General features: G+C 51.2%; 4 protein-coding genes across 5 annotated transcripts; all 4 read left to right on the top strand.

Annotated features, from left to right (window-relative positions):
* Positions 1–11,895: 11,895 nt before the first annotated feature.
* Positions 11,896–15,202, top strand: GJB5 (gap junction protein beta 5). 2 transcript variants are annotated; one of them, XM_045859301.1, is made up of 2 exons: positions 11,896–12,030; positions 14,101–15,202. In XM_045859301.1, exon 2 carries the CDS (start codon positions 14,131–14,133, stop codon positions 14,926–14,928), a length of 798 nt encoding a protein of 265 aa, XP_045715257.1. In that variant the 5' UTR covers positions 11,896–12,030; positions 14,101–14,130; the 3' UTR covers positions 14,929–15,202. The 2 variants fall into 2 exon arrangements, with proteins under 2 accessions (XP_045715257.1, XP_045715258.1); XM_045859302.1 differs by having other exon boundaries at positions 14,104–15,202.
* A 1,745-nt stretch (positions 15,203–16,947) lies between these two features.
* Positions 16,948–36,521, top strand: GJB4 (gap junction protein beta 4). The gene is made up of 3 exons (XM_045860041.1): positions 16,948–16,996; positions 18,379–19,245; positions 36,210–36,521. Exons 2-3 carry the CDS (start codon positions 18,456–18,458, stop codon positions 36,443–36,445), a joined length of 1,026 nt encoding a protein of 341 aa, XP_045715997.1. The 5' UTR covers positions 16,948–16,996; positions 18,379–18,455; the 3' UTR covers positions 36,446–36,521.
* A 132-nt stretch (positions 36,522–36,653) lies between these two features.
* GJB3 (gap junction protein beta 3) lies at positions 36,654–41,887 on the top strand. The gene is made up of 2 exons (XM_045860042.1): positions 36,654–36,795; positions 40,223–41,887. The coding sequence occupies exon 2, from the start codon at positions 40,284–40,286 to the stop codon at positions 41,091–41,093; it is 810 nt and encodes a 269-aa protein (XP_045715998.1). The 5' UTR covers positions 36,654–36,795; positions 40,223–40,283; the 3' UTR covers positions 41,094–41,887.
* An 8,023-nt stretch (positions 41,888–49,910) lies between these two features.
* On the top strand, positions 49,911–52,594 carry GJA4 (gap junction protein alpha 4). Its single transcript, XM_045859175.1, has 2 exons — positions 49,911–49,971; positions 51,060–52,594. Exon 2 carries the CDS (start codon positions 51,077–51,079, stop codon positions 52,070–52,072), a length of 996 nt encoding a protein of 331 aa, XP_045715131.1. The 5' UTR covers positions 49,911–49,971; positions 51,060–51,076; the 3' UTR covers positions 52,073–52,594.
* The last annotated feature ends 17,506 nt before the right edge of the window (positions 52,595–70,100 follow it).

A 70,100-nucleotide genomic window follows, 5' to 3' on the forward strand; every position in this document is an offset into this window, starting at 1 on the left:
ACAGATTTCTGTCTGAACTTTCGGCTCCCATCATCCTCCCTCCTGTAGCCAGAGTGACCTTTTAAAACCACAAACCTGATGGTGTTGCTTCCCTGCTTCCAACACCTCAGTAAACTCCTTTGCTCTTAGGGTAAAATCCAAGTTCCCTTATAAAAGTCAGACAAGTTCTGCATCTGCCCAAGCCCTCCCCCTACTCTCATCTTCCAGAAGGAAGACTTGTAGACACCCCAAACCTTTAGGCAGAGCACCCCTCCAACCCAGCTGAGCTGGAGCTAGCAGCAGAGAATGCTTCTTCACACTGATGGTGGAGGCTGTGGGAGCCTGGGGTCTACAGCCAAACCTGGGCCTCTGCTGCCTCCCAGAGGCTGAATGAAACAGCACAGGCCGGTGAGATAGTTTTGCAGCAACCTAGGAGCAGAGCCCATCTCCCCAGGACTCATGCGTGGTGAGCAAAGTCCAGTCAAAGGTGAGGCCAAAAGCAAGGGCCTCAGGCTGTGGTGACAGTGTCAGGGTCCAGCCTACTGAGTCCTAAACACCCTTCTATTATGCATCTGTCAATACTTTGTAATTTACCTGTTCCTGTGTCTGACCCCCCCACCATACCCTACAATCTGAGGCTCCTGTCCACAGAGTAACCACATGCCCTCTGGTCAGACAGGCTCTGCAGCCTCATCCCCCTACCACTCCCCTCTCCTCTTCCCAAACCCTTGGGTTTGGGGGACGCATCCCAAGACACTCACCTCCAGGACAGCTTCAGCCTCTCCACATACACCTGCTCTAGCCCCTGCTTGAAGTGGTTCCTGTTTCTCCCACCATCACCACCACAATTGTTCATTCACTCCTTCATTCATTCATTCATCAAATACTTACAGGGAGACTCATAGGTGCCTGGCTCTATGTGGAGCCTGGGGTAATAGCAGTGAACAGACAGACAAGATCCCCATCTCAGGGAGCACACCTTCTAGTTGGGCAGACAAACATCAGATAAATGAATGAACGAGTAATGTCAGATGGTGATACACTAAGTGATGTGTTAGAGAGCCCTGGGAAGATGGCAGTGGGGAGAGAAACTGATGGTCAGAGACAGCCTCTCTGAAGCCAGGTGTCATAGTTTTTAAATATATCCACAACTCCTTTTAAAATATGTCCTGTGCCTTCTAAAAGTAGAATTTAATCCCTCTCCCCATAAGCCCCTTAGTGCAGGCTGTACTTGGTGGCTCACGTCTAACAAAAACAATATGGCAGAAGTTGTGGTGTGCTGACCATGTGTGACTTCCAAGATGGGGCAGAGATGGCATCGTGAGTCCCTCCTGATTCGCCATCTCTCTATGGATCACTCTCTCTGCGACACGCCAGCTGCCAGGTCCCGAGGACACTCAAGCAGCCCCGCCACATAGACACACTATAATGAAATGACAATAATACCACTGGTCAGAAGGGGGAGGGTGCCTCCCCTATGCCAGGCACTATCCTAAGACCGATCCTCACAGCAACCCCACAGGGCGTGTACCATCTTTACCTCCAAGGATGAATTGAAAGCACAGGGTGGTGAAGTGACTTGCCCAAGGTCACACGGGAGGAAGTAGAATTCGGTCCTTCAGCAGAGTGCAGACTGAGCCACACACACCAGCCAGTGTGCCCTGCCCATCCAGACTGCAGCCATCTGGGCCCAAGGGTGGGCAGTCCACAGGAGGAGGAGCTGGGTCAGGCATTTGTTCCTTCGGCTAGATGGAGAACAATGGACTCAGAGGCCAAAAGAAGCTGAGTGTCACCATGAAGACCCAGGGAAAGAACAGCCTTCAGGGCCAGGTGTCAGAGAGGACGGAGCAGCAATGCAGACAAGAACTAAGATAAGATGACCAAGGAGCTACCAGGAGAGGGCCTGGAGACAGCCTCAATCCTGCTGTCTCTCCAGTTCCAAGCTGCTGGAGGCCTGGCGGCCCAGCCACTCCTGCCCTCGGAGACCTGGACCCTGTGGTATCTATGATAAGTCCCCTGTGGGAGGTCAGCTTGAAAAAATGTCTCCCTATCAGAATAGCTTTGGCTAGAACATACTGCGTGACCTTGGACAAGTTACCTAACCTCTCTGAGCCTCAGACTACTACTCCAGGTAATGGACTTTTGTGAGAATTCAAATAAAAGCTGTATGTGGAGCAGCTTAGGTGTGAGGTCAGTGGTAGATTTTATCAGAATATTCCCAGTGCTTTCCTCCCATCCCCACGCTCCTGCTGAACTGAGTCTGGGTAGCACAGTTTAGACTCAGGCTGGGGCCCTGCAGATGCTAGAGCAGAGAGGCCCTAGGTGAGTGGTGCTGCCCTCGTGCCACAAGCCCTTGTGTGCCCCCGTGTCCATGAAAACATTGCTGGCGGGCCCCTGAGTCAACTTTCTGCACCCCAGTTTCCCTCTGGGGACCTGACCTCTGCCCAGTCCTTGCCAATCCCCTTCCCTGCCCCAACAACAGCTGAAATCTGCTCTGGTGTTTTCCTTTAATAAGCTTATTTTGGGATCATGTAAAACTAAAAATACAGTTCAGAGGGCTTCCATATGCCCTTCGCCCAGCTTCCCCTATGGTTACCACCATGGTACGTTTACCAAAACCAAGGAATTAACATCAGCACAGTGCTTTAAACCGAACTCCAGAAGCATGCCGACTCCAACTCCACTCATGTCCCTTTTCCACTCCAGTTTTAAATTTGCACAGCATTTATGCCAGAATAGAGATGTTGCAGGCCCAGCCCTGCCCTCAAGGGCTCATGGTCTAGGGGAGAACAGATATGAGAGTAAAATAATTACCATTCCACAAGGTCTGCATAGAGGAAGGAAGGCCTGCTGGTGGAGCAGAGGTGAAGCCCTCGGTTCCAGTAGGGGAGGGGTCCCGGTTGGGGCTGAGCCTTGGAGGATAAGTAGTGCTTGGTCCCTGTTCCTCCTGCACATTCTCCAGAAGTCAATGCTCTTCGCCAGGGCAGCAGCCCAGGGTTTTCAGGGGGCCCACCTCCCACTGACAGTGAGGACAAAGGCCGAACCAGTGATTGAGTCAACCCCACGTGCTCTGGAGGTAGGCGGGGCCAAACACCAGCTTCACCGCTGTGTGTCTCAGAGCAGGTAGCTTAACCTCTCTGGGCTTCCATTTCCTTGCTCTTTCCTTCCAACTCTCCATCTGTTTCAGACCCTGCATCTCAGACTCTTTCCGTCAGACACAGTGTCTTCCTGTCTCTAGTTCATCTCGCCTCAGCCTCCCTCAGTCATGGCTCTCCCCCATCCCACACCCCTTGGAGTCCCATTAATTTTGAGAGCCTGTCTTTATGGATTGCTGCCTGGCCCAGTCCTGGGACTGAGGGAGCTTTGTAATTATCCACTTGGAGCCATAGGGAAGCGATAATCAGTTCTCCCACCCTCCTTCTCGGCCTGCCTCACGCTCATCCATTTCACTCAGACATCCCCAGCGCAGCCGATTATGGAGGGCCGCCGGGTGAGGAGGGGTGGGCATCCTCATTACTTTGTAGAAGGTCAGAGCAAGTGAGTAGGAGGCCTCTCCCCAGCCTCCACTCAGTACTAGGGCCCTGAGCCCCCCGGGCTGTGTCCTCTTGTCTGTCTTAGACATCACAGCTGCATCTCTACACCACTGTCTCCAGCCAAGCACTCTCACTCATGCTCCAGCTTTGTTCAGCCAGCTGTCCCAGGGACCTGAACCTCCCACAGCACCCAGCACCTCCAAACGTGGACATGCCATCTCCGCCACCAAACCTGCCTCCCCCGCCCCTGCCCTCCTTCTTCTCCCCACACCCCACCCCCAGTCTCCTGAAGCACCTACCACCAGGCTCTCAGTAAGACACAGACATCACTCTTGCCTCTCTCCCTTGGCTAAGCAGCCACAACCATTCATTTCTCTGTTTACCTCGGTCCACTAGGCCCAGCTTCCATGTACTAAAAGTTACCCAAGAGCAGACCCCTTCACTTGGACAGCCCGTGGTCCCTTCAAACTGGCAACATCCCAGTCTGACTATATCAACTTCCTCTCACATCTCCCTGCCTCTATCTGTGGCACGCCCACCCTTCACTTCCCATCGCTGATAAAACCTCTCCACCTCTTCTTACTCCACCCACGTGCAGCCACACGGTCCACACGCAGTGACGAGACACTGGACTTTGAGGTCAGGAAGAACTGGGCTACTGCTCCATTATTCCCTAACTCTGTGACCTGACCCCTGACCCTCGGTTTTACCATCTATACAATGGGGCTAAGGGTACCCACCTTGCAAGGCCGTTGGGAAGGTTGGTTGAGAATGTCTGGGATTATAATCCCAAATAACTAAGGGCCAGGCTAGTAACATACATGCGTGAGGGGCCTGGTGGGGTCTGTAGCAAACTGGAGAGCGGATGCCCCCTCAAAAGGGGACAGCCATTCGTCACTCCACCTATCAATGTCATGGGGAATATGGGTCCTGTGTTTCCAGAACCTTCCATTTTTTCAAGCACGGCCCCCTTCCATATTTTTCAAGTGGAATCTCCACATTTGTATGTGCTGGCCATTAATTGAAATGTTTCTTTAGCATCGTGAAGGCTGAACAAAATGTTTGCCTCCAGGTGCCCAGTTTGTACTCTGACATATGTGAGGAGCTGGGCTAGTTCATGCACATAACAGTCAATAAACTTTAATTCCTTTCTCTGCCCTTCATATCGATTCCTTCAAAGGGAAAAAAAGAAAAGAGTCTCTCCAAGCCATCCCTCCCATTCCACTCCCATCATTGTCACCTTCATGCAGTCCTCCCTGGACACCAGCCATCAGGACCCGGCCACCCACAATCTCGGGCAGAGCTCTGAGCCCCTCAGCCAAAGCGCCTGGCCCTCCTGCCCGGCTGACTAGGCAGGATAGAGCTCTTGGCTTGGGCCTAATGCTTCATCCTTGACAAAGCCTTCTCTCTTTCATCTTCATGTTTATCTTTTTAAATACCTGTTAGGTAGTTATTATTGAGGGAAGTAGGATCCAGAGGGCAGAGGGCAGTCAACAAATACTTACTAAACACCTACTGTGCACCAGGCTCTGTTAACTGATAAACCCAAGGTGGCACAGGACATCCTTGGTTGCAAGTGACAAACACCTAGATTCAACAAGCTCAGTTAAAGGGACAATGCAGAGGTTTAGCTGCATGTGGGAAGGAAAACAATGTTGCTGGTCTCCAAAGCTAGAAAGAGCTGGGGACACACGTCTTCTGAGCATTCATGTGCTCCTCTCTCGTTTCTGCTCCCCCTTCCGTCCCAGGAGGGCTTGTCTCATGCAACAGAGCAGCGTGTCCGACAGCAGGCCACCAGCAGGCCCAGAGCCTCCCTTCTCACTGTGTTTGTCATGAGATGGACATTCTCTTTCCATGTGCAAAGGTCCCAGGGAAGCACCCTCAGTAGATCAGCATGGGTTGCGTTGTCACACGGGGCCAATCAACTGAGCGAGGGAAGTGTAACTGATTAGCTCAATCTGGGGCCATTCCCACTCTGGGCCAATCCACAGTCAACAGGAGAGCAGGCTCTGTGAGATGCAGCTGGCTGAAGGATGAGAGAATTCTGCAGGAAATGGGATGGCTCTCTGTTCCGACAAAAGATGTCTCAGTTTGGGCTCCTCCAAAAGCCAAGTGTGAAGAGGAGTGGGGGGAGGTAGAAGAAGAGTGGATAAACAGTTATAGAAGGAGACTTGACTTGGAGTGGTGAAAATATAGTACATATGCAGATGATATGTTATAGAATGGTACGCCTGAAACCTATATAATTTTATTAACTAATGTCACCTCAATAAAATCAATCAATTGATCGATGGATCAGCCTGAAAAAGCTAAGTGTGAGACACGGATTTGCATGCCGGTTGTTTACTTGGGAGGCGGTCCCAGGAAAGAGCGGCATGGGGACGGGGAATGGGGCAGGGAAGGGAAGGAAGTTGACAAAGGCTGTGTAATGGAGCGAGCTGCCTCTGTGGGCCACTGAGCTGCATCCTGCTGGGGACCTCTGGAAAAGAGTAGGGCGTGGGCCTCCCAGTTATCTCAGCTGAAGGGTGAGGAGACCAGAGGATTTATGCCCTAACTTCAGTCCATCATGGGTTGAGGGCTGTTCCCTTGGGGCATAGATTCACTCTTCTACCCCTCCTGAGTGGCGTGAATGGAAACCACTGTGGCCCCACAGGCCAACTTATCTTCTTCCCCAGGACCAAAAGTTGTCCCTCCTTTGGGGACAGTAGTTTTGATGGTTAGCTGGTGGGGTACCGAGCCACAGTGCCTACACTGCCCTTGGCCTGCTGCAACATTCAGAAGGGAGCCCCGGGGGAGGCCTGGTGTCCCGAGAGAGTCCAACCCCCAGCCCCACCCCCACCCTCTAACAGGGGTAACAAGCAGGAGGTGGGGAGGCCAGGACCTTCTTCTGAAGGTAGGGTTGAGGGAAGAGTCCGTCTGAGCTAGAACATGTTGAGATGATGGTAAGAGTCAGAAATGCCTGGGCTGAAGGCGGTAAACGACAAATGACGTCACCTACAAGTGGAACCTAATCCATAAAACAAACAAGCAAAACAGAACCAGAGACATGGAAAGAAAGAACAAACTCACAGTCACCAGAGAGAGAGGGGAGGGGAACGGGGCGGGGGGGAGGAGAAGGGGAAGGGTGAAGTCAAGGAACATGTATAAAGGACCCATGGACAAAGACAACAGTGGGGGGAGGGGTTTGAATGTGGAAGATGGGGATGGATAGGGCAGGGGAGAGTAATGGGGTGGACAGGCAGACAACTGTGATTGAATAACAATTAAAAAATTAAAATGTATACACACACTATGCACACACAAGAAGAGATGCCTGGGCTGGGAAGTGGGGGACATACAGAGCACAAATGGCTCTCCAGCGGCTCCTCCCCTTCCATCTGAGCACGCTGAGATGACTGGAAGAGGTAAAGTCTTCTTTGGCCCTTGAGGCAGGATAGTAAGAAGCTAGGAAAATTCCTGGGCCAGGGGAATGGGGAAACAGAGACAAGAAAATAAAACAAGGCCATATATTTTGAGCAACTTACAGCCGACTGGTGAATTGCAAGAACTTACCTCCCCTAACCAAGGACACTTGAGAGCGAAAGGTTTAAGCCTCTCCTCCCTCACCAAAGAATACCTAGCTTAAATCTCCCTCATCTGGGACGTAGAGAACAGAGGCCCAATTAATGTCATTTGTGCCAGCTAAACCCAAGGACAGATGGAGTCAGGAGAACAAATAACAAAAACCCCATTAAAAGCCAGACAGTCTCAAGATAAAAGTAAAATAGTGTAGAAGACCAAAGAATATTCCCAACCACCCCACCCCCACCCCAGTGCCCTCATTTTGACACATCAGCATGTTAAAGTTGTACCTGGAAAGCTGATGGAAATACAAAAAGCCCTCAGGGCAAAGACACACCACAGGCTCCCTCTGGAGCACGCCCCTGCCCCTTCTCAGGCATGAACTTTTTGTCTCCTCCTAAACCCCAAGGGTCCCAAGGAGACTTGCAGCCAGGGCAGCCGTGGGCAGTGGCAGCTCGACCCGGGCTTACCCCCGACCCTGTCTCCAGGGCCCCCTTTTCTCTGACTTCCAGGTGGCCTGTCCCTTCCCTATAACCTTTCTAGGGAGCCTCCGCAGCCCCGCCCAGGCTCTCTCCGACTACTGCTTCCACCCTACGTCCTCCATCCCTGTGACCTTCACTTCCCAGTGAGCCGACAGCAGCCCCGCCTAGACTCACTTCTTTCCCATAACTTTTCTAGGGAGCCGCCGCAGCCCTGCCCAGGCTCTCTCCCATTACTCCTTCCACCCTACGCCTTTCCCTTGTTTCACCGTCCCCAGCCTTAATAAACACACTCTCAAAATCACCTGGACTCGTGTTGTGAAATCTTTCCCACACACAGTCAGGAACCCACACCCGACAGGCCGGCCTGAGGCTGCCCCGCTCCGGGCTGGTGCCTGTCTGGAAACACCCTGGTCCTTCTGCCCACTGCCCTGACTTTCTCCTTCCCTGGCAAGGTGCAGCTGCACCTCCTCTGCCCACTGTCCTCTAGCTTCTGTCCCCACCACTCTGCTGAATCATGCTGGCAGAAGTCACCAAGGACCTCAGCGGGCCTCTCTGTAGGTGGGTTGCCCACCGGGTTTCCAGTGTTCTCCTCCACAAGCAACTCTTTCTTGCCGGCTTCCTAAAATCTCAGCGCCCGCCAGACCTCTGCCTGGACCCTCTTCTCTTCTCACTCAGCACAGTCTCCCAAGGCCGCCTCATCCACTCTAGTGGCTCCCACCAACCCCTCGGGGCTGAGCAGTCCAGCCATTGCTGCCATCTACTGGCTGTGGACAGTCCATGTGGCCATCCACCACACCCTCCCATGCAGCACATGAGACACTGAACTCACTAACTCCCAAACATCTGGGAGGAACCTATGCATCACCTCCCCCCTCCCTCAGAAACCTACTTCTTCTCTGTAGTCCTTACTACACCCACCACCTACCAGTTCACCCATAGAGCAACCTGGGAACCATCCTGGGTGTCCTCCTACCACCCCCCACACCCCTGCATCCAGTCAGGCCCCAAACACCACCAGTTGTAGTTAGCAACTGTTCCAAAACCATCCCTCTGGCTCGCTTTCTGCCTAAATCATGGCAGTAAGCTCCCCTCTCAAACAGAGGGAGCTTTCTAAATATACAGTGATCCTCATTCATGGCTTCCATATCAGTGTGTTTACACACTCACCGAAACGTATTTGCCTAGCCCCTAAACCCATCGCCACGGTGCTCTCCCAGCCATTCATGGACATGCACAGCACAGCGAGAAACTCGAGTCACCTGACCTGCAAGTTCCCAGCTAAGGATGAACAAGATGACACTGCACCTTCTTGTCTCAGCTCTTCTACTGTAAACAAACGTTCTATTCCAGGTCGACTTTTTGGCTACTTTTTCACCTTTTTGCGCCTTTGGAATGTGGCATTGCAGTTTAACCCGGCCCCCGAGCACAGTGCGGCAGTCCTGTCTGGCGGGTCTCCGTGCAGGAAGGCTGTGATGCGCCTCAGGGAGAAGATGCGCACGCATGGGATGAGCTTGGTTCAGGTGTGAGTCACAGTGCTGTCGGCCGTGAGTTCGGGGTTAATGACCCAACAGGACACTGTATATTACAGAAGGTGTCGTGACATAGAAACACACATAAAACAAGGTTGTGTCATGTTCCTTTGATGAAAGTGTTCCAACCAGAGGCTCGTAAGAACCTAACCCTGTATTTCTCCCACGGGCAAAGCTTCAGGATTTCCTAATTCAGTGCTTGTCATGACTTTACACAAGCTAACTACCATGAATAATGGAATCGACTGCACCAGTCTGACTGTTCCCCCAGGCCTCTCTCTGCACACGAGATAAATCCAAACTCCTTAGCATAGATTTCCAGGTCTTCATGGTTGAGAAGGTCCTTGCTCACCTCCCAGGTGCCTTGCCTTTTGGTGCCCCCACTACTCCCCAGCCAGCCCCACTCGAAAGCTCTTTGACTGGCTTTCACAGAGGCCCTCTGCACACCTGTGCCCTCTGCCGCAAAGGCCTCTCCTCCTCTCCTCCTCTTGGTGATCGCCTACATAGCCTTCAAGACACAGCTTCAATGTCACCTTGTCTGGGCCTCCCTCCCGCAGACCTTGACAATCCCTTCTGTGCTATAGGTCCCTTATAGCACTCCTCACAATGCTGTGCCTGACCCATTCCTGTGCCTCCTCTCTCCTGTACTTGGCAACAGTTTTTTGGGAAGAATGTGGAAGGGGGATAGATGTGTGTGACTCTCCTTGTAGGGTGTATGCATTTCATACATATTTCATTCAGTAAACACAGATGGAGACCTAGCTTGCTACCAGGCACTCTTTGAGGTACCAGGGGCACAGCAGTGAACAGAACAAAGCACTGTCCCCCATGCATGCAACACCGTGCCCATAGCATGGCCTGTGTCTAGGAGGAGTGTGCACATGTGGGACTATTGCACTTGTTGTGGACCTGCAGTGTTTGTGGCTCTTAGATGCACTGTGCATTGAATTCTGGCCCCATGCAACCTGCAGATAAAGGGCATCTGAGAGTTCATTAGGCCAACAGGCTGTGTCTGTGCATTAACCCTCCCCAGGCACCCCCTGCCTGCCCTCCCCAGCTCTCCAACAGTCAACGTCTGGCCTGGGTTTTGCCTTTTTAACCCAAAGCAGCACCCATCCACATGAGATTTTCTCTGGTGAATACATCTGTCTCCCTCTCCTTTCTCTGCCACCCTACATCTCAGTGAGAAGAGGCATAGGACTAGGGAAATGGGGAGAAAGTCGGGTTTCGTGGGTACCCACTGTGTATCAGGTGTGTGTGGACAGTGTACATGCATCAGAGGCAGTGGTAGGAAGGCCTTCCTCTGTGCCAGGCACTGCCTTCACACGGTTCCTCTGCTGGCTGAGGCAATAAGGGTGCCAACCCCATGAGGTTGCACCACATCATACTCTGTGTCTTCTCAGGACACCCCTCACAGCACAACAGGTCTCATCCACAGCAGAGAAATGGAGACTGCCCAGATCTAAAAGGAACAGAGGCAAGATTCAAATCCAGCAGAATGAGACTCTAGATGCAGGGGTGTGGAGCCCAAATGCAGAAGTCCCTTGCCTTAAGGAAGTCCCCTAAAATGCCATCTGCGTCAAACAGGAGGCCCCTTCTCTGGGCAAGACGTGTGGTCCAGCCTCTTCCCTCTGGAGCTCACCTTCAAGGCCTTTCTTGCTTTATCAGTGTGTCTTCACACCTCTCATCTGTGTACCTGGGGGACCCTGCCCAGCCTCTTCTGTTCCTCTCTTTATCTGTGTAGCCCGGAACCAAACACAGCACCTGGCACACAGCAGCATCCCAGCAATGATTCTTGAATGTAAAATAAGGGTTAGTGGAAAGACCGATGTATGTGCTGTGGGAAATAAGGAGCAGCCCTGTAGGGGGGAAGGGTGCTCATACATGCAGGGTTTGGAGAGGAGCTTGGTGTGTGTATTTTGGGGAGAGGTGGGGCCGTGTATGCAGGGGAGAGGGTAGCTCTCTCTGCCACTCACCACACATTTGGTTTTGGGATGCAAAGTCTGAACCAGATCCCAGTGGCAATAGGATGGTGGCGAATGGGGAGGCTGCTCCATGACCTCTTTGCCATCATGAGAGGCTGTGCAACTGGTACTAGACTTATTAGCTGGTAATCAAGACTATGTTGGTGAGTGCCTGGGGGCCAGGGTCTGATCCACTTTGTGCTCATAGCAATCCCCTAAAAGGTCTATTGGTGTGGATTGACATGTTCATTCAACAGAAGGGTCCTACCTGGAGCAAGCTCAGTTCAGATCAGCTATTCCAATACAATCTGACAATGATGTGGAAGCCCAGAGATGGGGCCCCAAGCCATCTGGAGTGGCACAGTCAGGGACGGCTTCTTGGAGGAGTAGACTAAGTGAGGAGAAAGGTAAGAGAAAGCCATTCAAGTGGGGGCAATTGATGGAGCAAAGGCATTTAGGCTGGAGATAGAGTTTGGGAGTCTCAGCATTTCCAAAGGTAACAGAAGCCATGGGAATGAAAGGCCACTGAGAAGGGACCAGAGAGAGAGGAGAGCCTAGAGAACAGAGTCCCCAGAGGTAGCAGTGGGGAGTTTCTGGAATTTCAGGAATTGGGGTTCCTCCCACACAAGGCCAGGGATGAGAGGACAAGCAGGGGGCCAGGGTGGACCTGTGGTTCCTCCCTGAGAGGATGTCAGGATTCTGGGCTCAGCACCCCTGCAAGGAGGGAACTCCTAAGCTTCCTGGGCCACATCAGAGGCAGTCTGGGAAGGCTGGGGCCCAGCCAATGGCCGTACTGGGTGCAGCTCCTCCTCTTCCTAGGCCAGCGACACACCCAGGCTGAGACTCGCTCACAGGCTCTGTCCCAGGAACAGGCTTCTCCAAACACCCTCTCTGGTTCTGACATGAGTTCCAGGTGCCTGCTGAGACCACTGCCGGCTGTTGGGAGCCAGTACCCGGAGAGCCCTGAGGAGTAGCCACTCAGGTAAGGTCATCTATATCCAAATGTACTCTATCCCTAGGTACACCTGAGAGAGGGAAACTTCTCTGGTGGGAAGTGGAAGGAGGAGGCTTGGACGCATCCACCACCTGATGGTGGAAGAGTAAAGGGCTCTTCCTGCCTCTGCTCTGAGTTTTTCCCACTCTCCCCAACTGAGCAGAGGTGGAAGCCAGGGGCTGAGGACAGGCATTCACAGGGGAACGCAGAGCTGGGCAGGCAAGCGAGCGGGCAGGTGAGCGGGGCAGGCGGAGCTGCTCTGCCTGGGCCTGTTCAGCCCTACCCTGCCCCACCCCAGGTGGGCTGGGCCTAGACTCCTGGGAGCTTAGGGCTGGAGCCTCCCTGATTGTTCCCTGAGAAGCTGCCAGGAATCCACCCACTTTAGGCAGGACTGAGCAAAGACAAGCTGATGATTCAGAGCTGGGCTCCCACATCCAAGTGAAGGGTATTGTAGACAGAACCATGAGGAGATAGGGTAGGGAGAAGAGACAACCTAGCCTCCCTCAGCCAGGACCCACCTGGTATAAGAGGGAGTGGGCACAGAACAGGCACCCAGGAAGCTTTCCAGGAAAGGGGCCCAGGCCCAGCATGTGGGTTCTGGAGCCAGCCTGCCTGAGTTCAAATCCCACCTCTGCTACTTACCAGTTGTATAACAGTGAGCAAATTAATTAACCCCTTTGCGTTCCACTTTTCTCACCTGTAAATTAGGAATAAAAAATATCACACACTTTCCTATAGTTGTTGCTGTATTGATTCATGCAAAGTGCTCAGAACAGTGCCTGGCGCTGCATAGACATCCAACAAATATTGGCTCTTTCCTCTGCCCTGCTCAGCTGCTACAGGGAGTCAGGACAGCATGTTACCTTCAGTCTGGACCAAAGTCGGAAGGGCATCAGGAACACCTTAAAGCAAAATGTGCAGAGAGACTCCCTGAGATCCTGGGGGCCCCGTAAGGTGGGACTGGTGAATGGGTTCCCCCAAGAACCAGCCAGAGGAATTCCGAGAGAGGAAGTGGGCACCCCTCACTCTGAACAGCAGTCACGTTTCTTAAATGGAGGTAAATCTGATCCCTGTGTATCTAGCACACCAAACTCACTCAGCAGCAGAAGAAACGAAAGCAGCGTTTCCCATCTTAGTGTCTTGACAAGGCCGTTCCACACGATGATGACGATGGGTTCTGTGGCCAAAGGAGTTTGGACAATGCTACATATTCTGTCCCCCTTTCAGAGATTCACAAGGAAAAGTCGTCAGCATGGTCAAGTAAAGGGACCTATTTACCTTTGCAAACGCAATGTTTGCCTACCTTTTTCAAACACAGATTCCTTTTCTCTCACTACGGTAGCCAGCCTATGGAACAGGATTCCATAGAACACCAATTTGGGAAACACTGTATTACCAGATTATGCTAGGAAGTTCATTGTAGAAAAAGAACCATTGGCCACTATATTATCTTTCAGCTGGATTGCCATTGGCCTTGCTTCAAGTGAGTTGCACACGAGCAGAACACTGCCTGGATAATTTAACTGAGTGTTAGACCAGGTGGGAGGTTGGGGATAAGTTTCCAACCTCTCCAACCTCATCCTCCAAGTCAAGAAAAAGGAAAAGAGCAGGTTCTTCTTGGGAGAAGCTGTCTAGAGGGAAAGAGCAGTGCGCAGAAAGGAGAGAAGTCTTCCCAGGGCTCAGCCCCCTGAAGAGGAGGGCCAGGGTTGAAACAGAGGCAGAAGGCAGGATGTTCAACCTCCTTATGGCTTCGTTCTGCAGGACTGCAACCCCAGGGCCCTGGGAGGAATGAGTTGTCCCTGGCCCCACCTTCACCCACTTTATGGGTAAGAGTTGGGTTCCAGACTTAACTACTTAGGCTCAAATTCCAGCTCTGCACATAATAGTTGTGTAAACTTGTAAAACCCCTGTACACCTCAGTTTCCTCCATCTGTAAAATGGGTCAACAACAGAACCAAGCTCCTCTGTAGCTGTGAGGATCAGATATGATGACATGTTTCTGTAAAATGTTGAGTGAGTACTCTATAAATGTAGGACATTATTATCATTCCCCTGCAGCAGCAGCAGCAGCCAACGCCTGGGTCCACCATGAACTGGGGGATCTTCGAGGGGCTCCTAAGCGGGGTCAACAAGTACTCCACAGCCTTCGGGCGCATCTGGCTATCTCTGGTCTTTATCTTCCGAGTGCTGGTGTACCTGGTGACAGCTGAGCGTGTGTGGAGTGACGATCACAAGGATTTTGACTGTAACACCCGCCAGCCAGGCTGCTCCAACGTCTGCTTCGATGAGTTCTTCCCCGTGTCCCATGTGCGCCTCTGGGCCCTGCAGCTCATCCTGGTCACGTGCCCCTCGCTGCTGGTGGTCATGCACGTGGCTTACCGGGAGGCACGGGAGAAGAAGCACCAAGAGGCAGAGGGGGAGGGTTGTGGGCGCCTCTACCTGAACCCCGGCAAGAAGCGGGGTGGGCTCTGGTGGACGTACGTCTGCAGCCTGGTGTTCAAGGCCGGCGTAGACGTCATCTTCCTGTATGTGTTCCACTTGTTCTACCCCAAATACACCCTCCCCCCCGTGGTCAAGTGCCACGCGGCTCCGTGTCCCAACACGGTGGACTGCTTCATCTCCAAGCCCTCAGAGAAGAACATCTTCACTCTCTTTATGGTCATCACGGCTGCCATTTGCATCCTGCTCAACCTCGTGGAGCTGGCTTACCTGGTGAGCAAGAGGTGCCGTGAGTGCCTGGCAGCGAGGAAAGCCAGGGCCACCAGCTCCAATTCCTGCAAACAAAACGACCTCCTCTCAGGCGACCTCATTTTCCTGGGCTCAGACACTCACCCTCCTCTCTTACCAGGCTGCCCTCAAAACTACGTGAAGAAAACCATCCTGTGAGGGGCTGCCTGCACTGGGCAGACGGGGCAGGCCTGGGTTGGGAGGGCCCGGCGTCCCTCGTGGTTACAGCCTTAGGGGTAGGAGGCTCCTGCCACCTGCCCCAGCTGTGTGGCCTTGGGCACCTCAGTGTGCTTTTGTATAAAATGTAAATGGTGAGGCCTACCTCATAGGTTTGTTGCTATGAGAAGGAGTTTAATTAGAGAACAGACGTGCAAGCAAGCAACTTCAATGTGTGGGACCCACAGTCAGAGCTTAATAAAAACCAACTCCTCCAGCCCTGGCTGGTGTGGCTCAGTTTGTTGGAGTGTTGTCCCACATCTGAAGGGTTTGATTCCCAGTCAGGGCACATACCTAGGTTGTGGGTTTGATCCCCAGTCCCAGTGCATATGATCCCTGGTCCAGACGAACATGGGAGAAAACCAATCAATGCTTATCTCTTGCACTGATGTTTCTCTCTCTCCCTCCCTTCTGCCCTCTCTCTCTAAGAGCAATGAAAAAATATTCTCAGACTCTGGCTTGTGTGGCTTAGTGGATTGAGTGCCAACCTGAAAACCAAAATATTGCCAGTTCAATTCCCAGGTAGGGCACATGCCTGGATGGGAGGGGCACATGGCTGGGCCCCCAGTTGGAGGGGTGCAAGAGGCAACCAATCAATGTATCTGTAGCACATTGGTGTTTCTCTCCCTCTTTCTCCCTGCCATCCCCTCTCTCTAAATAAATAAGCCCATTTTTAAAAAATGTTCTCAGGTGAGGATTAAAAAAAAAAGTTGACTCCTCCACTGATTCATGGCGTCCTTTGGTCCTTTGGCTTTTGAGACCCTTATCAGGTCATTGGGTCACTCTCTCTGCCCCTGCAGAGAATTGTACTTGGTCCAGCCAGGTAAGGGGCCTTCCTCTCCTCCAGAAAGGGTCCCCAGCACTCCTGGAGTCATGCTGCTTTTTCATGCCTTTATCACCAGTTGTAATTTTAGGCCTATGGGTTGTCTGCAAAAAGAATGGATCTTAGTAATGGGAAGTGGCATTCAGCAATAGAAAGTCCATGAACTTTGAGTCAGAACCCTTGCATTCAAGCCCAAGTTTCTCTGGGTCTCTGGGAAAGTGACGTCAGCCCCTCTCTAAAATGGGTTAATACTACTGAGTCTGTGGGGTTGTAGCAAGGACCCAGTGAGTTCATGAGGTTGTGGATGGGGTTAGCCGTCTGTGAAAGGCCACATAAATGTTAATCACTGGTATTAGGAAGTGCTAGAGAAATGCTTGTGGGAAATGAGGAAGAGGAGCCCCTCCCTGGCTACACATTAACCTTCACTGCCCCAAGGCCCCTTGGCAGCACCCCCTGCTTCACACTCCGACTTCCCTGGAGGCCTGCCCCGGAGCACCAGGCCCATGGGGATGAACATGAGGCTGTGCCTGGTCCCCTGACACCTGGGGCATTTCATGCTGCCAACCTTGTCTCCACCAGGGCAGTGGGGTTCCTTTGTCCAGAAGAACCAAGTCTTCTTGGTCCCATCCCCTCCCATCCCCTATACAGCTCACCAGCAGCCCAAGCTTGAGTCCCTGGAGATGTCCCCACAAGGTGGGTGTGACCCTGGGCTGAATCAAGATTGCACCTTTCCATAAATGTCAGCCGCTGAGGGCTTCAGAACCAGGCTTTCAGAGAAATGGGCAGGAGAGAGGCCTGGACAGTGGGACAGAGGGCAAAGGTGACGGGAAGGGGACAGGGTCAATGCCATTGTTGTTGACCTGGGCCTGGGGAATGAGGATTCCAGGCTTTTGCCCCCCTCACTGCAGTTTCACCCACATACCTGCCAGACCAGGGGGCCAGACCTGGCCATGCCCAGCCAGCCTGAAGAGAAGGCGTAGGCCAGGAGAGAAGAGCCTCGGGTGTTTGCTCTGAATATGTGCCCGGGGAAGTCCGCCCGCCAGCCTGCCCAACTGCTCACTCTCCCTGGCTCATTGGCTCATAAAGCCCCACCCAGCAGGGAAGTAAAGAACAAAAGCTGCCTTTGGGAGGCCCTCAAACAGACGGACCAGACCAGGGACCAGAGAGGGGCTGCTGGACCGAAGACAGGTAAGGATCAAATTGGGCACGAGGCTGGGCTGGGAAGCAGGTACCAGGGAGGCTGAGAATCCCCACTGCGGATCACTGGGAAAAACCCGGGGAAGTCCTGAAGAGGGAAAGGAAAGTCCTTCCAGACTGAAGGGAGGACGGAGGACCAGAGGACAGACAGAAAGAGGGAGAGTCAGGAGATGTGAGGTTTCGACTTGGTCTAGCAAACGTCTACGGCGTGTTCTCTGGGCCACGCCCAGGGCTGAGTGCCGGAGAAATAGAGGTGATGAGAGAAGAGGGCTGCCCTCCAGAAGCCAGCAGTCTGGCACAGAAGCCAGGTAAACAGACAACTGGAATATCAATGATGCATGAAAGATGGAAGAAGTTGCTCAGAAAACTGTCCCAAGGGCATGAGGTCTGAAGATGCTGGGATCTGAGTCAGGGACAGAGGAGGGGCCAGGGTCAGCGATGGCACAGGAAGGCTCTCCAGGCAGGGGGTGTGGTGGGTAGAGCACACAGCCCAGGGGCCTGAATGGAAATGATAGACCTGGCCCTTCCTCTGTCGGAGGAGAAGGGGATGCCCCTGAGAGAAAAGGTAAATGGGTGGAGGACCCTGCCAGAGCCGGAATTCTGCCTCTGTCACTGCGCCAGTCCCTCCCTAAAGGCAGAATGTTTGGAATTCCAGAGGAACCCACTGTGGTCAGGACAGTAAGTGACCGTAACCAGCACCCATGGCAGGGGGGTGTCGCTGGGGTGGGTGGAGGGGCACAGGCAGGAAGATACCAGCCACCGTGGTACCAAAGAGAGAGCCTGTCTGGTTTGGGACGGAAAGTCAAGAAGGGCATGTCCTGGGGCCAGAGAGGAGGGACAACAATGGATGTCACTCAGACATCTGCCTCAGAGCTGAAACAAACGCGCCCGGTTCAGGTCATGGCTCACGTGGGTGCTCAGTAAAAGTTGGGGGAAACTGGAGGATAAAGACAGACGCCCCTGCTCTCCTACCCTGGCCCAGCCCTGGCAGCCAGTGGGAGAGTGGCTCAGCCAATCCACACCTTCTTCCTACTTCTTTACAAGTCAGTGACCCACAGCGCTAAAACTTGGAGTCAAAGAGGTTGGCAGTCACATCCATGCAGGAGAATTATTCTTCATGTGTGTCTATAACTTTATAGAATAAACTATCCCCTGATTTTGGAACTGGAAGGTGGAAGTTCAAGACCAGCTCTGCCACTTGCAGCTGCGGGGCCTTGGGCGGGTGCCTCTAGGGGCCTTAGCTCACTGCCCCGTGAACTGGGGATAATGGCAACCTCTGCCCCACCGAGTCATTGGGGGTAAAGGCATGAGGACACAGTGGTTGTAAAACTGTTTTGCCAATCACACCTTTAATAAAGGACACCCATTTCCAGGTTCTTCCAGGCCTCGTGGCCCCCAGGCCTGAGCGGGCGCACACAGGTGTACACTGTCCACGTGAGGAGCCGTCACCATGAATTGGGCCTCCCTGCAGGGCCTCCTGAGTGGGGTGAACAAGTACTCCACAGCGCTGGGCCGCATCTGGCTGTCCGTGGTGTTCATCTTCCGGGTGCTGGTGTTCGTGGTGGCGGCTGAGGACGTGTGGGACGACGAGCAGAAGGACTTCGTCTGCAACACCAAGCAGCCTGGCTGCCCCAACGTCTGCTATGATGAGTTCTTCCCCGTGTCCCATGTGCGCCTCTGGGCCCTGCAGCTCATCCTGGTCACGTGCCCTTCGCTGCTGGTGGTCATGCATGTGGCCTACCGTGAAGAGCGAGAGCGGAGGCACCGCAAGAAACATGGACCCAACGCCCAGGCCCTGTATGACAACCCAAACAAGAAGCGGGGCGGGCTCTGGTGGACATACCTCCTGACCCTCATCTTTAAGGCCGCTGTGGACTCTGGCTTTCTCTACGCCTTTCACGTCCTCTACCAGGGGCATTACGACATGCCCCGCGTGGTGGCCTGCTCCCAGGCACCCTGTCCCCACACGGTGGACTGCTTCATCTCCCGACCCACCGAGAAGAAGATCTTCACCTACTTTATGGTGGCCACCGCTGTGGTCTGCATCCTGCTCAACCTCAGTGAGGTCATCTACCTGGTGAGCAAGAGGTGCCTGGAGATTTTTAGCTCCAAGCGCCAGTGGTCTCGGCACCAGAGTCGCCTGCATGATTCGTGCCCACCGTATGCCCTCTCCCAGGCAGAGCACCCCCAGGATGGGAACTCTGTCCTAATGAAGGCCAGGTCGGCCTCGGTGGATACAGGTGGGTATCCATAACCTGTGAAGCTGGCAACTGGACCACCATGTCCCCCACCTGCTCCCCAAGGCCACGGCAGGGCAGTGGCACTTTCTGCAGCAGGGCATGTAAGGAAAGTGGTTCTGGGGCTCAGGAAGCCTATTTCGGGGCCAGTACTGGGGAACAGTTGTGTCTCAGGGTTCTGAGCCCCAGGGGAAGGTGGTTGAATGGCAAGGATTTTATACGTGGTAATAGGGTATGTCGAAAAACCTTAATAAATATGATTTTCTCAGTATTTTGCAGTCAAGGTGGCAAATGATGGGTAGGAAAGCAGGGGGTGTATGATGGACTGCTCTGGGCACCTGAGTCCTAGAACGTCAGATCTTGTTACACCCATTACACACCACACACACACACTCTCATACTCACATACACAGCGTGCCCCCAGGACGTGGTGGGGAATACCAAAAGGCAGAGGCCGTTCTAGGGGGTTTCTAGACTCTCTAACCAGCTGGCCAGGGCAGGAGAGGGACTCCGGGAGACTCGGTGCTCAGCATGTCTGTTCTCAGAGAATGCTGCTTAGGAAGCAACATGCTTAGGAGACCCCTGCCTCCCCTACCCAGGCCCTGGCCCTCTCTGACCCTGCCCAACAGAGTCAAAGGTGGGTGAATGCCCTCTGAGAGTGGGAGGCAAGGGCCCAGCGAAGGTGGGATGGTGCTGAGCACAAGTCCAAAGTGGCAAGGAGGCATGTCCCCACGGGCCAGGGACCTATGGAGAGTGCCCAGGGACTTGATGGGTCTTCAAGTTTCAGGAATTTTCCTTCTCTTTCCTAGATACACATCCCCTCATTCTCCCCCACCCCCACCCCACCACTCAGACCTTGGCAAGTCCCAAAATCGCACCTCCAGCCTGGACCTGCCTACGTCCCAGAGCCCCCACCAGCTGTCCATGGGACAACCCTCCAGGAGGCCCCCAGGCACCTCCCACTCAGCAGCCCCAAACCTGCCCTCCTCACAGATCACCCGCCACCCCATGAGTGGCACCGCCATCCACCCAGTTACCCACGCTGGGAGCTGGCCTGACATCCTCTTCTCCCAGCCCCTCACACCCCTCATCCCAGGGCAGCAGCAAATCCCACTGACCCCAGCCCCTCACATGCCTCCTAAGCCTGCCCCCCATTTCCACCCCACAGTCTTAACATCTCCTGGGCCCTCCCCTCTGCCCTCTACTATAAGCACAGGATGGTTTTTCTATATATGAATCTTACCACGTTGTTCCTTCTTTGTTAAAAATTCTTCTACCAGCACCACCCTCCATTGCCCAAACCTGGACCCCTATGACCTCCCTCCCCAATTTGACCTTCTGCTTCCTCCCTCCTTGTACCTACCAGAAATACTGAAGGGCTCGTGGTTCCCCAACCAGACACATCATGCTATGTTATGCCTTGTGCCTATAGACATGCTGTTCCCTCTGCCTGAAACACCCTTCCTCCCTCCTCCAGGGCCCTCCCTAGAACCCCAGGGACAACCTTAACCACCTTCTCCATGAGCCAGCCTTGCTCGTGCCTCTGTTATTCCCCCCAAACTGGAGTGGCTGTTTCTCCCCATCAGTCTGTGAGCACTTCAAGGTCAGGGCAGGACAGGGCAGGACAGGATAGGACACTGAGTCATCTGGGCCGGCTGCCTTTAATAAATGTTTGTTGACTGAGTAAATGGGCTGTGAATTGCTTGGCAGAGGGACTGGGTCATTGATCTGAACTGTCCAACACACCTAGCCCAAGAAGTTCAGCAAAGTAGGGTTTTTGTTTATTTGTTTGTTTGTTTGTCTGTTTTTAATTTTTTAAAAGATTTTATTTATTTATTTTTAGAGAGAGAGAAAGAGAGGGAGAGAAACATCAATGTGCGGACACCTCCCACAAACCTCCCACTGGGGCCCTGGCCCAAAACCCAGGCATGCTCCCCAACTGGGAATCGAACCAGCAACCCCTTGGTTTGCAGGCCAGCATTCAATTCATTGGGCCACACCAGCCAGGGCACAAAGTGTTTTCTCTTTGTTTGTAGGTATGTTTTGTTGCATTATTAACAAAATTCAGCCTAAAGGTCTTATTTATAGATGAGGAAACTTTGGCCTAAGAAGGGGAAGGGACCTTTTGAATCCACACAGATGGGCTGAGCCTGTGGGGGCTGTGTCCCCTGTGGTCTGTGGAGAGCCTCCATGTTCACCTCTGAGTATGGGACAAGATCAGAGAGTCACCCTGTCCATAGGGCCGCGTCCCTGGAAGCAGAGCCAGCAGCAGGAATGTGTGTGCATGTGAAGGAAGGAGCAAGGGAAGCAGGATAGGGGAGAGGCACAGCTGAACAGGGTGTAGGCTAAGAAAACTTGTCCTTGGCCTGAGCCCACAGGATGAGGGGCCTTTGGATCATAGACCCCCACCACAGAGTTGTCCCTCTGGACACAAGGGCATCAGGCTTTGAAATCCCACATCAGTCAATCACTGGTTTCAGGCCACCTGAAGAACAGGGCAGGCAGAAAGGAGTCGGTGGTTCCCACCCACTCAAGATCAATTCTCCAGGGGCAGCTGTAAGCTGTGAGTGAGTAACATTCACAGCAGCTGAGGAACGGGTGTCCCCCAGAAAAGGGGATGTGGGCCCAGCACCAATGCCATCTACTGAACTCCAGGAATCAAGGGCAACTCTGCCTCCAATCCTGGGGAACAACCAGTGGGGAACCAGATGACTCCACACTGTTCAGACCAAGGCAGCTCCCACGTGCGGGCCCGTGGACCAGCCAGAGTCAGCTCCCTCTGAGATCCTAGATTCCCCACTCCAGGGCAAGGGCATCTGGGGACCCAGCTACTCTCACGGCAGTCCTCTTCACGTGTACTGTCCCCAGAGGTCTTGAGCCTGAGCCACTGAGCACTGAGCACAGACGAAGACTGCGCACTGTGGCCAGCCTGAGGGCCCTGCAGGGAGCTGAATAACCCTCTAGGAAACATTTCCATTATCCCACTCTTATCTTCGGTCCTGCCCACACTCTCAAGACCCCCACCCTGCCCTCAGTACCACTCTCAGACCTTTGTACCTCCACCTTCTTGGAAACTCTTTGCTTAGCTTAGGCCTCTGCCATCTTCTGCCAGCCCACATTGCTGCCACCTACTTCTCATTCCTTAGAGACTTGAGCACGTGACTCAGAGTCTCCTGGTATTCTCAGGGCCACGGAGACCACCTGTGTGTCACTCTGTCCTTTTCATTCCATGCACTCCTATTCCTTCATGACCTCCTCCTCCACTCCATTTATCTTCCCACTCACAGGGCCACACCCTGGATTTCATCTTCACCCAGAACTGCTCCACTTCTAGAACCTTCCGATCGATGACTTCAAATTCACAAATATTTATTGTTCACTTTCATGTGATAAGCCCCCTACTAGATGCTGAGAGGATTCATCTGAGAAGAATCAGACACAGTCCCTGACTTCATGGAGCTTCCATTCCATGAAGAGAAAAGCTGCTAAACTCATGGTGTGCTGGGAAGCACAGGGGTGCTGGGAGAGGGGGAAGGTGGATCCAACACCAGGCATCCAGGAAAAGGTTCCCTGAGACTTCTTAAGCTGACACCTAGAAAAAAGAGGAGGATTTTGCCAAACAAAGTAGAGAGGGGACTCCGGGCAGAAGGGATAGCCCATGAAAGGCCTAGAAAGTGAGAGTAAACCAGGTGAGGGGTCAGGCTGAAGTAGACAGAGGCTAGGTCACACAGTGCTTTCTTTGTAAAGCCCTGTTAATGTTTTTGGACTTGATCCTAAGGACAATGCAAAGTCACTGGAGAGATTCAGCACAGAAGTGACGCAATGTAATTTGCAGTATCTGTGGTTAGCAGGGTTGTCTATTTGGAATCTGACACTAATAATCCAAGTGAGAAGCCATAGTAGCCTAAACTAGGGTGTGCACAGTGGGGATGGAAAGACATAGTTGGATTTAAGAAATGTTTGCAAGATATAATCAAAAAGACTGGTGAGTTGATTGGGTGTGGGGATCAGTTAGAGACAGGAAACAAAGACACCCAAGTTTCTGGCTCTGGGTGGTGGAGCATTTACCCAGGGGAGGAGCAGGTTTCAGACAGGGTTGAGTCTGAGACACAAATAAGCTATCCTCTCTATCTCCTCTCATTCATGGACCATCTCAGCACTCAGCTCCTTGTGTCTCTTTACTATTATGCTTATTATCATTCGTGATGCCTTCACATCCAACACCCTGACCTCTCAGGTCCTTGATTTCCTTGCTTCTAACAATCTTTTTCTCCACCCATTGAACTGACCCACATGAGTGCTCACACCCTACACCTTTTCTGCACCAAGAGCTGCATCATCTCCTATGTACCCAGCTCACTCACTCTGGTTCCCACTCTAGCAATCCTTCTGCCCTGTCTGCTGACCACCACTATTTCACCATCCATCACCACTTCACACTCTCCTTTCCATTCCCATCTTGGATTCCAGGGGCCCCCAGGTAAGTGCTGACTTGTAGATATCCTCCACTCCTTCACCTTGTGGTGCTTCTGTAATTACTCACCAGGCAGGACCCTAACTCTAAGTAAGCCCAAGCACCTGTTCCAGAGCACCTGGAGAATAATACAACAGGACAGAAAGATTTCAATGGAAACTTCTGACTACAAAGCTCAAGTGGGCACTCAGCACCTCTAAGAAGTTCTTAACTTTCCTAACACTTTAACACTATTCTCAAAGATGACTAGGTCATGCCTTTTCCTCTTTCCCTAGACCTCTGACATCTATTCTCCAAATCTTCCATTTTGGCTGACAGCCAGGCATTGTATGCTCCTGGGAAATAGAGGCAATAGGCAAGCACTAATTTATCCACCCCCACCAAGTCTGCCATCCTCCTGGCATGAGTGCCCGTTCACTCTGCCTTCCCCCCCGGTAACACGGATGAGGTGTCCCTCTCTGGGTGCATCCCCTCTGCTTGGATGCTGGGCCCCCCCACCTCTTGCTTGCTCTGGCCTGGGTTCCACAGTTGTTGCCTCACAATCCCCGTTCTGTAAATGCACTTTAATGTTTTCCTCTCTCCCTTTACTTAGTCCCGTCTTAACACAACATCCTTCTCCAGCTACTGGCCCTTTTACAGAAAACAAAATCCTCCAAAAGCTGCTTGTATTTACTGTCTCCACTTTCTCATCACAGTTCCCTCTTCTAGTCAGGACCACTCTTGTCAAGGTCACCAGTGGCCAACAAGCTGCCAAATCAAAATGGTCAGTTCTTCACCCTCAGCTTGCTCCCTCAGCAACATTTGGACATTGAGAGTTCCCTCCTGGACAGCAACTTCCCTTGGCTCCCAGGCAGCACCCTCTCCTGGCCTTTCCCCCACCTCACCGATGGGTCTTTCTCGATCCCCATCGAATGCCTCTCCTTTCCCTTGCTGATCTCTAAATGCAGAATGCCCCAGGACCCAGTTCTCTACCCTCTTTTCTCCTCTGTATATTTACCCATCTGTGATCTCATCTGGTACCATCTATAAAACCACATGTAAACTGATGACACCCACATGTACATGTTGAGACCCAGCCACTCCCATGAGTTTTAGACTCGTGTATCCAAATTCCTACTGGTCATCCAGAATTGAACTCCTAATCCTCCCCACAGATTTATGATGCCTCTCTGCCCTCCCCACCTTGGAAGATGATATCCCCCCTCCACTCAGCTACTCAATTAAAAAACCTGTGTGTCTCTTTCCTCCTAATTATATCCACCATTAATTAGCAAGTCACACTAGATATAATTCAAAAATATGTTCAAAGTCCACTCCCTTCCTACCATCTGTGAGTGCTTCTATCCCAGCCCAAGCCACCTCATTGAACACCTGGACACCAGCCCCAGCTGGCTCCCTACCTCCACTCTTGCTCCTCTGAAATTCTTGCTCCGTGTGGCAGCCTGAGAAATCTTTCTATCATGTAAATCAGATCAGTCAATTCACTCCTTGCATAAACCTTCCAAGTGTCTTCTCATCATGGCCATAAGAATGAAAAAAAACCCCAAACTCCTTTCCAAAGCCTGCAAGTCCCTACATGGTTAGGCCTTGGCTACCTCTCCAAACTCATCTCCCTGGGCTCTCCCCTTCCCACAGGCCCTGCCCACACTGGCCTTCTCCTGTCTCAGGGTCTTTGCACTGGCTTCTGCTGGCAACGCTCTCGCCCTAGACCTTCACACAACTGTCTCCTCTGCATTCATGTCTCAACTCAGACACCCTCTCCTCCAGGAGGCCATTACTGACCCACCCTCCCCAGACGAAGCACACACCACACACCATCACTGTCTACCACATAGCCCCATTTTATCTTCTTCGTAGCATTTACTAGTATATACAAAAGTTCTTATTTGTTTACATGTTTATTCTCTGTGTCAATTCACCAGGATGAGCTCCTTGAGAAAAGGGATTCTATCATGTTCCTCTTTTACCCACCAGCATCTAGAACAGTGCTTGACATACAGCACAGAAGGCACTCAATAAAAATGTGTCAACAGGCTGAGTGATTGACACCCAGATGGAAATGTGAAGGAGGCTGTGGGGCAGAAGGGGGAAAAGGACTGGTCAGGAGATATGGATTTGGGAGTTGTCAGCAAAATGCCTGAATATAAGATAAGATTTTGCTCCAAAATTACCTCTTAGGTGGGAAGGATTTGTCTTATATTCAAGTCTTATAAAGTCAACATTATGATACATGCTCTCAATTACTGCCTTTTGAACAACAAAACTCTCTTTGGAGGAAACTCATTAGCCTGAAATAACCTCAATCAATGAGGTTTTGGATTTTCATGGAGGTCTCTTGGCAGAACAAAGAAAAAAGTGGAAACAAACACATTACACATGGATTCAATCATTATTCCTGGGGGTGTTGCAAGTACTGTCTTTTTCAGCAAGCCCATTAAAAAAACTACTTGAACAATAAAGGAAGTGATTATGTTGTGGAGATGATAAATACACACCTACCAGATGATTTGTTTTGAATTTATGCAAACCTCGTGTTATGCAACCAGGCTTTTGTGGCAAAGAATAAAGTTCCCAGCATCATACCCAGTTTGAAAAAGTGTATGTCACCAATATTTGCGCAAAAATAAAGTTTGTGTGTTCTGTAAAAGGTTAATTTTGATGGACAAATCTCTAACAACATTGACTCAGGTGTTAAAGAAAAACGTTAAAAGCTTAAGTAAAATTGCTTCATGAAATATGAGTCAAGAAAAAATAATACATCTACTACACTGTTTAGATATGTGATTTTTTTAATGCATAGCAAACTAAGTTAATAAATTATTTCAACCATGCTAAAGTTTATGTGTTCCAATCAGCCCCAAAACTTTTTGGAGGGCCTCCTCATTGGAGGGAATACAGGGACTGCTTTTTATCTGGAGTCATTTTAGATTTGGGCTTCTATAGTGAATGGTAACATAAGCCTTGAAAGTGGCGGGTACTGAACAGGGACTTTGGGGGAGAGATGAGAAGATGCTACAAGGTGCAGGCTTAAAGGCCAGTTAGAGTGGGCGCAAGCCAGCAGAAAGGAGACTATGGGGTAAACTGATATCATAGGCACCAAGAGAATAGGATGTCACAGCCAAGGAATATGATGCCACAGAAGCCAAAAGAAAAGTGTTCTGGAGAAGTTTCTAAAATTAGGACGTTCTAGAAGAGGCGTGTCTAGAGAAGCAGAAAGCGATCATGAGGGTCGAACTGCCATAAGTCCAAACAGATGGGCTGTAAAGTGCTCACCAGGTGAATGAAGATGCTCACTGATATCCATGGCAGGACGATCATCATAGAGAACCACATGCCAGTGAAAAGAGGGGACAGGGAGGGCCAAGCAAGCAGTGACAGCAAGTATGGACAACTGATTGGAAAATGGCTGCAAGAAGCAGAGAAAATGGATGAGTGTTCGTTGCAAGGGAATGGAGGCAGTCGAGAAAAAAAATTTTACACTGAGAGAGAATTGGCAATATTTAAATGATGGTGAGATAAATTCAGTAGAGGAGAAAGAAGGTCAAGGGCTCCGAGAGAGCCAGAGGGACTGAGATGCAGAGCCCAGATGGAGGCTCAGGCTGCAACAGGAAAACCACAGGTGGGCTATCGTAACGGGAGGGAAGGAGGAAACAGTGAGACAGGTGAGACAGGTGCAGGTCATCCCACTCTTATCCACAGCTTCTCTCCCACTTAGCTCTTTCCTCAACATCTGTTCATGTTTGTTCAACAGATCAACAGGCAACCTCCTATATAGGCACCTCTCTACACTCTCTCCCCACCTCTCTACACTCTCCAGTCTTTTCAACCTCTAACTCTCTCCGGCTCTCTCAGCATTCGAGCATGCTCACATCTCTCCCATCCAAATGAGAAATAAAAAAAAGCTGCCCCTGGACATCCTCAGACCACCCCCGCTAGGTATTTGGGTGCAGAGAGAACTTAGCTTGTGAAAACAACCTTCCTGACCTCATGTGTTCCGCAGCTCCCTCCTTATCCCTCTTGGCTTTCACCACTGTGCCCTCTGAAACAGAGGTCTGCACTTATTACCGCAACTTCCTTGCCTCCCACCCACCCCACCAGCTATGGTCCAGTCTCTGCCCCACCACCCCACTCAAACAACCCTGCCCTTGCCCAGTGCGCCTACGATTCCTTTGTCACTAAGCCCAGTGGGTACTTCCAGTCCTTGTCTTGTACAAGGAGCCATTTAACAGAGTAGATGGCCTTCCTTCTTGAACCTCTTCCAAGTGCCATCAACATTTTATGCATTCTGCCCACTCAGAATCCCTCTAAACTGGGGTGCTAAAGGCAACTGCCTGTCATGCGTCCTGGCCCCTCAACCTCAGAGTGAATATGTGCTCCAGGTGAGGCCACTCAGTGTTCTTCCCCAGGTTACTTGAGTCATTTGTAAGGGAAGCATGTGGTGCAAAATTGGGAAGGTGTGAGCTCAGAGTTGCTGGTGACCATGAGCTAAGCTTTGTGCAAAAGCCCATCAGTACTTGGAGAGAGAGAAACCAACAGGTGAGACAATCAGGAGAGAGGTCCTAGACACACCCAGACACATCCAGACCTGACTCCAGCCAGGAACTTCCAGATCCCTGAGGTGTTCCTGCCCTTCCCTTCTTTCTACAAACCAATCAATTCCCCTTTGTGCCCAAATGCATCCAGGCTGGATTTTTGTCTTCTGCATTCTAGAGCACTAATTAACACACCCAGGCTTCACGAACATCACGCATCTAGGTTCCTGCCCGTCAACCCCTCCTCAATCTCCTTCAACACCCCCACGCCCACCCTTCCATGGGGAGGTCCTCAGGGCTCTGTCCCAGATTATCCACTCTCTTCAGTCTCCACACCCTCCCTGGGTGAGTCTTCATTACCACCTGGGCACTGCTGACACCCAAATCATCCCTCTTCTGTCTTTTTAAAAATGTTTGTATTGTGACCAAATATACATAACATGAAGTTACCATTTTCACCATTTTTAAGCGTACAATTCAGTAAGGTTAATTGCATTAACAATGTTGTACAGCCATCACCACCATTTCCAGAACTTTTTCATCACCCCTAACGAATACTCTGTACCCTTTAAACAATAACCCCTCCATCTAGCTCCTGGTAACCTCTAACGACTCACTGTCTCTTTGAATTTGCCTATTGTAGATATTTCATATAAGTGAAATCATATGCTACCTTTATTTTTGTGTTTGACTTATCTCACTTGGCATAATGTTTTCATGATTTATCCATACTGCAGTATGTATCAGAACTTGATTCTCTTTCATGACTGAATAATATTCTCTTGTATGGATTCGCCACATTTGTTTACCCATCCCTCCTTTGTGGACATTTGTCCTGGCTATTGTGAACAGTGCTATGAGGAACATTCATGTACAAGTATTGGTTTGAATCCCTGTTTCCAGATCTTTCAGGTACACATCTAGACATGGATTTGCAGGGTCATACAGTAATTCCATGTTTGACTTTCTGAGGAGCCACCAAACTTTCTGCAGCAGCTGCACCATTTTGCATTTGCACCCACAATGCACAAGGGTACCCATTGTTCTCTTTCCTGAGGCCCACTACCCTGCATCCAGCTGCCCCTGGACATCCTCAGACCACCCCAGCTAGGTATTTGGATGCAGAGAGAACTTAGCTTGTGAAAACAACCAGTCTTGAACCACACCCAACATCTGAGGCTCTGGGAGGCTAGGTGTCAGGCCCTAGGTGAGGCCCAGGGATGGAGTGTGGGATGGGGCGAAACTGTCTGCTGTGTACTTTCATCATCAGAGAGGGTTTTTTACAGGTCATGTCAGAAAGCCCCGATGGCCTTGGCCAAATGGCTGGATTGGACTATCATTTACAAATACACATGTCATTTAGCCAGCTCCAGACACAACGACCCCATCATTTTCTTCCGCCGCTCCAACCTGCTCCTGTCCTTATGCCCCCAGCTCAGCTTGTGCCAAACCCTCTGCTCAGGTGCCTATGTCAAGACCTCTCCAATTTACAAGAATGGAGAGTTCAGGGACCACAGCCCTGCAGCCCAGACCCAGTCTAGGCTCTGCTCCCCGATGTCCAGAGCCCGTCACCTCCTCAGCCGAGGGCCAAGGCTCCAGAAGCTCCCACACTGCAGATGGCAGGCTGATTTCAGGCACATTGCATTTGCTTCACCCCCAGCTGGCTTCCCCAGCCACCCCGATACCCCACACCCTGGCAGCTTGAAGGACAGCCAAAGAAAGTAGCCTCTCCCATCCAAGAGAGAGCAAAGGCTGGTGAGGCCAGACAGCCAATCCTTTAGTACCAGGGGTTTTGGCCCATGGGCAAGGAGGGGAAACAGATGAGGCTCGGTCAGTAAAGACTTCCTGGAGGAGGGAAGGTGGCCAGGGAGGAACTTCCAGAGGGTACGAGGATGGGATGCTAAGCTAGAAGGGAAGTGATGGAACAGCTGCTGTGTGCTGGCCTGGAACAGGAGCCTGGTGTGCTTGGTGGGTTTCGGTCACTCATTCTGCAAGTACTTCTGTCTACGAGGTGCCAGGCACTGCTTTAGGTGCTGGGAGGACACCCATGGACAACAGACAAAAATCACTGTCCTCATAGATTCTAGCAATGGGGAAGACAACAAGAAGAATAAGCAAAATATAAAATACATTACATGATTATAAACTAAGGGAAAAATAAAGCAGGAAGCAGGTAAGGGGTGTTGTGTTGTGAGGGGAACTGTGATGTGAGATGGGGAGGCCAGGGGAGGCAGGGAGGGAGCCAGGCAGAGATCTGGGGGAAAGTGCCCCAGACAGAAGGAAGGGCAAGTCCACAGCCACTGAGGCTGGGGAAGACCCCATGTGCACCCAGGAGAGCAAGGAAGCCAATGAGACAGGGCAGCAGGAGAGCCAAGAGGCACAGAAAATGAGGCCAGAATTTTTGTCTGAGGCCTGAGAAGGACAAGCTCACATAGGTTCCTTCAGGCCATCCTGACGCCTTCCGCTGTCACTCTGAGTACCAAGAAGCCAATGGTGCCTTTCAAACAGAAAGGGGTGTGGTCTCCTCTGTGGCTTTGTTAGCAACAGATGAATGGGGGCAAGAGATAAAGCAGGGGGACCAGTTCCGGGCTATGCAATAATGCGGGGGAAAATGATTCATGGCTTAAATGTTAACAGGATAACATGAATGTGAGAAGTGGCCAGATTCTGAAAATATTTTGAAAGTACCACGGAACTGATTCACTGGCCCTGAATGCCAGGTATGAGAAAAGAGAGTCAACAATGACTCTGAGCTTTGGGCCCTGAACTAGTAGGTGAAAAAAACTGCCATTTACTCAAAGCATAAGGAAGAAGGGGAGGTTGGGGAGGAGAATTAGGAGTAGGTTGCCCGATGAAATACAGGCCACCCAATCAAATGTGAATTCCAGATTAAGAATAAATAAAAAACTATTTTAGCATACATATGTCCCATGTTCTATCTTAAATTCAAATTTAACTAAGCATCTGGTTTGGTGTTTGTTTTGTTTGTTTTATTGTTTTTTTTCTTTGTTCCTAAATCTGGCAACCCTGAGAAGAAAGGAGCTTAATTGGGGACAGGGTAAGGTTGTGATGTCTACTAGATATCCAGAGGGGAGGCTGAGAAGCAGATGCATACAGTGGTCTGGAGTTCAGGGCCATGTCTGGGCTGAAGATAGGTAAGTAGGAGTTCTCAGCCTAATTTTGATATTTCAAGCCTGAGACTGGATGCCATCACCAACAGACTGAATGGAGACAGAGAAGAGAGTCCTAGGCCCTTGGCCCGGGGCATCCCAGCATTTAGAAGTCAGGGAGATCTGGAGGAACCAGCAAAGGAGACTGAGAAAGAAAGCCCAGAAGGGAAGAAAAACCCGGGAGAGTATGATGTTCTGGTGGCCAAAAGCAGCTGGGAGTGCAGGGGAAGATGAGGGTTGAAACTTGACCATGGGATTAGCTATGGGAACCTTGGTGAGAGCAGTTTGGGTGGTCTCTGAGGAGCAAACACCTGACTGGAGTGAATTCAAGAAAGCAGAGAAAGGCAAAAAAAAAAATGGAGATAATGAATCAAGACAACTCTTTTGAGGAGTTTTGCTCTAAAGGAATGGGAAAAAAAGGGGGGCAACTGCTAGAAAAAGCGGGGTTAAGGGGGTTTATTTATTTATTTGTTTGTTCTTAAGATGGAGAAGTACCAGCCTATCTGTTGTAATGGGAAAGATCCCATGAAGAGCAAAAGAGCAGTGATGGAGGGGAAAGACAGGAAGTGGAGGGAGGCCCCGGGTGGGGAGGAGGGTGGGATCCAGTGCACAGGCAGAGTGTTTGAGTCCTGACAGCAGCTTAGAAAACTCATGCATCACCTCCTTTATTCGAGGATAGAGTTGTGCGGGCAGAAGTTGCACGTGACTCGGGGTGTCTTAGAAGGAAAGCAACATTACAGCCTGAGCCTGGGACATCTCTTCCTCCCTAGTCACAGCCCCAGACATGCTGGAGCAAGGCTGGAAGTCCCCTCTGCCTGGCCTGTTTTCCAGTGGGTTCTACCTGCTCCACCTCTCTGCCCAGTGGAAAAGAGGGCCTAGGCCCCTGCTGCACACGCACAAACACAGGGACAATCCCAGCCAGAGAGACAAGGCCCTGCCCCTTCCCAGGAAGCCCCTGCCTGAGGCCAGGGCAGACTTGCAGACACAGGTCTGAGAGCAAGACCAGCCTGGGCCACAGCCTGGGCTGCAAGAAGTACAGAGACAGGCTGAGGACCTGCCACCCCCAGAGAGCAGGTGTGTGTCGGCCCTGAGGGAAGTGGGGGTGGCTGGGACACCTGCCAAGGCCCAGGTAGAGCAGAGCCCTCCCCTGAGGCTGGGGGACGGCCTAGATGGCCTCCCACGCAGCAGTCACCCTGCCCAGGAGCAGGGCTTTGATGTGGGCAGCAGGGCCCCAGAGCCCCTTCCTAGAATGGAAACTCTCCCAGCTCCCTCCAGAACAGGCAAAGGCTGGCTGTTGGGGTCAAAGCCAGACGCCAGGAGTAAGGGGGCAGCATCCAGTAGGGTCTGAACGATCAGACCTAGACAACAAAATCACCGGGTCACCAGAGCAGAACAACCCCGCTGCACACAGAAACACCGCCACCCACCACCACCTCACCCACAGCCGTGACCTCACAAAACCCTAGCAGCCACCTCCACAACCCCACACATTCACAACCACCCACACCAAACACACATGCGCACACCATGCGCTGCCCCTTTAACACACAACTACCCAATCTCGAGTACAAACAGCTCTCACACACAACCCTATGTGCAGCCGACATGTACTTTACATGTATCAATCGTAACTGGGTGCCGGCTACTCCCAGGCCCTGTCGATGGAGCAGGAGCATAACCAGCGAGCTCACCGCTCTCCGGGAGGCAATTTCAGAGGGGCCTCTGAAGAGTGACTGCTGAGAAGTGGGGTGAGATAGCTTCAGAGGGGGTGACCAGCCAATCCTCTACAAGAAGCTGAGACCTTGGTGAGGAGGGGGAGGAGCCTGCCAGGTGAAGAGCAGGTCAGGTGGAGGGAACAGCAAATGCAAAGGCCAGAGGCTGGACTGTACCAAGGCTAGTGTGACCGGTGAGCAGAGATCAAGGGGACATGGGGTAGGAGGCGAGGCAGGATCAGGCTACTTGGGGCTTTGCACACCAGTGTCAGGAGAGTGGGTGTTAGTATAAGGTAATGGTAAGTTACCACAAGGTTTTAATAGGGGCACGGCATGGTCTGGCTTTTATTGTTGAAGCACCACTTAGCTAGAAGAAACCATGGGAGAAAGAAATGTTTTTAGTTCTCTGAGTGGGGAAGGCATTTCTAGTTATGAGCAAACCAAGAAACCATAAAAGATAAGATTGATACATTTGACTATATCAAAAAAAGTTTAATTCTATACGTCAAAATACAAGTGTCAAACTGGGAGAGGAGAATCCTTTCTATTTGTACCACTGACAGAAGGCTTATTTCTTTAATATGTAAAGAGTTCCTAGCCCTGGCTGGTGTAGCTCAGTGGATTGAGCACGGGCTGCCAACCAAAATGTCGCAGGTTCGATTCCCAGTCAGGGCACATGCCTGGGTTGCAGGCCATAACCCCCAGCAACCGCACATTGATGTTTCTCTCTCTCTTTCTATCTCCCTCCCTTCCCTCTCTAAAAATAAATAAATAAAATCTTTTAAAAAAAGAGTTCCTAAGAAATAAATGATAAAAAAGTCAATCATCTGATTGAAAAATGAGCAAAGGCAAAGGACAGTTCACAGGAAGAGAAACACAGGCTTTTAAGTGTATGAAAAGATGCTCATTCTCACTCAGGAGAAATGCAAATGGAAACTGTAATGAGATACCACTGGCAAGGATCGTTCAGTTTTATAATGTTCTATATTGGCAAGAATATGAGAAAACAAGCCCTCTCGTGTCTACTGGCAGAGTAAACCGATACATCTGTGGAAGGGAGTTAACAATATTTAACGAAATTTTAAATGAGTCTACAACTTTAACTAAAAATTTCCACTTCTAGAAATACATCTAATGGACATAATAAAAAATGTGATCATCATGCTTTGTCCAAGGATATTTATTGAAAATGTTTTTATAATAGAAGTAAATACAGGATTGGAAACAGCCGTACTTTTTGTTACCATAGAATTGATTGCATATATCATGGTACTTACTCTATTCAGCTGGTGTTTTGGTGGTGGTGGTGGTTGTTTCTGGTTTTGGAGAGGCCGTTTTGTTTTGTTTTGTTTTGTTTTGTTTTTAGGCAGCTCTACCTCTACCGATAAGGGAAAATGGAATACTATTCAGCTCTTTAAAAAAAAGAATGAGCTACTTCACTAGCTACTGAGAACAATGCGCTACACTTTGTTAAACAAACACAGTGAAGTACAGCATGCGTGCACAGCATACCTCCACCAGGTAAATGTGTGAAGGAGAATGTCTTTGTAGTCAGAGATGCACAGTTGATCTCAGGAAGGAAAAACAAGTAACTGGAAACCTCGAGGCCGAGGGGCAGCCCTGGCTACATAGTCTGGAGCTTGGGGAGAAGTCAGGAGTCGTGCTACAAATGTAGGGTCCATCACTGAATGGTCAGTATCAGAAGCCCCGGGACTGGGTGAGCTGACCCAGGAGACAGGTGGCTGAGCCCTGGGACGTGCCCACACAAGACCAGGATGGCAGGCCTCCACAGTACAAGGAAACAGAATATATGGTATCAAGGAAGCCAAAGGAAGAAGGTGTCTTGAGAAGCAAGGGGTGGTCAGCTGTGCAGGTGCTTCTAAAAGCCCAGGAGGACAGGAGTGCAGAGGTGACAATTAGATTTATCATCATGGAGATCCATGGTGACCTTGATGGGGTCGTCTTTAGTGACAGGGTAGGAACAGAAACATTGTTCACATGGGCTGAAGCATGGCCGGGAGGTAAGGAAGTGGGGATCTGGCTTTGCTCTGAAATGCAGCGGAGCAGCAGGTGGTTGGGAGCAGGTGGTGGAGTCAGGGACCCCGTCATACGCATGTGCCCACACCTGCGTGAGCACAGAACCACCTGGACCACCCAGCACTGCTGAGTCTCAGGATGATTTTCAAGGCCATGACCTAGTGAGCGCAGAAGCCTCCAGAGCTGGCTCTGCTCTGATCATCTGTGTGACCCTGGGCAAGTCACCTGACCTCTCTGAGCCTCAGTTTTCTCATTTATAAAAGTGGGAAGGATCACACCATCATCATCTGGCACTATGAAGATGAAATAAAGCCCGTGGGACATGGCCTGGCACGAAGATGTGTCAGAGCTCCCGACGCTGTGTTAGTTCTCTGTCACAGCGACTCTCAACCTTTTCCATCCCACGGCACACATAAACTAGTTACTAGAATGCCACAGCACACCAAAATATATATATATACACATATATATTTGCCGATCTGACAAAAATAGGTATGATTTTGATTCACTAACACTGGACAGCTATTGTTGTGTTGGTTATTGTCTTTTTTTTTTTTTTTATTGACAGTCTAAGGCATTAGTCTAAGATCAGTGCCTGCGACTAACTAGTCAGGTATCACATGTTTTAAAAATTCTTGTGGGTACACAGGTCGAAAATCGCTGCTCTATCACAACGAGTAGGGTGACGGTGTAATTAATCTTTGGGGGCACTTTTGAGAATAAAGGGGTGTGCCGTTAGTTACACCAGAGCCACAGGCGCTGGTGAGCAGTCCTGGGGAAAATGAGTCACTCTTGTGCCGGCAACAGCATCGCTGCGGAGCCTGCGAGCGCCGAAGCCCTGCCTGACTAAGGTGCCCGGACTCCTCAGGGAGCCCAGGGACTCTGGGTTTCCTCCCGCAAGGCTGCGGCTCCAGGGGCTCTCAGTTTCCTAACCGGGGCAAGCTAGTAAACGAAACAAAGCGTCCCAGTCCGCAGGGCCCAGCCAGGTGCAGGCCTGCCTCCCTCGGCAGGGGCACCCACCCACCGCACCCTCCTCCCACAGGATTTGCCCATTGCAGGAGCTCCACGCAACGGCAGGATTCCCTTCGCCCCTTCCCACCGGGGTTCTCCAAGGTGCACGTGCTGCCTCCGAGGAGGACACAGCCTGAGACAGCAGGAGGCCGTGGAGGACCCGTCGCGCTGGCAAGGCAGGTCCCCAAGGGTGCCCCCTCGCGGGGTCGGGGGCCGGGCACGGATGGTGACCTGCAGGGCGTGGGCGCAGTCTCAGCGCGTGGGTGAGTCGTGAATGCAGCCCGTCCCCAGCCACGGCACTGGACGGTTTACAGTGCTTCACGCCCCTAATCTCATTGGAGACTTTGCAACAGCCCTGCCCATGGCCACCGATGCCCCTGCTCACAAGAAAAAGCCAGGGCTCCCTCCTGCCCAGGTTGCCCCAGGAACCGCAGCTGCGTGGGGGCTAGAACCTGACCCTCTCAGGCCCGCAGGTGCCGGGCTCCTCCCCCGACCCTCCCTCCTCCACCGTCCCTAGGGTGTGCCTGCCTCCTCCAGCGCCTCCTCGCCACTGCGGAGCCTCTGCTGCGGGCCTCGAGGACGTGGGGTTCCGGCCCGCGCGGGCCACGCTGCCGTGGGTAAGTGCCTCGTGTGAGCGCCCCCCCCCCACTCCGCCCCCTGGATGCTGAGCGCCCGCGCGACCAGCCAGCGGCTGCCCGACCCTGCCCGCCCCGCCAGCTGCGGATGGGGGCGCGGGGGAGCGAGGTGATGGGGGGACCTCCCCGCCGCATCCTCCCCGCTGCCTTCGCGCCCCTCGATTCCGGGCCGGAGTGGGGGCTCCAGCTGCCGGGAGGTTCCCAGACACCCCTCCTATGCCTGCAGACTCCCCAGCTGCCTAAAATGACAGAAAAAAAATGCGGGAGGGGAGGCGGGTCGCCGGAGGGAGAAAGTGTAATGTTTTAGGTTTTGTTGGAAGTCCATGAAAGCGAAGGACCAACTCCAGTTATACGCGGATTTCCCACTGCGCGGGGTTGGCGCCCCTGCCCGCCACGACGGTCCACCGTGCAGTGTCCTCGGGGTGGTGGGGGGCGCCGGCGTGACAGCGTGGGCACAAACGCTGGGAGCCGCTCCGTCCAGGCGCTGGGGGGAAACGGGAAGCGGGAAGCTGGTATTGGGGGGCCGCGGGCGGTGGGGAACCAGAACCGGCTCCACCTGTCCCGGGCCGGGCTCGGAGGGGAATTCTTTGCGGGTGAGTCCGCCCCTGGGGTGTGTCAGGCAGGACTGGGCAGACAGGACGCGGGAGGGGGGGGCGGGGGGGGCGGAGTGTGGGGGCTGCGCCGTGTGGGCTGCCCTGGGCAGGGGGTCAAGTGGAAGCACGTGGCAGCCTCCCTCTCCTCCAGGGCTTGCGCGCAGGGCTCCCACCTCCGACCTCTGCCTCAGTTTCCTCCTGCTTCGTCCGGGTGAGTGGCAGGCTGGGGAGCAGCTGGTCTCATGCTTCTGACAACAGCCCCAGAAAGCAGGACCTGTTTCCTTTTAGAGATACAGGCATGGAGTCAGGGAGGTTTGGGAATCCTTGGGAGTCACCCCGCAGTAAGGGGCAGAGCTGAGGCGACCCCACACTCCACGCACACCCCACTGCCGCTCCCCGGAGGCCAGAGATGTCAGAAGGAGAGACCAGGAGGGTGTCCAGGGATGGGGCCTTCCGCAGTCACCCCACCCTGTCCGAGATTCCCCAGAGAAGAGGCGTCAGGGGGGCTGAAGTGCAGGGAGGGAACTGCGCCTTGTCTCCAGCAAAGGGAAGTCTTTCCCCCAAGCCACCTGGTCCAGACTGCCCCTCAGGGCTCCTGGCCGCTGTTCGGCTGCTGCTCAGCCCCTCCCTCCAAGGGCCTCCCTGACAATTCAGCAGTCATTCAAGTTTGCTCCTTCAACACTTACTGAGTATCTACTACGGGTCCCGCACTAGGAGCTAATGGAGCAGTGAGCAAAACAGAGCTGGCACTCTAGTGTGGGAGACAATGCAATAAATAACTTTAAAAATGTAAATACTTTCACTTCGAGTGGTGAGTAAATGCTATAAAGCAAATAAAGCAGGCAGGAGCAGAGTGACTGGGAGGGAATGGCCTCCCAGACTCAGGGTTTCCTGGGGAGGCCTCTGAGGCAGCGATTTCCAACCAGTGTGCCACGAGAGTTTTTAAAACATGCAATACCTGGCTGGTTAGTCTGGGGCACTGACCTTTTTCCCTCAGATTGTCAAATAAGAAATGACGACAGTCAACATAACACTAGCTATCCGGTGTGATTGAATCAAAATTATACCTATTTTTGGTCAGATTGCCAAAATATATAATATATATTTTGGTGTGCTGCAGAATTCTAGTAATTAGTTTACCTGTGCTGTGAGGTGAAAAGGTTGAAAATCACTGCTCTAAGGAGATGCTTGAGCAGAGGCCTCCATGATGGGAAGGATCCAGCCATGCAAGGTTCTGGAGGAAGAGCATTCCAGGCAGTGGGCAAAGCTCTCGAGGTCCCCAGGGTGGCTGCAGTGGAGACGGGCAGGGTGGGAGTGTAGGAGAGAAGGGTGGGAATGTAGACTCTGGGGGCATCTACATGTAATGAGAAGCTGGTAGAGAGTTTTACACAGGGGAGTAACAGGATCCAATTTCGTGGGCTCTCGGGGTGCAGGAGCCACAGTGAAAGGCCAGTGACGAATCCATGGCAATTACACCAGCAAGGGTTGATAGTGGCCTGGACCAGGCTAGTGGCAGTGGAGGGGTGAGCAGCAGCTGGGCAGGGGGTGGACCAGCAGACACCAAGCATGTTCAGAGTCACAGACCCAGCTCCAGGAGCTCTTGTGTGTGCATGCAGACCCACACAGACACACAGAGGGCCACATGCAGTCACACCCATGGCAGCACCCAGACATGAGGTGCTCTCAGGCAGACCCACCCATCCACACCCTCTGAGTCACTCCAGGGATGAGGAAGATGTGTGATCTGGAGGCGTGAACGAAGCATGTTTCCGCACCACAAAGCCCTGGCATCCAGCACGGCCGGGGCAGCTGGGCTCCCCTGGGGCCTGGCACAGGGAGCAGGGAGCTCTACCTAGCTCTTTCTTTGGATCTGGTATTCCCCCAGAGCTAGGCCATTACTCACCTTCACACCCCCCCCCCCCGCCCCGCAACATGAACTGGGCTCCCAACTTCACCACCTGCTGGCTGTGAGGCCTTGGAGAGGTTATTTCCCCTCTCCCAGCCTCAGTGTCCTCTCTGGAAAATAAGAGTCAACCCCAGCCTCACAGGACGGTAGCGAGGCATCAGCAAGGTAAGTTACAAGAAGCGGGACTGAGGCAGGCTTCTAGCAGAGAAGGGGGGAGAAGGTGGTAGACAGCACAGCCCAGGCACCCACAGTCCAGCCTTGAATCAAACTCTAGGGGTTTTTTAAATTTGTTTTTATTGAATGATTTGAAAGAAAGAGAGAGAAACATCAATTTGTTGTTACACATATTTATGAATTCACTGGTTGATTCTTGTGTGTGTGTGCCCTGACCGGGGATTGAACCGACAACCTCAGTGTATCAGGACAATGCTCTAACCAACTGAGCAACTTGGCCAGGGCATCCAATTCTAGTTTTAACTGAGTGCTTTGACCTGTCTGCGTTCCACAAGTGGCCAGCATTTACTGAGCACTTACTATGTACTAAGTGTTTTTGCAACCTATCTCCATCTGTAAATGAGGAGTATAATAGTATCTACCTCATGGGGTCATTTTAAGGATTAAATTAAATCCTGCACATAGCGTGTAGCTCTGTGCTTGGCTCATTGTAAATAATAAATGGTAACTGTTGCTATCAGCAAGTGCACATTCCCTTCCCCCTGGTACACTAGCCCTGTGACTTTGGGCAGGTCACCTACTGTCTCTGCCTATTTATCTGTACTTTAGGAAGGAAAATATTTCTGATCTCATAAGGGCTTTGCAATGACCAAATGAGTCTACCCACATAAAAAGCTTAGAACAGTGCCTTGTACATAGTAAAAGCTTAACATGGTTTTTTCTATTATTCCATCAGTCGAGCACAGCTCCCAGCGCCCCTACCAGGCACCAGGCCGCCGGCACCCCCGCCCGGCACCATGGACTGGAAGACACTGCAGAACCTGCTGAGCGGCGTGAACAAGTACTCCACAGCGTTCGGGCGCATCTGGCTGTCGGTGGTGTTCGTCTTCCGCGTGCTGGTGTACGTGGTGGCCGCAGAGCGCGTGTGGGGGGATGAACAGAAGGACTTCGACTGCAACACCAAGCAGCCGGGTTGCTCCAACGTCTGCTATGACCACTTCTTCCCCATCTCCAACATCCGCCTCTGGGCCCTGCAGCTCATCTTCGTCACCTGCCCCTCGCTGCTGGTCATCCTGCACGTGGCCTACCGCGAGGAGCGGGAGCGGCGGCACCGCCAGAAGTACGGGGACCAGTGCACCAAACTGTACGACAATGCAGGCAAGAAGCACGGCGGGCTGTGGTGGACCTACCTGCTCAGCCTCGTCTTCAAGCTCACCATCGAATTCCTCTTCCTCTACCTGCTGCACACTCTCTGGTATGGCTTCAGCATACCGCGCCTGGTGCAGTGCTCCGTGTCACCCTGCCCCAACACCGTGGACTGCTACATTGCCCGGCCCACAGAGAAGAAGGTCTTTACCTTCTTTATGGTGGGCGCCTCTGCCATCTGCATCGTGCTCACCATCAGCGAGATCTTTTACCTGATCTTCCACAGGGTCCTCAGAGGCATGCGCAAGAACAGGCCCCCAGGCGGCCGCAACCCCAGATCCTCGGCCAGCCGGGCCTCCACCTGCCGCTGCCACGGGAAGCTGGTGGAGGCTGGGGAGCTTGTCCCGCACCCCCACAGCGATAGGCTGCATGCTTCAGCACCCACCCTGACCCCCATCTGACCACAGGCTGGGAAGTAATACTAGGTCTGCCAATGGGACAGGTCAGGAGGTACCACACCCATGGAGGGGTCCAACGAGTGCTGGATGCCCCCACTCTGAATTCACCAAGCTATCCAATTTTCTTGTAGGCAGATACTTTTTAAGCACTGGGCACTGTGCTGAATACCTGAGTACAGGTCACACCACAGGCCCAGTGCCTGCCCTCGGGGGGAGACAGACATTGAATATGCTTGCAACAAGTATATTAACTACTGCGCAAGGGGATGCTTAGGGCGCTCATGGCATGGCTTCCACCTACCCCAGGAGGGGGTGATCAGGCCAGGCTTCCCTGGGGCAGTAACGTTCAAGGGGTGCGAGGTGCTTCCAAGAAGAGAGAATGGCAGGTGCAGAGGTCTGGAGGTCACAAGAAGGAAGATGCTTCCCCTGAGCTGCATGCACCAGACCAAAAAGAATCTTCCTTCCCTCTGAAGAAGCACTCAGATCCCTGCGGTGCAGAGGAAGAACTCTGCCAGCAGCAGGAGGTCTGGAGTTCTGAGAACGGATTTGGGAAGAGGAGGAAGAGGCTCTGGTGATACCAACCGCTCCTTGAGGCACCCAGGGATCCTCTGAGTCACCACTGCTCTCAGAGAAAGTCCCCTCCCCCAGACTCCACTCTCTCAGCCTCAGGAAGCTTTGCTGCCATCTTTCTCCACAAATGTACTCAATCTGGCGCCAGCCTTTCAGAGCCTGCTCCGTGGGACTCGGGTGGATGTCCTGATGGGAACATCCCCGTGGCAGTTTCCTTGAAATCAATAAAGGCCATGTTTTATACAGGTGGGCTCCGTCCTCTGTTCTCCTACAGCCCCACCCACAAGACCCTGAGGGCAGGAAAGGTGGCCCTCTGAGCTGGGGGGAAGCCAGGGCACCGGCTGAAGGTAGATTGGGGCTGGGATTGACAGCGGGGAGCTGGGGTGGAACCTACTGTAATTGGACATGTGGGCACAAGAGGGCGCCATGTTCCCACTACAACCAGGCCTCTAGCTATTTGGAGGGAGACTGTCCTGGCACACACACAATCACTGCCTTCTCATTACAGACAAATCACAGTCCCTGCTCCAGCATAACCCAGTCACTGTCATTACAACCGCATTCCCACCTTGTGTACACAAAACCCGTTAGTCATACTCTCACTCCTTGGACACTCTCCCAACAGGCCAGCTGTCTTCTCTGAAGGCATGTGGTCCCAGCCTCACCCAAGCATTATTCAGCTCTTTTCATTTTTCCTGAGTATTTTTTCCACACTGGCCCCTGGCAGGATGCTGGGGCTGCGCAGGGAGTGCGAGAGGAGCCCAGAGAGCCTGGGGCAGCTGGAAGCGCACTCATCTGCATTCACAGCCCTCTGGGGCAGCTCACAGCCCTGCCCCCAGTGCTGACGCCCTGAACTTTAGGGGACACCAACATCGACATCCAGACCTGAACACGAAGGAAAAGAGGTGCAAAGTCTGTACTGACCTAGAGGAACGTTCCGTGACTGTAAAAGCCGAGGCCAGGAGCCAGAGATCCGGGAGGCAGTCAGCCAAGAGCCAGTGCAGGCAGGGAGAGGTCGGGTCACCGTGCGGAGAGAACAGGCTGCGGCTCGCCTTCGCTCTCCAGGGTGGCCATCAGTGAGATGAGTATGCCAGCCATGTTCAAGGGCCCAGGGTTGGGCAGACACCCACCCCCCAGGTCTGAACCATAGCGCAACCACATCACAATCACAGCTTCAGCATGCTTCAGCCTGACAAGCTCTCAGAACCTTAGTCTTGTCACCAGCACAATGGGGGCCTTATCAATCAGGGTCCTGGCAGGAAACAAGTGCTGCATTCAAACCAAATAACTCGAAAGAGTTTCTGGGGTGGGGGCTGTTTTCCAAGGTCTGGGCTTGGTTGAGAAAATCCACGACGGGTGCCTGCAGTATCCTGGGGCTGGTTCCAGGGTAGCAGTGGACAGGATTGCCACACAGGAGCTGTGGGCTGCGACCAAATAAATACCCCAACTTCACTCTGCTCACAGGCTGGTGGGTCCCGGGGATCCAACCCAACTGGAAGCCAGAGGATAAGGGCACGTATTGAGGTGGTCAGCCTCCCGGGGCACAGAGCCGGTGGAGGAGGGGGAAGCGTGGAGCTGAGGGGCAAAGGGAACATGTCTATGCCAGCAATCAGGACAGAACCTAGAACTGTTGTAGCAATAAAAGGAGATGCTGTTGGTAAAACATGAGTGCAGAGCTAACATATTAAGTAAATATCCAGGTTCAACCATGCCTAGGAAAGTCTGCCTGCGGCCCAGGCCCTGTGGTACCTCAGGCCCAGCTTGAACTGATGGTTGCAAAGATCGCAGGGACAGGTGATCTCTACCCACTTGCCACCATGCATTCCAGCACCTCCCAGGACATTTCAGCTGTCTGGCCAAGGTGGCTTAGCAATCAGAGCAGAGAACATCATTGGCTATCCCAGCCTGGACTGAGCTTCCAGCCTGACCCTGCTTCTCCAGGCTGCAGGCCAGGACCATGGGTGAGGGTGTTCCAGCCCTGGATGGCCTGCCTTTGGCCTGAGAGCTACTTTGAGCATCACAGCTTACTATTCTCATCCAGTAAGTGCTGGGCTAATATTCATCACCCAGAGTCCCCAGCATACATCACTGTCACCACAAGATAGCACTCATGGACCCTTGGCCTTCTCTGCTCAGGGTACACACCTCTATTTCCTCCTCCCCTATTACATGAAAATTCACTTGCAAGCTTCCTTCAATTGTGCCTATGATAGATTTCAACGTCATATACACAACCCTCAAGTCTACACCTGCTGCACGATGTAACAGCCACCCTGCAGCCCTAGGTAAACAGGAGGTTGTTTTGTATTCATCACCGTGGTCCAAGACTCATTATGAACTAAATGTTTGTGTTCCCCCAAAATTCATGTTGAAATCCTGACCCTCAATGTGTTGGTATTAGGAGGTAGCACCTTTGGGAGGTGATTAGGTCATGAGGGTGGAGCTCTCATGAATGGGATCAGTGCCCTTATGTGAGAATGAGCATGAGCCCTGGCTAGTGTGGCTCAGTGGATTAAGCTCCTACCTGTGAACCAAAAGGTTACCAGTTCAATTCCCAGTCAGGGCACATGCCTGGGTTGTGAGCCAGGTCCCTGTTTGGGGGGTGTGCAAGAGGCAACCAACTGATATTTCTTTCACACATTGATATTTCTTTCCCTCTCTTTCTCCCTTCTTTCCCCATAAAAAAATTTTTTTTAAAGAGAGAAAGATAGGAGGATGATCTTTCCCTCTCCACCACGTGAGGACAGGTTATGAAGACAGTCCTGTGTAAACCAGGAAGAGGGCAGTCACCAAGAACCCAACCATGTAGGCACCCTGATCTCATTCTTCCAGCCTCCAGAACGGCGAGAATCTCTTTCTGTTTTTTAAGCCCCTCAGTCTGTAGCACTCTGTTTCTACAGCCCAAGCTGACAAAGACTCCCCCATCATCCCTCCCCTGGATCACTGCCACAGTCTCCCTGCTGCCTCCCTGGGAAGCAGACACGAAGGGTGAGTAAGGAGCACGAAGGATGTTCTGGGGAGTAAGACCCGTGAATGGAAAGGGGACAAAGTAGACAGACAACAAGACCTGTGGCAGGGAGCTCTGTGTCTGGACCAAGATGGTCTCTTGAAGTCTGCATTCAGCGGAAACGGTTGGGCTCACTCATTTCCTGGGGCCACCCCAAGCAGAGCCTGGCCACCTGGACCGCTGAAGCAGACCTGAACATGTTAATGAAATGGGAGAAGTCGGTGTTCGTGCTGCCTGTCACCACCAGAACCAGTGAGAAGAGACAAGGATTGAACGTTTATGGGCGCTCTATTCAGATGGCTGGCGATCTGAGAAGACAGCAGGTTATGTACCTTCATAAACCGTCTGAATGTGTCATTTCAAGCCAACCTTATAAGAAGAAAGGGTAGATAAGGAGTCTGGGTTGATTGGATTAGAGTTTCAGTCTAGAGGTGATTTTCCTAGTACTTCTTTACTTGTTGATCCACAATCAACAACCGTTTATCTGCATCACTGGCATTCCTTCCCTGGAACACAATGGCTCAGATACCGTCTGAATGGCATGCAGACCCCCTGGGGCACAACGGCTGAATTGCTTGTACCTTCTGGAAGGTATTCGTGCATTCCAGTTCCTGGAACAACAGCCTTCCACGTGCATTATACACTTAAGCCTATCAACCAAGGCTTAAACTCTTTAACTTTTGAGTTCCCCTACCATTAATAGCAGGAGACTGTCAGCTGGCTGGACTCCACACAGCTGGGCAGCAAGGCCTATATGAAAGGGGGCCATCCACCGTTCACCACCCGCCCCCGTAGTCTGTGGCAGCACAGTACCCAGGCTGGTCCTGTCAAAACCGAAGTCAGGCTGTGCCACGCCTCCGCCCCAAGCCCCCCAAGCCTCTCACACAGGGCTCTAGGAGCCTGCAGGCTCTGCCCCAGCCCACACCTCGGTATTCCGTTTCGGGACCCATTCCTTCTCTTCGCTCACCTTACTCCAGCCACACTGACCGCCTTGCAGTGCCCCAAGTAGGAAACACCGGGCAGGCTCCTGCCTGGGGGGCAGGGGGGCGGGGGGAGATTCGGCACCTCGGGCTCCCTCAGCCTGGAGTGCTCTTTTCCCCAGAGGGCCAGGGGGCTCCCCTCCTTTCAGGGCTTTCATCAAAGGGACGTCAGCCGTCAGCACTTTAGTGAGAATGTCTCCTCCCTTCTACTCAAAATGGAAACTGTCACCCCCTGCACCCTCAACCTTCTCCTCCTACTGTGCTTTCCACATGGCATTTATTACCATCTAACAGCTTCCACATTTTATTTCATCTGTCCCCCCCCCCCCAGCTGGAATCTAAAATCCACTAGCACAGGGACTTCTGTCCCCTAGTTGCTCTTCAGTGCCCAGGACAGTGCCACAGCACCAGGGGCAGTAAAGATTTGTTGAATAAATAAATTCATACACGGGCCCGGTGACCTGCTAGGGACTGGAGATGTAAACAAGACCCTGCCTTGCCCTGGCTGGCATGACTCAATGGACTGAGCCCCTGCCTGTGAGTTGAAAGGTCACTGGTTCAATTCCCAGTCAGGGCATGTTCCTGGGTTGGGGGCCAGGTCCCCAGTTGGGGGCGTGGGACAGGCAACCTATGGAAGTATCTCTTGCATGTTTCTCTCCCTCTCTTTCTCACTTCCTTCCCATCTCTCTAAGAGTAAGTAAACAAAATCTTTAAGAAAAGACCCTGCCTGCCCTCAAGGGGTTCGCTGTCTAATGGGGCGGTGAGTGCGGTAACCGGAAGTAAACAATGCACCAGGTGGGGGAGGGGAAGGGGGGAGCTGCTCAGTGGGGTACAGGGCTGGGCTTGGCAAGATGCACAAGTGGTGGAGACCTGCCGCATGGCAATGTGAACGCACTTCACACTCTTACGTGGTGCATTTGAGAGTGGTTAAACATGGCAAATAGTCTGCGTTTCTTAACACAAGTAAAACTTTTTAAGTGCATCCAGGAGCAGTACCTGAGCCCCCGAAAGCAGGAAGGAACACCTAACCCAGCGCAGGACAGCCAGGGGGCTGTGGAGAGACGACAACCGGAGCAAAGGCCTGACGGGCTTGTAGGGCTCCGCGTGTCAGGGCGCTCCCAGCACAGGGAAGAGCAGGGACGCAGACGAGAGCACCGAGAACCGCAGTGAAATCTGGCTGGGTCACCAGGTGAAAGGGCAGAGGGATGAGGCTGGAGAAGTGGCTGAGGCCAGGAGGCAACGGGGCGCCACAGAAGGGTTTAAGCAGGGCAGTGTTCTGGTCAGGGAAGGGTGGAGGCTGGGCTGGAGCTGGAGGCTGGAGGCTGGAAGACCTCCAGCCTTCCCCCTTTTGGGAGGCTGCTGAGAAGGTGGCCTGAGCAGGGTCAGGGCAGTGGGAACAGAGGGAGAGGTGGGGTGTAGGGATGTTTTCCAGGGGCAATGGCCAGGTTATGGGGATTGCTGTCTTGGCTGATCCTCCATTCCCTGGGAAGGGACCAGGTCATTCAAACCCTGACTTCCAGAGCACCTGAAGAAGCAGAAAAGCAGGGTGAGGGCAGCCTAGACACAGCCACCTGCTCCTCCCTCCTTCCCAGGAGCTGGATCCAAACGGCTCTGGGAGAGCCTGGGCCCAGCTGCAGGAAAGGGGCTCTGGAAGCAGAGGCTGAGTGGGGCACGACAAGGACCGGCTCCAGGGACCTCTGTTCTCACGACCTCAGGGGTCAGAACCAAGTGGGTGCACTCGTCGGCTTTGTGGAACCGGAAGACTCTGCTCAGACTGATCCTGACGTTCTGCGGTCTGAGCAGAGCCCACCCCACTTGCTGCCCCAAAAGTCCTGCTAGGGTTGAAGGCACGACCCTGCTGGACCCTGGGGCACTAGGAGTCCAGTGACTAAACCCTTTCATGGAGCAACAAGGGTCTTTCTGCACCAGGCCTCATCCCCTATCTGAGCCATCCCTGCTGCCACCACCCAGCCCCTGAGCTTCCTCTCCCACCCTCACCCCGACACCCTGCCCCCCTCTGCTCTGTTGACAGAAGAAAGGTCCAACCCATAAACACTTTTTATGAGTTTCACTCAAACAAAGGATACGCCTGGAAGCAAAATTTCAACAGACTATAAGACAAATGCTTCCCAGAAGTCACAGTTTGCAGCTTTTTTTAATGCATTTGGAATTAAGGAGGGAACCTAAGAAAGATTACTCAAAGGTGGGAGAAAACCAAGCAAGGTAAGTATGGGATTACAGCACACTTAATGAGCTCTTAACTCCCTTGGGAGTGGTCACACTTTGGAAGCGGGGTCTGAAAAGAGGCGTTTGGAGGAGGCATCAACCTTGATTCACAGAAACAATGGGCAGGCCTTACTTAAGGCAAAGATAAGCCTTTAACTAAAGAAGCCCTGGGCCTGGGATGTGGCCACACGCCTCGTCTGGCCTAGTTAGGAATTTATGATCAAATCGCTGTGAGGTTACTTTCCATAGAACCCCCTCTTTTTTTTATCTACAGTTCAAATCACAAATGCTTTTTGTTACAGTCCTTTTGTCACATGTATTTAGCCACCACTCATTGGAAAGTTGTTTTCTGTGTACGATCTCCTATCGACCCTACACAACGTTATTGCTTATCCCCATTCTGCAGAGGAAGAAACTGAGGCACAGGGGTTTATGCAACTTGCCCAAGGGCACAGGGATCAACAGCGAAGTCTCAACTTCAGCTCTACTGCTTCCACCCACCAAGGCAGTGAAGGCTCAGCACCCGGGAGGCAGCGGCCAAGGTCTCGGGACCTGGCAGCCCCAGGTCCTTGGGCCTTTGCTCTTTCTATTGCTTCTGCCTGGAATGCTCTTCCCCCACTTCACCCACATCCCCAACCTGCCTAATGCAATCTCCTCCAGGAAACATTCTTAACCAAGTGCTCTGTAAGTCACCCTGCCCTTCTCAGGAGAACCTTCCCCATTTACCATTTTCCTGTGACCCGAGGGCTGAGAAGCTCCGTTCCCACCTCCTGCTGCAGCCGGTGACAGCCGGTGGCCAGAGCCCACGGCTGCAGCACAGCAGACCCTCCTGAATGTTCATCAACAGGGTGAAGCCTGGATGAGTGATGGTGGGCTCTGCCCACCCCACCCCCTCCACTTAGAGACATGAAATTGGGTCCGAGCTAAAGGCGGAGAGAGTCCCCCTCCCCAGTGTCAAGTGGTCCGCGGGAGTTGCTCAGTGGCCTCTGATTCTGTATAGCCACCCAGGAGTGGGGGACGCAGGCTGGTTTAAGACCCGGGATCCACCACAGACTCTGAGCGGGGCAGGCACTGCGGTTTCCCAAGCCCTAATGAGCCTTTATTGCCAGTTTCTGGCACAGTGTGGGCCCACTGGCTGCCTCACACCCAGTGGTCCCCCTTCTTCTCACGGTGACAGCAGGCCCCCAGGGTCAAGGGAAGGCCCTTCCAGGGAAGGCCAGTTATGTTCGGAGACCTGAGCATTTATTATGCCAAGTTTATTAAGGGAACTTACATAAGAGGAGGAGGCACATCTTGTGTGAAAGATAACGTGGATATCCTCCGTCTCCTGGCAGGGGCTAAAGTGTCCGTGCAGGACAGGTCAGGATGGAGGGGGTGCTGGGGCATGGCCCGCCCCAGGTGAGAGGAAGTGCCTTCCGAGTCAGCGAGTCAGCGACTCAACGAGGGCAGGGCAACAGCTGTCTCTGGAACCAGCCGCGTGGAGCGTGGTGGTGCGTGGTGCGTGGTGCGTAGGGGAGGGGTCCGTCAGAGTCTCCTAGGACACTCTGGGGCATTTAGGAGAAGCAGTCTGCGTTGGGGCGGCAACTAGCCCCGGGATCCGGCACCAGTCGTGTCTTAGGACAATCTCCTCCACACTCCCTCTCCTCATCCCCATCTGCCCACCCTCACAGCCCCTCCAGCCAGTTGCATGGATCAGCAAATTCTTGTTGTAATCTTTTTCATTCCACCTCCACCCGCCCCAACACCCCGCCCTGAGAAACTTGGCCTTGGAGAACTCCTGTTCCATCACCCAAGAACCGCGGCGACTCGGAGAGTTGGCCGCCTGGAATACCGGTGGGTGGAAGAGGAGAGAGGCCCCTGAAACTCCCGGACCCCAGGCCACCGCCGCAGCTGCTTCCCCTGAGAGTCGCGAGTAGTCCGCACCTCGCCTCCCATCCCCCGGCTCTGAAAAGCTGTGCCCGGCGTTCCCGCCCCGCTTCCTGCCCTGCCCCGCCCCTCCGCGCTATTTAAGGAGCCCCAGGCTCGAGGCGCGGTCCTGCAGGGCTTCTCTGGCCTCCGAGAGTCCCCACTGCCACCTGGGCCGCCTGGCAGTCAGGCGGTGAGTTGTGGTTGGGGGTGGGGGGCCGGGGCTCCACCTGCCACCTGACCAGAGCTGAGGGTTACTGCTCTGAGGGGTGTCTGTGGCCAGGCTTTGTGCTAACAAGGGTCCCACCTTCTTTCATTGTATCCTTACAACCCCAAGGAGGAAGGAATATTATGATTTCCATTTTACAAGAGAGGAGACTGAGGTGCTAAGAGGTCTTCACTTAGCGAGGTCCTAGTTTGTAAGAGGTAGTGGGGATTGGAACCCAGGTCTGGTTCCAGAGGCTGGCTCTAAACTGCTTTGCTCCTTCTTCCCCTTCCTTCCTCACCCCCCCACTCCCCCTCCCCTAAGATGTTCTGGGAACTTTGTGGCCTGTGCCTCCACCCTGCTATGACAATTCAAGAGTCTAGAATTTGGCAGCAGCAGCTTGGCTGGGGCAGGTGGGGCGGAGCGGGGGTGGGGGGAGGGTGTTGGTTGAGAGGGATGCAGAAAGGGGACTGGATCAGGCATCCATAGGTTAGAGCAGGTCGCTATTGCTGGCAGGTGGACCTAGTGCAGGATGCTGCCTTTAGGTCTAACACCCTCCCACCCAGACTCAAAGGTAGGAATGAGGTACCACAAAGGGAGTAGGGACCTGAAGCTCTGGGCCCGCTGAGAAGCTGAATGTAGCACCACCACCCCTTTCCACTGTCTGGGGACAGCATGTCCTAGACAAAAGGGAGGAGGGACATGGCACAGCTGTGTGACCTTGGATAAGTACCTCAAATTCTCTGTTCCCATAGGCTCAGGAGCCTCAACTTGATCTGAATCTTTTGGGGCTGTGGACATCCTGGGACTCCGAGGGCTGGGAGCAAGAGGGACACAGAAGTGTGATTAGACAGGAACCTAGCTATACCCTTGCCGGAGCTTAGCAGCCATCATCCAAAGACCTGCTCTTAGTCCTGACCACCCTGCTGGGTGTGAGCTCCCTGGCCAGTCCCTTCTCCACCTTGAGCCTCAGTTTCCCTGTGGGTGCAGAGGGCAAGGCGGACCTGGCCGCAGGCTTGTTGCTAGGGGGCAGCCGAGAAGGATTCCATGCTGAAATGTCCTCTGTCTCCCTGCAGACGGAGGCCCAGGAGACATGGGCGACTGGGGCTTCCTCGAAAAGCTGCTGGACCAGGTCCAGGAGCACTCCACTGTGGTGGGCAAGATCTGGCTGTCGGTGCTCTTCATCTTCCGCATCCTCATCCTGGGCCTGGCCGGTGAGTCAGTGTGGGGCGACGAGCAGTCGGATTTCCAGTGTAATACAGCCCAGCCGGGCTGCACCAACGTCTGTTATGACAAGGCCTTCCCCATCTCCCACATCCGCTACTGGGTGCTGCAGTTCCTCTTCGTCAGCACGCCCACCCTCATCTACCTGGGCCATGTCATTTACCTGTCTCGGCGTGAGGAGCGGCTGCGGCAGAAGGAGGCCGAGCTGCGGTTACTGCTGGGCAAGGACCCAGGCGTGGAGCAGGCGCTGGCAACCGTGGAGCGTCAGATGGCCAAGATTTCAGTGGCAGAAGATGGCCGCATGCGAATCCAAGGGTCGCTGATGGGCACCTACGTGATCAGCGTGATCTTCAAGAGCTTGCTAGAGGCGGGCTTCCTGTATGGGCAGTGGCATCTCTACGGCTGGACCATGAAGCCCGTGTTTGTGTGCCAGCGCCCACCTTGCCCCCACCGTGTGGACTGCTTCGTCTCTCGCCCCACCGAGAAAACTATCTTTATCATCTTCATGCAGGTGGTTGGATTCATCTCCCTGTTCCTTAACCTGCTGGAGCTGGTGCACTTGCTGTGCCGCTACCTCATGCGGAAACTGAGGGCCCGGCAGGGCCAGGCTGCCCCTCCAGCTCAGGACAGCCCCTCGAGGCCTCATGCTGACCAGATCTTCTACCTCCCCATGGATCAGGAGCCCTCATCCGAGCCATGCCCCACCTACAGCGGGCCCCCATTCAGTGAGCAGAATTGGGCTAACCTGTCTATGGAGAGGCTGGCTTCGTCCAGGCCTCCCCCCTTCGTGGACCCATACCCCCAGAGTAGCCAGAAATCCCCTAATAGCTGCACCAGCAATGCTTCCAAGAAGCAGTATTTGTAGGAACCTGGGGCTTAAGTCAGCCAGCAGCAGGGTCTGGGAAATCTGGCTGCCTTGGATGCCTCCTTCTTGAAGGAGCTGCAGAGATGACCAGGGCAGGAGGAAGTGGGTGCCTGTTGGCCACAGGACCTCATTGTAGGCTATTCTTGAACACCTGGGGCCTTCCTGGTGACCAGAGGAACCATGGTTTTCCCTCCAGAAACTGGCTTTGCCCCAGGCACAGACAGAGCCAGCTTGGGGTGCTCCTGGGCGAAGGTGTGGGCCCTCTGGCCTCTTTCACTTGGTTCGGAGGAAGCTGGAGCCATGTTACTCCACCCCCAGAGTCATGGAAGACTGTCCTCCACCCAGGTTGCCCTCACACCCTCTTCTCACAGGCCAAGGCGGGTCAAGGCTGCTGGGTCGGCCTTGATTACACACACGGAGCCTGTGCGGGATCTGGCCCGTCAGGGGACTGGTGTCTTGTTCTCATCACTCCTTCCTGGTTGCACTGTTTATGCTTCTAAAATAAACAGGACTTGATCACAAGCGAGGTGTGTATATTGATGCTGCTGTGATGTGCATTGGGGTGGGAGATGAGGGGGGCCGTTGCTTTCCCCAGGCTTTCTTTTCCATCCTGTATCATTTGTCTTTGCAACCCCAACTCCGGCTAGCACCTTAAACCCTCAAACTCACACCTCCTGCCTCTTAGCAGTCCGGAGCCCTCAACATTCTGCCTTTTGAAATGCCTTGGGCACCATTCCCCTTACATCCCCACTGCCCCAGCCCTCTCGAGCTGTCCATTAATCAGTGGCCAAAGCAGTGTCTGTTCCCATCCTGTCCATGGCCATCCAATGCCGCAGCCACTCTGGCCCCTGCAGTGTGCTCCCTCACTGGATACACTGTTCCTGAAGCCAGCCCGCCAGCTGAGGCCTTCACAGTTCAGCTCCGATGGGCCCTGCACCCCATCCCACCTCATCCTGGCCCATTGGCATTTGAGAGGCAGCTTTAGGTCATTTACCCCCTTCTACCTTGGCCCTTTCTGCCCATCAGAATGAGCAACTCAAGGGCTTGCATCCTGTCTCCCCACCATACACCTAAAATTCACTCAGTAAGAACAGACAATGGCAGTATAGAGAGGTAGAAGGGACTGTGGAGGGACTGAATCTTTGCCTCTGAGCCACAAAAGTTGCAGGGAAAAAAATGAACAATTGAACCGGATCTTGACTGGTGAGCAGGAGCTCACTGGGGAGGGTAAGAAGACACTGAGTATTCGGCAGAGAAAACAGTTTGTGCAAAGGCATGGCGAAGGGAAGGGCCAGGCAGTTGTGGGAAGTGCTTAAGGCTTGATGAGCCCTCTAGGAAATGGGAAGAATGCTGAGGATGAGCCCAGTATTGGTAGAGCTGACCTTCTGTGTGTGTGAAAGATGACCCAGGTAGAGGGAGCTCTCAGGTAGTGGCCCTTGGAGGCAAGCTGGTCGTCCTCCCCTATACAGGGAGATCCGGCGCTGGGATTGGAGGAAGGGATGGGGTCCATCTTACACGGCCACATGTTCCTCCTTGACAGCCTTTCCGGCAGGTTGGCAACTTGGCCCCTCACTCGTCCGGACAGATCTCCAAAACACCAGTTCTGCAACCCTCCCTCACCCCAGAGCTCATTCCCTCACTACTTACCCATCCAGTCTGAATGCTCAGCCTGATAAATTACCAGCCCTCTTACTCTTCCAGCTTTGACACCCTTTGTTTCCTCTGAGTCCCTGAGGGCCAATAGACCAGCCTCCTCCTGGCTCCCCAGACTCACCGGGTATGTTCCCACCCTGTTCCTTTGCCAACCTGGAGTACCTCTTCCCGAGAACTTCCCGAACTCCATCAGTCCTTTAAATACTACTCTACCCTGGAACAAGCAGAGCCTGGGTGCAGAAGGAAGAATGTGATGAGCGGTGACACCAGAGGGTCCTCAGTTTCAATGATGCCTCTGACATGTACAAGGCCATGTGGCCTTAGGTCAATCATTTCACTTCTCGGGGTGTCCGTTTTCTCATCTATAAAATTTAGATAACATCACCGACCTCATAAGTGGCAAGAAATAAAAATAAGAGAAAGTATATGAGTATGCCTGGCTCCTAGAGCTCACGCAATAAGATTCAGCCCACCCTCTCCAGCAAGGTCATCATAAGTGCTTTCTCCAGGAAGCCCTCCCTGACTTCTCCAGCCCGTCTCCAGTGATGATCTGTACCTCTCAGGAATCTGGACCACTGCTTAGTATGAGTCTATGTCAGCTCCTCGGTGAGTCTCCAAGACTAACCAGGGAGACAGTTCTATCCCCTGTGTGCCCTCCTTGCACTCACTTTGACTATGAGAAGGGGCTGAGTTAGAGTAGGCAGAAAGTAGGCTGTTTGTGCATTGGAAGAGCGTGATCTGGAGGCCGCTGTTCACTTCTCAGGATGCACTCCCAGTCAGGGTGAGAGGCCAGATCTGCCAGTTAAAGCTTGTCTGTTAGAGCCAGCCCATCCTGAGGGCTTAGGGAGCCTGTGTTTCTGGTATTCCCTACCTGTTCTGGCTCATAAAGGTAGAAGAAGACAGGTTTAGGTGAGGAGGGCATCCTTCCTCTCCCCAAAGCTCCTCAGCTCTGAGCTTGGTGTTGGGGCTGTGGTCAGTCCAGGGCCCAGGTATTTGGACCTTCAGCAAGTCTGGGTTCGGATCCTAAACTGATGGCAATGCAAACACAATGGCAACTGGGCTGGGGGGTTAAGGTGGGGACAGCGTACTAGGGTAGAGGACTACACAGAGCAGGGTGAGGGCAGTGCTGTAGGGTGAAGACATCCCTTAAAGAGTGACTGAGAGCTTCATCCCATCTGTGTTTATTTCCTAGAGCTGTTATAACAAAGTACCACACATTACGGGCTTCAATGATAGACATTTATTTTCTCACAGTTCTGGAGGCTGGAAGTTCAAGATCAAGGTGTGGGTAGGGTTGGTTTCTTCTGAGAGCTGGGAGGCAGAATCTGTCCCATGCCTTGACCCTAGCTTCTGGTGGACTGCTGTCACTCTGACGTTCCCTGGCCTGTAGGAACGTCACCTGCCTTCGTCTTCGCGTGGCTTTGTCCCTGTGCGGTGTCTGTGTCCACACTTCTTTTTATAAAGTCATCAAACATTTTGGATTAGAGCCACTCTAATGACTTCATTTTAATTTGATCGCCTCTGTAAAGGTTCTATTTCTAAATAAGGTCATTGTGAGCTGCTGGTGGTTGGGACTTCGGCATACCTTTGTGGAGGTACTGGGTTCAACCTATACCACCGCTCTACCAGCCCCAGCTCACCTCCGAACCTTGTTGGGGGTGGCCAAGAAGAACCTTAAGTATATGTTGAGCTCAGGCATCTCCTGGTGACATGGCCTGGATGGATCACAGCAGATTTACACCTCACTTCTTCCTCCACCTCCTTTGTCCTCCCACCAGCCTATCCCTGACACCACCAAAATCTAAGTTGGGCACAGGCCACTCTCAGTCACAGAAAGTGCCGTAGGAAGCTTGACTCCTGGCTCCCATCCTTCACAGCCACTTGACTGTGGTCGCTTTCCCTCTCTGGGCCTGGTTTTCCCCTTTGTGAAATGAAAGGGTTGGATGAGGAGCAGCTGTGCGGCAGTGAGGTATGGGGAGCATTGCAAGGAGTAACATGTCACTAATCATTGATCTGAAGCTCACAGGTGATTGACTTAGAACAGATACAAGATTATTTCTATAATAGGATCCATCCCAGTCACTTGAATTCACATTGCCTTACTGTGTAAGAAAAAAAGGGGTGGGGTCATGTGGAGTGCACTGGGAATTCTGCATAACCCCAGGCCATCTTATCTGGGACCCAAGGGAACACATGAACGTCACCACTGGCCACATGTAAACAAAGCAGGGAGCGGCTGGGCTGAGGGATGTTGAAATTTCTTTCCAGCCCTGGCTGGTGTGGCTCAGTAGATTGAGTGGTGGCCTGTGAACCAGGGGGTCACCGATACCTGGTCAGAGCACATGCCTGGATTGTGGGCCAGGTCCCCAGTTCAGGGCATGCAAGAAGCAACCGATTGATGTTTCTCTCCCTCTCTTTCTCCCCTGCTTCCCCTTTCTAAAAAGTAAATAAAATCTTTAAAAAAACACACACACACAACAGCTTTTTTCCAACTGAACATGCTGGTTCACTGACCACTAGAATGCTGACCTCATGATTCTCCCAGTGACCTCCAGAGCCTTGACTGGGGGTCCTTCATTTCCTTTTTACAGTAACCTCAGCATGACCACTGGCATTTGCAGGAAGAGAAATCCATCACAGAACTGTTGGAACTTCTGTCTCTGCCTTCCAGCTTTCTCCGCTAGCCCTGGCTCCGACCTCAAGGGCCGCACGAGACTCAGCTATTCTGCTCCTTTCATGTAAGCACTGCGACCTACAGCCACCAGGCCCTCCCTGAGCCTGCTCTTCTGCTCCTCCAGCTGACTCCTGATCTCCAGAAGTCTCTGGCCAACTTGCAGTTTGTCTGCTTTCCTCTCTATACATGTCATCCTCCCCTAGGTGCTGCTAGACATAATACTCCAGGTAATCAGAATCCGTGTTATCACCTCTCTTGCCTCAAGACTTCTACCTTATTTTTTTCATTGAATTTATTGGGATGGCATTTGTTTGTAAAACCATTCAGGTTTTAAGTTTACAACTCAATAAAGCATCATCTACACACAGCATCATGCGCCCATCACCCCAAGCAAAGTCTCTTTCTGGCCCCATCCCCCACCTTTGCCCAGCCCCCATTGCCTCTGGCTATCGCCACACTGCTGTCTGCCTCTGTGTTAGGTATATACGATTTTTTGGTTAATCCCTTCACCTTCTATATCCAGTCCCCTAACTCCCCTTCCCTCTGACAGCTGTCATTTGGTTCCATGTATCCATGCCTCTGTTTCTATTTTGTTTATCAGTTTATTTTGTTCATTAGATTCCACATATAAGTGAAATCATGTGGTATTTGTCTTTCTCTGACTGACTTATTTCACTTAGCATAATAATCTTCAGGTATAGGGAACCCATCGCTTGGTATAGCGAATGTAGCCCAGCCCCTGATTCAGAAAACCTACAGGGAGCGAGGTCGGCACACAAGAGCCAAACCCACGGATCGGTTTTCCTGTGGGGAATCAGGCCTGCATTGTACCTAGGCTGCTTTGAGGTTTGCCTTTTGCTAAAACTCCCTCACCCTAGATTGAGGCAGCAAATGTTTACTGCATATCTTTAAAATGGCTTCCTAAAGTCTGTGCTAAACCTCCCAAGTATAGAGTGTAACCAGTTCAACCACTTTTCCCCTTGATCTGCAACATCCTTCTCTTAGAAGTAATTGGCAACATTCTTCCCTTTGTTATCTGTAAAAGGTAATCACCTACGGTAAACCTATGCATAGTAAATGAGGACTATCCTCAATGTAATGTACCCAGAAAAGCAATAAAAGCCTGTCCAGGCAGGGGTTGGGGCCCTCTCGCTCATTTAGAGAGCCCTTTTCTTCACAGGACTTCTCCCTTTTCTCACAGGACTCCTGCAGTCCATGTGAATTTGTTCATCGCAGCCACAACACACGGACCCCGCAGGCCAGAGTCCACATCATTCAGGTCCATCCATGCTGTCACAAAAGTAAGGTTTCTTTATTTTTTATGGCCACATAGTATTCCATTGTGTAAATGTACCACAGTTTTTTATCCGCCCATATAGTGATAGACCCTTAGGCTGTTTCTGTATCTTTTTTTAAGATTTGATTTATTTATTTCTAGAGAGAGGGGAAGGGGAGGAAGAATTGGAGGGGGAGAAACATTAATATGTGGTTGCCTCTCACATGCCCCCAACTAGGGACCTGGCCCACAACCCAGGCTTGTGCCCTGACTGGGAATCAAACCAGTGACCCTTTGGTTCACAGGCCAGCACTCAATCCACTGTACCACACCGGCCAAGGCCTGTTTCTTGACCATTGTGAACAATGCTGTAATGAACATAGGGTACATATACAAAGGGAACCTCAAAAATGGGATTATCTTCTAGAGGACATGCCCCTTGTAGTACAGGCTTCCCCCACTAGGTGAGTGCTCTAGGAACCCAACTATATCAGTGTACCAACTGGCATTGTCGTGAGAGGCTATGTTCAGCTTCAGTGAGGTTATTTTTTAAGGCTCTTTCAACACATTTGCCCATTTCATTATGGGTGATTTACAAGTACTGTGTTCAGCAGTTTTTGACCAAAAACAATATGACCTTCATGTCCCACCCTCCCTATTAACCCAATCTCACCCAAAATGACTTTTTTTTTTTGTTTCCCTGGATGAAAAAGTCCTTAATGGGAAATATTTTGCTGATGTGGAAGAGCTGAAACAAACCAGGGCAGAAACACTACAAGCCACCAGAATCAATGAGTTCAAAAACCGTTTTGAGCAGTAGAAAAAAACATTTCAATAGGTATATTGCATCAAATGGAGCGTTCTTTGAAAGTGAGTGAGGTTTAACCATTAAATACACAATTTTTTATAAATAAATTCCAGGCTTTTTTTGGGTCCCCCTCGTATTTTTTCAAATTAGTGTTTCAGGTTTCTTAGCATACATTCCCGGAGTGGGATCACTGGGTCAAAAGGCAGTTCCATTTTTAATTTTCTGAGGAATTTCCTTACTGTTTCCACAGTGGCTGCACCAATCTTCATTCCCACCAATAGTACACCAGCGTTCTCTTTTCTTCACATCCTCACCAGCACTTGTTTGTTGATTTATAGATGATAGCCAGTCTGGCAGGTGTGAGGCAATATCTCATTGTGGTTTTAACTTGTATCTCTCTATCATTAGTGACATTGAGCATGTTTTCATATGTCTACTGGCCACATGGGTAATATGAACATTTTAATGATGTTAATTCTTCCAATTCATGAACACGGTATATGCTTCCACTTATCTTCCTCAATTTATTTCTTCAATATCCTATAATTTTCTGAGTACAGGTCTTGGTTCAATTTATTCCTAGGTAACTTATTTTTTATTGTAATAGTACATGGGGTTGTTTTCTTAATTTCTTTTTCTGATAGTTCATCATTGGTGCATAAAAATGCCACTGATTTCTGAATATTAATTTTGTATCCTGCTACTTTGCCAAATTTATTTATTAGATCTAGTCATTTTTTGGTAGAGCCATTAGGGCTTTCTATGTACAATATCATGTCATCTGCAAATAATGAGTTTTACTTCCCCCTTTCCAACTTGGTTGCCTTTTATTTTTTTCTTCTTGTCTGATTGCTGTGGCTAAGACTTCCAGTAAAAGTGGTAAAAGCAGACATTCCTGCCTTGTTCCTGATCTTAAGGGAAACACTTTTAGTTTTTGCCCATTGAGTGTGATGTTAGCTGTAGGTTTGTCACATACGACCTTTATTATATTGAGGTATGCTCCCTCTATTCCCACTTTGCTCAGAGTTTTTATCATAAATGGGTGCTAGATTTTATTTAATGCTTTCCTGCATCTATTGATATGATCATGTGATTTTTATCCTTCATTTTGTTTATGTGACATATCACACTTATTGATTTGCAAATAGTGTACCAAACTTGCTTCCCTGGAATAAATCCCCCTTGATCATGATGTACGATCATTTTAATGTATTTCTGGATCCAGTTTGCTAATATTTTGTTGTAGATTTTAGCATCTATGTTCATCAGGGATATTTGTCTATAATTTTCTTTCTTTGTATTGTCTTTATTTGGTTTTGGAACTAGGATTATACTGTCCTCATAAAAAGAGGTTGAAAGTCTTCCCATCTCTTGAAATTTTTGGAATAGTTTGAGAAGGATAGGTGTTAGTTCTTTGAATGTTTGGTCAAGTTTGCCTGTGAAGATATCCAGTCCAGGACTTTGGTTTGCTGGAGTTTTTTGACTACTGCTTCAATTTTGTTAGTTGTAATCAGTCTATTCAGGTTTTCTGATTCTTCCTGGTTCAGTTTTGGAAGACTGTATGTTTCTAGGAATTTATCTGTTTCACCCAGGTTGTCCAATTTTTTGGCATATAGTTAGTTGTTCATAGTATTTTCTCATAATCCTTCATATTTTGGTGATGTCAGTGTTCACTTCTCTTCCATATCTGATTTTATTTATTTGGGTCCTCTCTTTCTTTTCCTGATGAGTCTGCTTCAAGTTTCGTCAATCATGTTTAGCTATCCGAAGAACCAGCTTTTGGTTTCATTGATTTCTTTTGTATTGTTTTTTTAGTCTCTATGTCATTTATTTCTACTCTGCTCTTTATTATTTCCTTCCTTCTACTTAGCCTGGGCTTTGTTGTGGGGTTTTTTTTCCTAAGTCTTTTAGGTGTAGGTTAGAATGTTTGAGACTTTTCTTGCTTCCTGAAATAGGCCTGTAATGCTATGAACTTCCCTCTCTGGACTACTTTCACTGTGTCCCATAGGTTTTGGTTTGCTGTATGTTCATTTTCATTTGTTTTCAGGTAATTTTTTATTTCTTCCTATATCTTGTTAACCCATTCATTATTAAATAACATGCTATTTAGCCTCCATGTGTTTGAATGTTTTTCAGTTTTTTAATTGTAGTTGATTTCTAGTCTCATACCATTGTAGTCAGAGAAGAAGTTTGATATGATTTCAGTCTTCTTGAATTTTCTAAGTCTTATTCTGTGTCCTAACACGTGGTCTATCTTTGAGAATGTTCCACGTGCACTTGAGAAGAAATGTACATTCTGCTACTTTGGGATCAAATGTTCTGTGAGTGTCGGTTAGATCCATCCAGCCCGGGGGTTGTTTAATGTCGCTGTTGTCCTGCTGATATTTTGTCTGGAAGATCTATCCACTGATGTCAGTGGGGTGTTAAAAATCCCCTGCTATGGCTGTAATGCTGTTGACTTCTCCTTCAATGTCCACCAGGATTTTCCCTACATATTCAGGCACTCCTGTGTTAGGTGCACATGTGTTTACAGGGGTTACACCTTCCTGTGTTGATCCCTTTAGTATCACGCAGTGACCTTCTTTGTCTCTTCTCATGGCCTTTGTCCTGAAGTCTGTTTTGTCAGGTATAAGTATTGCTAACTCATCTCTTTTTTTTTTCCATTTCCATTTGCATGGAATATTTTTTTCCTGTCCTTTCACTTTCAGTCTTCACTATCTTTTGTTCGGAAGTGGGTCTCCTGTGTGGCATGTGTATGGGTCATGTTTTCTTATCCCTTCAGCTACCCATGTCTTTTGATTTGAGCATTTGATCCATTTACATTTAAAAACTTCTGCCTTTATTAATGCAACTTAGAATTACATTAATTTTTCTACTTTCTTCTTTTTTACATATATATACAAATTTTTACTTGGATTATAAAGGTAATACATGATCATTGTAGACAATGAGACTCCACCATCCAGGGGTAACAACTGTTAATATTAAGAAGTAACTTCTTCCAGCTTCCTCCATGCATATTTTAAAACAAAATCTGAGTAAAGGTATACCTATAATTTCATATTCTGCTCTTTTCATTTTACATTAAATTATAAGCTTTTTCAAAGACACTATCATGAAGTATCTTTGTAAATACCATTTACACTTAATGGCTTTATCATTATCTACTTTAACATGATCCTGATATTGGATTTCTAAATTGTTTGCAACTAATTATCCTTTATCTATGATAAATTGTACTGTTCTTGTATTTCAGTGTTTTCCAAACTGGCTATTTACTTAGAAGAAGACATTCCAAAAAGTAAAATTACTGGGTCAAAAGGTATGAATTTTAAATTTAAAAAGTTAGGGACTTTTTTTCTGACTGTGAAAGTAATTCATTGTGGACGATTTACAAAAAAATACAGAAATACAGAAAAGCACAAGCAAATTACAAGAAGTGAAGGCACCAGCGACGGGGACCATGGGGGAGAAGGTGGAAGTGAGAACAGAAGAGCTGACTGACAGCAGCCACGGCTCCCCTCCCCCACTCCTGGCAGCCAGCAATCTCCCTTCCCCTGTGCTGAGGGGCTGGTGGAAGCTTATTCTCTGAGAAACACGGTGCACAGTGGAGGGTGGGGATACCATGAAGAACATAAAGTAATTAAGTGGAAGTTCACATACTGAATGGTGAGACTCTTAGCCTTCTCCCCACAACTGGCTCCTGGAATGCAGATTGATAGCTAAGGCTATAAAAAGAGGATCTGATCTAGACCGGGGTTTGTGGGGAGCTGCCAGGAGGATGTGAGCTTCAGCACCTGAAAGGTGAGGGGGACTGATCCAGGGAAGACATGGGAAGAACATCCCAAGGCTCTGAAGAAGAAGGAAGCGACTCAATATATTAATTGCTCAATATATTAATCAGGATTATTTTTTATATGAACTGCAAGATGCTTTCCGAAAAAAGTCACCTGTGTGTTCAATAGCATTGTATGAAAGTGCCCATTTCAAGTTATCCATAACAACATTATTAAAAAATTTTAACCCCTGCCCTGGCTTGTGTGCCTTAGTGGTTTGAGCATCAGACTGCAAAGCAAAGAGTGTCACTGGTTTGATTCCCAGTCAGGGCACATGCCTGGGTTGTGGGCCAGGTCCCCAGTGGGGGCCAAATGAGAGGCAGCCACACCGTGATATTTCCCTCCCTCTCTTTCTCCTCCTCTTCCCCTCTTTCTAAAAATAAATAAATAAAATCTTTAAAAGAAATTTGAATTCCTTTGTTTAGTAACTCTTAAGCAGGCAAAAAATACAGTATCACCTTCCACTGCATAAGCATTGATTATTTGTGAGGCTATCATGTTAACATATACTTTCTCAGCACTTGTGTTTCTTCCGTACTTGGGTATACTTTTTTTTGCCCATTTTCTCTCATAATCTTATCAATAGATGCAGAAAAGCATTTGACAAAATCCAACACCCATGCACGATAAAAACTCACAGTAAACTCAGAATAGTGGGGAATTTCCTCAACTTCACAAAGAATACTACAAAGAAAAAAAAACAGCTAACACCAGAATTAATGGCGAGAAAGTAGATTTCCCACTGAGATTAGGAACAAGGCAAGGATGTCCTCGCTCACTTCTCCTTTGTTGTACTGAAAGGAGTTGAAAATTAAGGCCCCAGAAACTCATGCACACGAGTGTTTATAGCAGCTCTACTTGTGGGGACAGCTGAGAAAGCCCTCAGTAAACGAATGGGTAAATAAACTGTGGCACATCCAGACAATGGAATATTAATCAGCACTAAAAAGAATAAAGCTATGAAGCCATAAAAAGACAGGAAGGCATCTTAAATGCATATTATTCAGTAAAAGAAACCAATGTAAAAAGGTTACGTAGTGTATGATTCCAACAATACGACATTCTAGAAAAGGCAAAACTATAGAGACAGTAAAGAACAATCAGTGGTTGCCAGGGGTTGGGGAGGAGGGAAGAATGAAGAGGCAGAGCACAGATGATTTGGGGGCAATTAGACTGTTTTGCATGATACTGTAATGGTGTTAATATATGAGAATAAACTCTGTTTTGTGTACTCACAACTGTAAACCTACTTTTCCCTCACCCTGGATATGACTGTTGGATCAGTCAGGTAGGCTAATGCTGTAACAACAATAAAAACTCACTCCATCCTTTGTGACCTAATACAATAAAGATTTATTTCTTGCTTATTTCACAGTCCAACCAGGCTCCTTCCACATTCATATTCTATTTTGTTCCACAGGGACAGATGGAACAAAATAGAAAGTCCGGGAATAGACTCACATATATGCGGTCAGATGATCTTTGACGAAGATGCCAAGGTAAACAAGCGGGGAAAGGGTTTTTTTTTTTTTTTCATCAAATGGTGCTGGAGCAATTGGCTATGGAGGGGGAATAAAGGAGCCTGAGCCCTATTCTCACACCGTTGTTCACAAAAATTAACCCCAAATAGGTAAAAAACCTAAACATGAGAATTAATAATATAAAACTTCTAGAAGTAACAAAAAGAGAGAGAGAGGAAGAGAGAAACGCTTGGGTTGGGTAAAGACTTGTGAACTTGGGTATGGTAAAGATTTTTTTAGACAGAACACAAAAAACACAAGCCATGAAGGGAAAAACTGATAAATGGGACTTTATCAAAAGTAGTAACTGAAATACTCAATAATATTAGTGATTAAGGAAGTGCAAATTAAAACCATAGTAAAATTCCACTACAAAAAAAGAAAAAAAAACGCTTGAAAGGCTAAAAGGAAAAAGGCCAATCATACAGACAGCATGGATGAATTTCAAAAACATGCCAAATGAAAAAAAAAAACCAGACCTAAAAGATACTATTATACATGACTCCATTTGCATGACGTTCTGGAGAAGACAACACTTCGGTGAGGGGAGGCAGACTGAGGGCTGCCAGTTCTCTGGCTGTAAAGTGGGGAGTCGTCTCCCTCGCCGCCTCCCTCACAGGGCTGCTGCAAGGACTCAGTGAGATCGCCTCTATAGGGATGTTAGCATGGTGTCATGCACATGGAAAGAGTTCAGTAAGTGCCAACTGTGTATTTCTAAATCACCGCTATGTCTGTGTCAGAGCCTGCGAGGGCTCACCCCCATCACATTGCCCTCTTTGTTCCAACACACTGTAGACCCCACTTCACGCCTCCTTGCCTGGAGGTGGCACCACGGCAGCTCCTTCTCACATGCCATGTGAGTGAAAGGGATGAGCTACCTCTGCACAAGGCTGTTAAGAGAAGGTCACCTGCTCCATGCTACTCAGAGCTACTCTGCAGGCTGGAGGTTGGAGAGGATCCAGTGGAGGTCTCTGAAACCCAAGACGATGATGGAACCACAACAGGGAAGGAGCCTGGTTGGACTATGAAATAAGCAAGAAATAAATCTTTATTGTATTAGGCCACAAGGGATGGAGTGGGTTTTTGTTGTTGTTACAGCATTAGCCTACTTGACTGATCCAAGATACATATCTGGGGTGAGGGAAAAGTAGGTTTGCAGTTGTAAGTACACAAAATAGAGTTTATTCTTATAAACAAACAACTCTAAACTTGCTCTGGCCCCATCTTGTATATATATAGACCCATATATATATGTAGATCCATATACAATATTGCTCTGTCCTTATCCTTCTTATTCTGAACAGTCTGAAGTACTAAGCACTTTCTATTCTGAAGTAAGGTTCAGAGAGGTTAAGTAACCTGCTGAAAATCACACAGCCACCAGGTAGCGGCACTAGACATTAAATCTATCCATATGTTTGATTTTTTATTGATTTGGTCAACAAATTATTTCTGCCGCCTGCTCTGTGGCAGGCCTTCTGCTGGGTCCAAAGACACCAAGACGCAGGGAGACAGTCCTCAAGGTGCTGGTGGGGAAAGAGACCCAGGACTCATTAGCGGCAGCCCCAGGAAGAATGCAGCCTGTGTAGTGCGGGGGCCTCCTCTGGTCCCCTCCCCCAGCTCCCTACCTCCCAGAGCTGCGGAACCCCAGCAACAGCCCGGAGACATTTCCTGAGGCCTCTGTTTTCCTTGGCCCTGCCGTGGGAGACAGTGTGCCCAACAAGGTGGAAAACAAGACGGGGTGGGGGAGGCGAGGGGGAGCAGACCTCCCAGCAACCTGTCCGTGTCGCTGGTGGGAGCCTGCAAGCAGAGGGGCTGCCCTTCCACCCACCCCACCCCCAGCCCATCCAGGCCATTGTTCCCTTGTTGTGACAGGGGGTTCGGCTCGCTCTGGCGCTCACCGAGGGCTTCCTCCCCAGCCGGCGTGCTTGGACAGCTGGAGGAAACGGGCGGCAGGAGAGCCAGCTCTCCCCTCCAACAACAACAGGCTGCCCGCCTGATGGCGGCCTTGCTGGGGGGCCAGCTTGGAGCCAGAGGGGTCACCCTACTCCACCCCACCGCTGGCAAAACATGTTTTCTTGTTTTCTGAGGGGGAGGAGGGGACCGTACCCATCCTGAGCAAACACGGGAGCTGATAAGCCTGGACAGGCCTGGCTGCCAGGCTGCCAGCTGGGTCTGCCGAGAAAGGGACCCAGCCAAGACCACCCTGGGGGTCACTCAGGCCAGAAAGCCAGGTTCAAAGTCACAATGGGGACAGCGAGCAAGGTCCTGCACGCTGTGGTGGTAAAGCACCCAACCCCAAGTCTTCCTTCACCGAAAAGGGAAGACGATGAGGGGCATCTCTGACCTCAGAAGCACAGTGAGCTGACCTTTGAGACAGGAAAGTGCCCGCCCACAGATGCCCACCTCCCGGTCAGTCTGTGCCAGTCCACTTCCCAGCATCGCCAGTGTCAGTGCCCACAGAGAGTATGGCAAGTAAAGATTGCTGCCCTCACCTTTGTCAGATGTGGAGCCTGAGGACCAGAAAGGCCACATGACTTGTCCATGGCCACACAGCGAGGGGTCTACGGTTGGGATGTAAATTCACACCGGCCAGACCACAAAGTCCACGTGCTCTTCGTCACGCCCCAGCCAGCCCCACAGCCCCTCATGCTGCAGGCTACCGTGTTAACATCCTAGGGCTGTTATGGGAGCCATTAGCAACCTGCCATAGCTACCCCTCATTTTTTTTATAGGAAGCTCAAAAAAGCCCATTAGATTAATGTCTTAGTTTGGAGTGCCCCCAAAGTAGACCCTGAAGTAAGGGTTTGAGTGCAAAGTAGTTTCTTCAGCAGCTGATCCCAGAAAGATCCGGTAGGGAGAGAGAGAGAAAGGGAAGGAACTAATGCAGGGTGCATCCGTGGGCCGGGACCACTGTGGGCACCTGGGGCTCAGTCCCACAGGGACCTCTGGGACACCACGTAGAACCAAACCCTGACATGCGAGGAAGCTGAAATCCTGACCCGCCACTCCCACGCATTCTCAGTGAAAGGCTGGCCCCGGCCCCCTGACTCTCAAGCCCCAGACTGTGCCCCAGGTGGGCTGAGTGTGTTCCTAAAGCCAGAGCGTGTCCTCAGGCGGGAAAACACTGGTCGGCACGACGGCCGGAGCCGGAATGGTTGATGCCACAGGGACAGGACTGGGGCGCTGACTGACCCCGCTGCAATCAGCACAACAGCGAGCATCACCCCCGAGTTAGCTACATATTATTAGTAATACATCATGAAGATAAAGTAAGAGGCCATTACAGTGGTCCAGAGGAGAAAGTACAACCCACTCAGCGCCCCCCACGCCTGACGGGGGTCGCTGAGGGAAATGTTCGAGCCTCACGTCTGCGCAGAACTCAGGCTGAACAGCAGCGGTCTAACCGCCACCCGTTCTGCGCTGCCACCCTGAAGACCCGCACTCTTCACCCCTCCCCGAACCCACAGCCTTTGTCATTTGGTTTTGTAGTTTTTCTTTCTGCAGACATCAGTCTATTTTCTGACCCCTTGAGTTTGGCTGGCCTTGTGGCCTGCTTCAACAACAACAACAACAACAAAAAGCAACAGACACGACACTGGGCCCATTCTGAGCCTAGGCTCCCAAGGTCTCTGCTCTCCTGCATCTTCACTGCTTCAAAAGAACGTTCCTGGGCTGGCATACGCTAGAAGGAGTCCCGTGGACCAGAGCAGAGCAGGGCCACCAGTCACCCCATCCAGGGCAGCCCAGACCAGCCGACAGCTGGCCACCCCCCGCACGTGTGTGAGCCCATCCAAGACCAGCAGGTCTGCCTAGCCAGCCCCTGAGCTTACTCCCAACCTGAAAGCCATGAATTCCAATTGTGCATACCACCGAGACTTCATGGTTGTTATGCAGAGGAAGCTGGCCCATATGCTGCCCAACCAGGTACTAGGTCCCTGCACTCCAGCCCTTCTACCGAGGGCTGACCAGCTTCTGCTCACACACTGCCAGCAGCAGGAGTCTGATTGCCCTCGAAGGCAGCCTGTTCCTGAAATCTTTTCCTATTTTGGGGCTCACATCCCCCCCTGTGTCCTTCAACACTTGAAACAAATTCTTAAGATCCACACGAAAGTGGCCCAGTCTCTCCTGGGCCCATCTGCATGCTCATACAGATGTCGTCCAACCACTTCAAAGTCAGCATGTCCAAAGTGAAAAGCCTCTTTTTCCTCTCTCTGCTTTGCACGGGGAATCTCTGAAGTATCGTTCTTCCTCACCCTCTACACGGAAATGATTGCTAAGTCACGAAGATTCTGTTTCCTCAGAGTCACACATCACTCTCCAGTGCCGGCCTCATCTCTGACCCAGACCCCTCCAACGGCTGCCTCCCTGCCAATAGCGAGTCTCGCCCCTCCATTTCTCCCTATACCCCAGCTATGCTACTCCATGCATGTCTCTTTCACTCAAAGAATGTTACCTTGCACCTACCCTGTCCTAGGAACTGCACTAAGGATAATGAAATCAAAGTCACAGGCTCTATTCCCAAGGGTCATTTAGTGACGGGACTCACCTTTCTAGCACAGGGATCTGATGATGACAATATTATCCTTTACTGGATGCCTGTTATATACCGAGCACTTTTTTTTTAATTTTGAGAGTACATTTTTTTAAAACACGGAGACATGAAACAAGGAAGCACTTACGATAGAAGCAGCAGCAGGAGAGAAGCTGGGCGGTGGGGAAGAAGTGAGCTGAGGCGGGGCTGCTGCCAGCTCACTGTAGAGTCAGGGAAAAGCGGACCTTGGGGGCAGGGTCAGGGTGTTACCCAGGATAAGCTGCAACTGTCCATTGCTCCCCGGATTGCAAGGCCCGTGGGGTCCCTTAGAGGCTAGGAGATGCACCCTGTGAGGGAAGAAGAGCGGGAAGGGAAAGGGGAGAGCATGCTCCTGGCGGAGAGAGTGTCTATACCAAGTACTTTATATCATAAAGGGTCTTCAGTCCTTCCAACAATTCTACTGAGTTTTATTCTATCCATTTTTACAGGTGAGGAAACTGAGGCTCGGGAAGTTCAAGGGACTCGCCCAAGCCATAGCTCATAATAAGTGGCAATATCTGGCTGTTGGTCCCAAAACTCGGGCTCTTCCAAGGGCACCTAACTGCCTTCCAAGCTGTTATCATGTCGCTCCCCTTCTCAAAAGTTTAGCAACTGCCATCTCTTCAACATGGACTTTGGAGCCTCCCCTGTTGCTATGCTCACGCCCCAGGCTGTCACGGTCTCAGTGGCCACACTGGACACTGAGCTGTCCAATATGGTAGCTACTAGCTGCATGTGATGATTGAAAGTAAAACTGAGCTAAAATTAAAAATTCAGTGTCTAGTAGCCACATGTGGCTGGTGGGTACGGCATCAGACACCGAGGAAGGAACATGTGCATCATTGCAGAGTGTTCCATTGGAACTCCCTTGGCTTGTGCTGCTTCCTTAGCCCGGGTTGTTCTCCCTCATATCCTGACCCACCTGACCCCATTCCTCAAGCCCCAGCCTAGGTGCACCTTCTCCAGGAAGTCTCCTCCTCAGCCAGCTCTGCTTGCCAGTGTTCCCCTGGCACTGTCTGCTCAGCAGACTTAGGGGTCCTTGCACACAAAGACTGAGCCTGACTCCTCTCTGGGTTCCCTGGCTGCCTCCCACTGACAGTCTGTGCTCAGCAGCTGTGGAACCAGAAGAAATGAACTGGATTGGATTGCTGAAAATAGGAGGTGGGCTCAGTCACAGGATAGAGATTGGTTGTGTAGATTCAGTCAACCTATATTTATTGAGCACTTACTACATGCTCAGTCAGGATCCTTGATTGTAAATAGGAGTAACAACCCTGGCTAATATACCTGGAAAAAATTATTGAAGGATGATTTTAGATATAGAGTAGCAACAGGAAGATTTAGAAACAATGTTCAGAGAACCACCGGGAATCCAGGGGACAGGGTGGGGGGACTCGTCAGGAGGAGCTTACATTTTGGAAGCAGAGTGAGGAAGGACCTTAGAGATCATCGTTGCAACATGTCCCAAAGTGTTCTCAGGGGAACTCTATGAGGACAGGGGTAGGAGAAAGGTTAAGGGACTGACACCAGCTAACTTAGACTCTTTCTCTCAGGACTGCTCAGAGCCTGTGCTACGCCAGCCTGCACAGCGAAGTCCAGGACTGGAAGAGGTCATCAACGCTGCCCTTATTTGACCATGAAACCCTCTTCTGGTTGGACTGACGTTCAACAGACCACACTTAGGGAAA

This window comes from Phyllostomus hastatus, unplaced genomic scaffold (assembly GCF_019186645.2).
Source record: "Phyllostomus hastatus isolate PE091 unplaced genomic scaffold, TTU_PhHast_1.1 phas_scaffold_182, whole genome shotgun sequence".
Lineage (NCBI taxonomy): Eukaryota > Metazoa > Chordata > Mammalia > Chiroptera > Phyllostomidae > Phyllostomus > Phyllostomus hastatus.

Excerpts from the sequence above, each read along its gene's own strand:
- GJB4 (XM_045860041.1), top strand. The coding sequence starts at position 18,456 with ATGAATTGGGCCTCCCTGCAGGGCCTCCTGAGTGGGGTGAACAAGTAC. Across the intron at positions 19,246-36,209 it reads GTCGGCCTCGGTGGATACAG|GATTTGCCCATTGCAGGAGC; the intron begins GTGGGTATCCAT and ends CTCCTCCCACAG.
- GJB3 (XM_045860042.1), top strand. The coding sequence starts at position 40,284 with ATGGACTGGAAGACACTGCAGAACCTGCTGAGCGGCGTGAACAAGTAC.
- GJB5 (XM_045859301.1), top strand. The coding sequence starts at position 14,131 with ATGAACTGGGGGATCTTCGAGGGGCTCCTAAGCGGGGTCAACAAGTAC.
- GJA4 (XM_045859175.1), top strand. The coding sequence starts at position 51,077 with ATGGGCGACTGGGGCTTCCTCGAAAAGCTGCTGGACCAGGTCCAGGAG.